At 42.5% G+C, this 55,666-nt stretch overlaps 3 protein-coding genes across 5 annotated transcripts; all 3 read left to right on the top strand.

The window, feature by feature from the left end:
* The first annotated feature begins 13,671 nt into the window (after window positions 1-13,671).
* Window positions 13,672-21,511, top strand: gtpbp10 (GTP-binding protein 10 (putative)). Of its 2 annotated transcripts, XM_063198268.1 has the most exons (10): window positions 13,672-13,807; window positions 14,350-14,543; window positions 15,588-15,679; window positions 15,912-16,056; window positions 16,693-16,766; window positions 17,397-17,449; window positions 18,420-18,527; window positions 19,831-19,908; window positions 20,204-20,327; window positions 20,699-21,511. In XM_063198268.1, the coding sequence occupies exons 1-10, from the start codon at window positions 13,775-13,777 to the stop codon at window positions 20,962-20,964; spliced, it is 1,167 nt and encodes a 388-aa protein (XP_063054338.1). In that variant the 5' UTR covers window positions 13,672-13,774; the 3' UTR covers window positions 20,965-21,511. The 2 variants fall into 2 exon arrangements, with proteins under 2 accessions (XP_063054338.1, XP_063054339.1); XM_063198269.1 differs by lacking the exon at window positions 18,420-18,527.
* Window positions 21,512-28,394: 6,883 nt separating this feature from the next.
* il6r (interleukin 6 receptor) lies at window positions 28,395-46,063 on the top strand. Its single transcript, XM_063198271.1, has 10 exons — window positions 28,395-28,752; window positions 35,495-36,235; window positions 36,608-36,731; window positions 38,877-39,058; window positions 39,865-40,016; window positions 41,068-41,218; window positions 41,509-41,546; window positions 41,677-41,728; window positions 44,560-44,665; window positions 44,983-46,063. Exons 1-10 carry the CDS (start codon window positions 28,665-28,667, stop codon window positions 45,218-45,220), a joined length of 1,872 nt encoding a protein of 623 aa, XP_063054341.1. The 5' UTR covers window positions 28,395-28,664; the 3' UTR covers window positions 45,221-46,063.
* A 1,283-nt stretch (window positions 46,064-47,346) lies between these two features.
* Window positions 47,347-54,137, top strand: LOC134449549 (uncharacterized). Of its 2 annotated transcripts, none has more exons than XM_063199551.1 (8): window positions 47,347-47,450; window positions 48,114-48,161; window positions 48,354-48,444; window positions 49,223-49,313; window positions 49,581-49,642; window positions 49,963-50,059; window positions 52,502-52,733; window positions 53,552-54,137. In XM_063199551.1, exons 2-8 carry the CDS (start codon window positions 48,142-48,144, stop codon window positions 54,093-54,095), a joined length of 1,137 nt encoding a protein of 378 aa, XP_063055621.1. In that variant the 5' UTR covers window positions 47,347-47,450; window positions 48,114-48,141; the 3' UTR covers window positions 54,096-54,137. The 2 variants fall into 2 exon arrangements, with proteins under 2 accessions (XP_063055621.1, XP_063055620.1); XM_063199550.1 differs by having other exon boundaries at window positions 47,348-47,450; window positions 49,578-49,642.
* The last annotated feature ends 1,529 nt before the right edge of the window (window positions 54,138-55,666 follow it).

Raw genomic sequence — 55,666 nt, forward strand, 5'->3', positions numbered from 1 at the left:
TTTAGTATGGAATCATACAATTCAGACAACTGAGGGCTGTGGGTGGAGCCAAACTGTTGTAATTACGGTTTGAATTGTCTCTGCACTGCCTTGCGAATTGTCTCTACACTGCCCCAACGCCCAAACATCCTGCCAAAGCCCGCCCAAAAAATTCAAACAGGAAAGGGGGAAATAAACATTGTGATTGGTTGGCTCCGGCTTGTGCCTATTGTGGAAATCTTAGAAGGACCAGGCAGGAGGAATTTGAAATCCTGTGCTGATCCCACCTTTTTAAAGTTCCTGTTTGTGAGAAGATTGCCAAGACCAAGCTCCATCCACAAGGTTAGCGATAGTAAGGCAACCAAAAATGTGTAATCTGTGATCACTGTCTCTCTATGATTGGCTGGATTCATGGGGCACTCTAATCCGTGACTGGCATACACACAGTGAGATGAGAGTGCACATACTAGACTAGAGCTGACACACTGTCAGCAAACACAGAGCTGTTTCCAGACAAACATTCAAAATGCACAGACTAACATGTACTTGTGCACTGCAACATGAAACAAACTGAATATAATATGGTACATGGCTTAACTCAACACTGTACATTGGGAAGTTAGGGACCATGTTATAGACCTTTTACAGCATCACTAACCAACATAACCATTACAATGAAATCCAGGGAGAGACTTGCTTTATTGACATAGGTAAAAACATAACTTTTTACTGTGAAGGAGTTAACCTTCCTTTGCTCAAACTCCCCTTTCAAAATCAAATGAGAATCAGTCATAGTTGTTACATGTGGCCCAAAAAGTCCGTCACAGACGGCTAGACAGACGCATGCCCGCCAGCGAAGGACCTTTGACCCCTATTCCTACTGCCTATTTGAATCCCCCCCAGCTTCAAAGGCCAGGGCTAGCCTGTGAGGGGCGACCATGGTAGGGCAACTGTCTACTGTGGGAGGTGGGGAGTTATGGGGGAATGGCTGCTGCTGATGGGGATGGGGATGGGGATGGTAGTGGCCGTGGCACAGGGGAAAAGATCAAAGAGTGGTGACTGGTGACAGGTTTTTGGGATGAGGGTATGGAGGATAGGGAGATGCTGGGTGGTGGGTGGTGTTAGTAAATCCCTAGGCTAGCAATTGCACCCCACTAGTGGCCTATTTTGCCATTCAGACCACCATATTCCTCTCAGACAACTCCACAACTCCACGTGCAGACAACTCTAAACCTCAGGACCACAGTCACAGAAGTTTCACCTCATATGCCAATTAGATCAGTGGTTCCCAACCTATGGGTCAGGACCAAACCTATGAGTCACCAAAGGTCCACAGTGGGTCGCGAAGCCCTCTTGATTTTAAGGGGTTTAATTTTAATACCATATATAGCCCATGTTGAATAAATATATGCATAAAAGTAACAAAATGTAAGCGATACATTAAACAGTTATTATATTTTACTGAAGACAATAAAATGATAACTAATGATTTTTTGCAGGAAACAGAGTATCATGTGACTCCCTCTCATGCGGACGTTCGTGCAATTGGTTCACCAAAGCTTACAATGGTAAAAATATGGGTCCCTGAAGAAAAAGGTTGGGAACCACTGCATTAGATGTTTTACAAAGACAGAAAATGAAAGCAGAAAAAGGGTCAAAAATGGTCAATCCCTTCTGAAGTTCCAGCGGTCATAACTGGAGGTATAATGTTGTGCAACTCTCTATAACATGTTAACTAACCCTTATAAACTAGACCAGATACTGAGGTGATTCAATATTCCCATTGGCCTCCACTTAAAATAAAGACAACAAAAATTAATAAACTAAATAATATGGCACATTTCTGAAAGATATTTCTGACCAACACAAGAAATGAAAAACATAAAAGTATAGCAAATACCATCAATCACTCACTTTATCAGTTCAGCAATAATACAATTCAATTGTTAAAATGTTTAAATGTGCTTTTAATAATGCAGTACAACCTGGCAATTTTACAGTGTTTTACAGAAACAAACCATTAAAGTGCAATATATATAAACTCTAAACAAACTCACAAAAACAACTAGACCTACTACTGACACTGCATAATGGCTCGCCGCTCCCCACATCACATCAGCAACTCATAGGGATAAACAGCCAAGGGAAACAACGACTGGTGTTGCTACCACACACAACAACAATAGCAATTGCAGCATGGTAGGTATTTCTAGCGATGGAACACATTGTGTAGCCATTTTGGCTTTGTAATACAGTAACAAATCCAAAAGCTTTCCTCAAACACAATACAAAACTACGGGTTTTGCCCTATTGGCTGACATTGCATGGCAATGTCTAAAAATATATATGTGAAGTCTAGTCTGTCTTTCAAAGGGCTGCACTTAAACCATACAATATTGAGTCTTATGTAAGCTCAGACCATATTATACTGTTACAGTTACAGTTGTGTATACATAGCCTAATGGTTTTACATAATGGTTGCTGTAACAGTCTTAACATCATCTTTGTATTAGTCCGGATACATAAAGTGCTTATCCACTTCGGCGTCAGCAGACTGTATGTAATAATGTATAAACATACAGTACATATAGCCTACTTTTTTGTTCATGTGTATGCTTGTGTTTGCTACTGTATGTGTGGGAGTGGGTGTGTGGCACCAGAGAATGGTATGAAATTCTCTTCTTTCTTTCTTTCTTTCTTTCTCTTTTTTTCTCTCTTTGTCCAACAGTAAAGATTTGTCAGGTGACCTACACTCCAAAAAGTATTCATATCAAGTCCTCTGACCTCTATCGGCTACAAAAATGGAGTTGGCCGCTTGACCTTACATGCACATAGGCTGATGCTACCATTATGACCATATGTGTGGCGTGTGTGTGCACGTGAGAAAAGCATGTGCGGTTTGTGTTGCATGTTACGCGCGTGCACAGACGTCTGGTAAGATCACCCCCCTTAGTGCGTTGCAGAAAGCAGTCTAATGTGAATTGGCGACATTTACCACCAGTGTGTGTGTGTGTGTGTGTGTGTGTGTGTGTGTGTGTGTGTGTGTGTGTCAACCTTGCATAATTTAGGTCGGAGCCTTACTTCCTTTCTTCGTCTCATGATGACATAGGATAGGGAGTAATAAAATGACACGGCATTCAAATGTTTTAAGTGTGTCCTTTTGTCTGTGTGCGGGCGGGCGTGTTTAGCTTACCTCTGTGGAAAAGACACTTCTGATGAATTCAGTGATGCGCTATCAGTCCTGTCTCACTGGCCGCCTCTGAGCGCGTCGGCGGTATTAATAGCCGTTGTCAATGGTGGGAGGGTCCGTGGGTCAGTCATGATGACATGGGCCGTCAGATTGCTGGACGCATGGGGACGTTGGCGGCACTTTTTCAACAGACAGAATCAGGGCAGTCTCGGTGGCTTGCCACCTCCCAGACGCATGGTTGAACACACGGACTGAAGACATGCAGCCTATCTAACCCTTGAGAAACGCGGCTGTGCAGTCTGTCTCCCGCATAACATGCACCTCGCTCTGCGAGAGACAGGCATGAGGAGCGAGCGCAGAGTCGTTGCAGCCAGTGATGCTGCTCCGTCGGAGAGCACCGCGTCTGGTGCTGGTGCTCGAGGAGGAAACTCAATCGATCATTTCTGCGCTTTGCCTCCGCGGCTTAGGTCAAGGCGGTTCACATTTGGTCACGCACAGAGCGTTGTTTCATCATCAGACAGGCTCTGGGCTGATCCATAGTGCGAAATATTCAGGCAATTTCCAGGATCCCACACTACATCTTTTCTCGCATATTTTCCCTTTCCACATACTCCGCCGCAGCCTGTAGCCTACTGTAATCCTCAGAGTCTCTGTATTGAGACCCAGCACGCTGTATTCAAGACATTACGTAATGCTCTGATAAAACCCTTTTGATAGGCCAGCTCGATTCGCCCTGATCCACCGCTATGCAATTACACTCAATGAATGAAGTTTGCTCATAACTGTGTTTCTGTAATCAGTTGCAGCACTTGGCTCAGATATGCATTTGGCCACAGACTTCAAACCTTACAACATTTCTGTTTCTACTTCATTGTTTATAAGACCATGTTTTGGTATAGAGCAGTATTTAAATTCCACTCATGACCCCAATCACTATGACTGTGTGGGGGGGTCATAGGTGTGCACAGATAGGGATGAGGTGGTGCGGAAGCACCTGCCCCTTGCTGTACAAAAAGTACCCCTTTGAAAGGTTTTTTTTTCACGTGTGGTCAATGTAATATAATGTAATATAATATAATATAATATAATATAATATAATATAATATAATATAATATAATATAATATATAGCCTCATATCCCATGAAGGAAGTTTCACATGCCCCCCACCCGAACCTTGAGCACCTGCCCACGCAAATACAGTATATGTGCCTGGGGTAGTCTTTTTACAGTGTTGTAATATTTTTTTTCCATTTCGTGGCACGAAAGGCATTTCATTCACTTAATAAGCCCTGCAACACTTGGCATGCCATATAATAATGAGTGGCCCTACTGGGCCCCAGGGTGCCGCAGGCATGGCTGGAGACAGCTTTTGCTGGGCCCAGAACAAAGTCATCTGAAAGGGCCTCTCCACTCAATACATACACTGTAATGAGGACAAATGTTGAGCCCCCTCTCTCTCCCTGGGCACGGGACAACTGACCCCTTTGTCCCCCCCTGTCGGCTTCCCTGGCCACAGGTCCCAGGTGCCTAATCCGCATGCAAGGGGCCTCACGGATCAGGTCTCATGAACATTTTCAATGTAGTCAGGAGGAAGCTGCATTTGAAACAGCATTCCTGTCATTTCTGTCTGACTGAGGTGTTCCAGCGCAGTCCGCCACTCGAGGCTCGAACCCGCTCGAGTCAGCACTCTGGTTCGGGTATGGAAGACACAGTACGATACTGCTGAGCTAAAGGACCAGTCCAATAGCTCAGCGCTACCGATACTGAATGAGGCTTTCCATGCCACGCCCTACTAGTTGGACTCTGATAAACTACCATTAAGTTTACCTTGACCTTGTACTACACCATGATTCATTATATCCCCGAAACGCGGAGCATCAGGAATGTAATGGTTTTGCATGCGTCGCCGCCGTGCCGCGTCCGCCGCGTCCGCCGTCCGCGTTAGGTCTTTCGTGTTAACGTGATAACTTCTGACCGGGTGGATGGATTTGTCCCAGATTTGGTGTGTGAATGCTCTAGGGTAGGTTTGTAATGAGGGGCCTGTAACTTTTGGCTTAATCACAAGTTTGAAACATTTGTTGTGTCTTTGTGTAGTCCTCAAAATAAGTGTAGAGCTGCAGTGGTGTTTTTAAGAGTTGAAACTGATTTGTAGTAGTAGTAGGTTGGTGTGGAAGCACAATGAGTTTCACTTGCATGCAATGATTGACTGATTGGTCCATAATTTACCTCGTTTGCCCTCGCTCCATGTTGCAGTGCCACTGATTACTCTCTCTCTCTCCCTCGTTCCAGCCAACCAATCCGTGAAATGGAGCCCTGATAGGTTGCAGTATAAAAGCCTCAGGGCAGCCACGGCCCGCGGTCTGTACAGGGAGCACCGGAATCCACAAGCATCCTGGTAGCAATGCATTCTGATCCTGAGGTTCTACTGTTTGGCTCCCACTAGCTTCTGCTACATCTCCTAGCTACAGGTATTTTTTCACCCGGGGAATCATTCCACCAGGCACGCGGGTTCCTGTGCTTCCTGGCCTTCTGACCTCCGGAGGTGTATGTATGTGAATGCTTGGTACAGTATATCACGAAAGTGAATACACCCCTCACAGTTTTGCATATTTTTGAGTATATCTTTTCATAGGAAAGCATTACAGAAATTTCACTCTGACACAATGATTAGTGACCTTTTAACAACATATTTAACCGCTTAAATTTCTTGTTCACTCAGAAAAAAACAAAATGCAGCCATTAATGTTTGAACATGTACTCACAAAAGTGAGTACACCCCAGATTAAAATCTGATACAGAAGGGGGTGTGTTGGCTTGAATCGTCTCAAAATGAAACAAAATGAAAAGGGATGAAAAGTCAGGTCATCCGTGTGTGTTTCAACCTTTCTTTGCATTGAAATTTTACATTTTGAGTCTGCATCTGGCTTAAATAAATTGGTGTGAGATGAGATGAATGCAATCCTATGGAGAATACCATGATCTGTTTCAGTAGTCACAGTGCATGTTGACATGCATGTTTCTTTTAGGTGTATTTCAGATTGCCAATGTTGACAGCATTCATGCATCCCCAAACCATGTCAGTCCCACTACCATGCTTGGCTATTGAGAGGATACACCTTTTTTGTAAAACTCACTTGTTTACCACCACACATGCTTGACACCATCTAAAGCAAATTTGTTTATCTTGGTCTCAAGAGAGATGAACAGACCAAGGATATGGATCACTGGAACCAGTGTCCCAGATTTTGTGTGTGAATGCTCTAGGGTAGGTTCATGAACTGTTTCAAGTTTGGAGGTCAACACTTTCAAAATGGCAGAATTTTCATTTGGCCCATAACTTATGACTGGGATTGATTTGCCTGGTAACACTTTATTTAATGGTTCACCATTTCAGTGAATCTACCATATTAGGTACAGTGTAATAACCAGTGTAACGATATGTAATACCATGTAATACCACTTACACACAAATACATGATGTAAGTACAAAATTGGTAGGCCCACATGGTGTTACACTGGTAATACATGGTATTAAATATTGTTACACTGGTTATTACACTGTACCTAATGAGGTATATCCACTGTAATAGTGAACCATTAAAACTGTGTTACCATTTGCTTCATTTTCACAATAGTCGTTTGGTTTTAAGCCTATGCAGGTCATTGATCTTTGTATCGATATTAAATATATTTCTTTTATATTTTGTATGAATCATATACGTTAATGAAAAGTTGGACAGGAGTGGTAGGAATGATGGGGGACTGGAAGCGTTGCGTTTCGGGGATATACCTTAAAGGGGTATGCCACTATTTTGGGGCTTAATACAGTTAAAATCGTTGGCCAGGGTTTATAAAGGTGGTAAAGTGTCTTATTTTTCATGTAAGCTGTTGTCTTGCTTTAAGACAAGTTAAAAGAGGGAATATGTCGCTAAGCTAGTGAAAGTCAATGGATCCGTGTAGCATGCTACAATGCTACACGCATCCATTGACTTTCACTAGCTTAGCGACATATTCCCTCTTTTAACTTGTCTTAAAGCAAGACAACACTAAACATGAAAAATAAGACACTTTACCACCTTTATAAACCCCAGCCAATGATTTCAACTGTATTAAGCCCCAAAATAGTGGCATACCCCTTTAAGTAGTCGAAGGCGACTGCGCAGGCAGTATAGTTTCATACACGTGTCTTGTGCACTTCACCTTCATAGTCTATTTTAACACATGAGCTTCATGAGCTGTTCACTGCTTAAACTATGTTTAATCTGTATTTTAAACTCAAATGCTTATTTTCACTATATTGCAGATACATTTTACTCCATCATATCAAAGGAAGATAGGCTTTCTTACTTGTAGCCAATTCCCAAAGTATGAGAATTATCAGAGGTGAAGGACAGTCTCCATCTAGTGTCTTTTTGTTGAACAGCACTGGCAAGGCCACACAAGGAGGTAAAAAAAACCTGATCATTTTCAAGTTGACTCTTGAGTGCATTTTAACCATTGAATACTACTAGGTACTAATCCGCAAAAGAAAACCACTGAGGTATAGGTTGCGTCATTGCAATTTTGTAACACCTCTGTGCTTATGAGTTTGTGGATCCAGGAAATGAGCATGGTTTGTACTGGGACTATGGTTGTAATATCTATTAAATGGTTGCAAGGACAGTTAACTTATTTAATAATTTATCAATCTACTTTGAGCTGGCAAATTTCTGTGCTGCCTTGTTTGTCCGCTCCGATCTGAAGGACAACATGGAAACCCGTGCTGAAATCTTTTCCTGAATTTGGGACTGAGGAAGGGGAGGGAGCGCAAGATATATTATTACGTAAACAAAAGCTTGTCGTTTGTTTACAGATCCACCATCTCAACACCAAATGCGAAAGCAGCTGTCCATCAAGCTTTACAGTAGATATATTTTAAATAGTTCAGATTGACCTCCCCTACTAGAAATGGCATAGGTGGTTCCCAGACTATACAGTATGGCAATAGCCAGGCAAGGGGAATCTAGGAGGGAAACAGAAACTCCACCTGGGGGATAAACTAGGAACATGGATAATGGATAAACCAGGCTTCTTTAACAGGCAGGCATCATTTAGTTAAGAAAATGAGGATTCCAGGCTCTAGTAGACCACACGGTTAACTTAACTTGCTTTACTACTCAATCGGCTTCTTAGTATACCCCCCTGATGTTCAAAGTGTTAGTTGTTCAATGGATTAAATGGAGGCAACAGGTCACATAATGACTTGGTTTTTCTGTGTAGATATGTACTGATATCAACTCTTGCCTCTCTTAAACAGATGGTTCATTATGAGTCCTATCCCTGCAGGCCGTGCTGCAGTCATCTCCTCCACAACAGGCCAACCGTATGAATGGCACCAGGAGTCTATAAACACGGCTGACGCAAGTGCTGAAAAGAAGCACCATGCTGATCGTCCAATCAAATCAAAAGCTTGAAATCTCTCCCTGTCCCCAACCTGTCTTTCACTGCCAGAGTTTCATTTATGCAGACTCTGTGCCACCCATGTGCTAAATGAATGGGATCTAATAACACACCGTAACACATAGACGCCATGTTTCATTGCTGTACTAATCACTTGAAACAGGAGGCTTTGTTTCAAAGGTAAGGCCAGCTAAGGCCCTCATTGTGTCATGTGGAGTCTTGCTTCCCTCACCCGTTGATTTTGCAGTGACGCTGCTGATTGTTGTCATTGTTTGTGACGAGTGCTGAGCTGCTGGGGAGGTTTTTTTTTGCGGAATTAGTCTTTGCCATAGATTTCAGTGAGTCACCTTCAGGGTCTGTGTGGCTTGAAATGCCTATGTAACAGATGCCAACAAACAGAGTTTGGTGTAGAATGTTAGTAAACCTCCCTCCCGAAGCCTCATACGTACAGTATCGGAAGGGCTGTGCTATCGGTCTGGACCGTTAGCACAGTGATATCATTCTGTGTCTTCCATGCCCGCACTTGAATGTTGACTGGTATTCAAGGATTCAAGGATTCAAGAATTCAAGGATATTTATTTGTCATGTACATAGAGACACTTTCGTGTCACTTGTAATGAAATACATGGCCGGTGCAAAACAAGTGTGCAGAAGAAGGCTGAAGAAGAAATAAAATAAAAATAAATATAAAAGGTGTGTGTGTGTGTGTGTGTGTGTGTGTGTGTGTGTGTGTGTGTGTGTGTGTGTGTGTGTGTGTGTGTGTGTGTTTTAAATCAAAGTAATTAGGAGGAATTCAGTAAGCAAATGGCAAGAGGAAAAAAGCTCTTTCTCAGTCTCTCAGTTCTAGCTCTGTGACAGCACAGTCGCCTTCCAGATCTCCGTTTTTTAAATAGTCCATATCCTGGGTGTGACTGGTCTTTGAGAATGTTATGGGCCCTAGATAGCACTCTCTTTGTGTATGTCTTTCACGGCAGGCAGAGGTTGACGAATACAGTGCGCACTATCCTTTGTAGTTCTTTCTGTTCACGCACTGTGGCTTTTCCGTACTAGGTGATGATGGACCCTGTTAAGATGCTCTCCACTGCTGAGGAGTAAAAGGCTTTTAGGATGGGTGTGGAAACTTTGAACTTTTTCAACAGGCGCAGAAAGTACAGTCTCTGCCTGGATTTCTTAATGATATTGTGTGTGTTGTTTGTCCATGTTAAGTCATTTGTGATGTGAACACCAAGGTATTTAAAGCACTCTACCCTCAACAGGTAGGTGGTGAGTTTGAGCCCAGAGTGGTGAACTAGCGCAGGATCACTTCAGTTACACTGGTGCCGAAGACCCGGGATGGGGGTGAGGTTTTTTTTCTATTGACCAAAGGGAGTGGGTGGAGGGGGACTTGTGTTGTGGTGTTGTTTTCAGGACTTGGGCTTGGCCTCTTAGTTCCATTGAAAGGAACTTTGCATGCATCAGGATACCAAAACATTTTGTTGGCCTACAATTCCATGCTCCCAACCTTGTGGGAACAGGAGCGGGCACCCCTTCTTTTTCTAACATGACCGTGCACCAGCGCACAAAGCAGTAAGGTCCATAAAGACATGGATGACATGTCTGGTGTGAATGAACTTTACTGACCTGCACAGAGTCCTGACCTGAACTCGATAGAACACCTTTGGGATGTGCAGTAATCATTGCATTACTCTCACAATGAGCATGACTCTGATTAGTATACGCTTGTCTCATGCCAGTAAACACTTAAGTTAAGACTATACAGTGTGGTGCTAAGCAGGTCATCAAGCACCTCATTCATTTCATTTCTTAATAATGTGGGTCTGCATTTACAAATTATTTATTTATTTATTATGCTGGTGTTTTACAGTTGATAATGTCAACTAGCTTGCATAATCATCTTCAACACTACAGGCTCTTGTCAATGTGACAACTGAAAATGGCAAGATATTACAAGCCCACAGCAACATGTAGTTTTTAGATGATAACAACAAAAATGACTAAGGCATATACTTTATATATAGCCTATATGCATTGTTGAACACAGGTTTAAAATCCTTCCTCTTAAATGGCACAATTCTTGTAACAATATTTGTCGATTTTATCATTTTATCTGGTAGGCCCTATCCATTTGTTATGTTTGGAAGCAGTAACACAACAACAACAATGATCAGACCTGGCATAAAGCATATGCCATAGCCTAATCTTTTTAACCCCTTAAGACGCGACTTCATAAATGTGTTGTTACCAGTATGGTAATGACCAAGTCGTGGTGCATTACTAAAGGGCCTCTGTTGTGTCATAGTATTGTAGTGCTATGGTAGTTACATTTCAATGACTATTACAGCAAGCCACTGGAGGTACGGCGCACATTTAAGGGGCTACATGTGCTTCTGTTATCTCCGTTGAGTTGGATTCTGTGGTAGGCTTATAATCAACACAAGCGCTCGTTAGTAAAATAAAACCATGTTTGTTATATGATATTGAGATTTTGGGAAGGTCAGACAGAAAATTAGCAACAATTATGAAAAAAAAATCAAGCACTGAAACATCAATATTTCCATTGCCTTTCCGTTTGATTGATTCATTCTTGATTAGACTATATGCATTTACATTATGTACCACCAATTATATTAAGTAATCCCATTTACCTTAATGAAACACATCCCGGTATACTAACAATCAACTTCTTCATCAAACATTAATCGAGTGTCTATTAGGTCCCATTGCGCTTCCTTGCTCCTATACAGACAAGCGCTTGCCCAATCCATGCGCCCTTGCCAGGACGCAGTCCACATACTTTCCCCAGAAGACTTGCACCAGGTCTCCATAAAGATCCTTGTGTTTCGACTGGTGCGACGATTGCAGGTGAGTCAGAAAGTCCCATAAACTATCCAGACTTTCCGACACGCGCAATTTGCGCGCATGGATGATGGCTCGTGATGCCGCCTCCCAGCATTCGTTGTTGATTTCCCCGTGGATGCCAGCGGGAATGGGGACCCCTACACCACTGGGCAGCACGACAAGTCGCGGCATGGCAGATGTGGTAGATGAAGCCGCAATCGTCAGGCACATAAAAATAGTGATTTGCCATGAAACTTTCAGATATATCATCCTCAAGAGAATGATTTGGACGCCTTGAAGATAAACACAGTTAAAAAGAATAAAATCAGTTTAGTTGTAGTCAATGAAAATAAAGGTACCATGGCATGCTGACATGAAATTTCGTGGGAAAGATGAGTCTACATGCTGTTACCCTCGATGTTTTCGCGTGAAGTTGCTATGGTATACCTATTCGTCAAATCAGTTTAGCCTACTAAACAAATTCGTGTGACATAGTCTACTGTGAACGAAAAACATTAGGCTACTTACACTTTAAGTCGAACGCAGCTGTGTCCAGTTGTAGACGTCCTCTTTCAAATTGCTATTGACAAAATATCCAGATCATCAACCTTTATAAGGCACTAAAGAGGTAGGCGCCCACGCCATTGGCGTCATTGAGAGGCTCCACATGTGCGTGTGTAATAAACGTATATGATCTCTCTCACACTCAGAGTAATGACTAGGCAATTGCAACTTAGGCCTATTACATTATCATTTAGTGATGTTAACTAATTTGTGTAGGCTAGGGTGACTTCAGGTAATTTGAGCCACTTTTTGGTAAATCGCTTGGGAAAATAACAAAATACCATCTATGCACTTTTAATGTGTATATATAATTAATAACTACTATATTTCATCATTTTGTGTTGGAATTATATTATAAAACATAATTATTTAGGCCCCACAAGTCTTGAAACCTTGGATGTGGCAACTTTTTTGGAAGGAGCCGCTTCAGCTAATTTGAGCCACCTTATCTGGTCATTTGAGCCGGTTAAATAAAAAAGGGAAAAAGTCAATAATTCATCATTCCTTTTCATACTAAATCACAATTCTGTACAGCCACATGTCTCTGGACAGTGTTCATCCTATTTTTTCACTTTTTCTGTCTCCTCTCTTTTCATCTGCATTAATTTCTTTTCACCTGTCATCTTCCTTAATATTTCCTCCAAAAGTACACAAACATGAGCTAGCTACCACTAAACAGCAGCAAACAGCAGCAAACTCCCATTGATTATAATGGTGGCTCAAATTAGCTGAACGTGGTGGCTCAAATTACCTTAACCCACTGAGCTAACAGTTGAAACACCATAAACATACTTTTTTTCCAAAAAGGGTAATAATATGCCACACTAACAAACATTATTATAGTGCATACCATCCACACATAAAACATACTTTGTTTTTATGTGTATATCTACTGGTATATGTAAGTTATAATACTTATAATAATTTGGCTAACTTTAGCGTGCCATGCTAAATTCCATGCAACTTTCTGGTGCAGCCTTCATTGGAATAAGTATCCCGCCCACCATATCAATCAAAACTCAATAAAATCCCCTGTTACATGTAATGATCTGTTGTGGCAACAGATTCCCATACTTTGTAGTCATTGGGTCTCATTTCCAGAGGGGCTAGAACCCCAAAACCTTAAATGGCTCATTTTAGCTGATGGCTCAAATTACCTGAAGTCACCCTATATGGTTGCAATAGCCTAGTAGGCTAGCTCAGCAGCACAAGAAACACAAAAACTTGTATTCTCTCTCTCTCTCTCTCTCTCTCTCTCTCTCTCTCTCTCTCTCTCTCTCTCTCTCTCTGCATTGTGTGTGTGTGTGTGTGTGTGTTTGTGTTTATTGCGTTCATTGTGTACTTCATATTCAATTTTATATATTCTTCATACCGGTATGTTCAAAGTTCTATTGTGCCTGCAAGTTTATTCATGATATAGCTCCAAGGTGTTCGTCTCGCCCATTTTGCTAATTCTGCATCAGTGTGTGTGTGTTTGTCACGAATAATCAGCCAACTTCCAGGTAACAATGGAAAAGTTATGGTACCATGGACAGCAGCACGAGGAATAGCCAAACTTCCCCTTCCCTTTTGATTGGCTTTGATGCAAAGAAGGTCCACCTTCTTTGATTGATGGCAACCAATCGTATTGCGAGGCATACGTTCGCTTCCTGTACACTGTCAGAAACACATGGGAGCATGATCTTTCAGCAGCGGGCAGACTGAGCATGTAAATAACTATTTACACGGTCGATGTATTGCTGTACAATCACCGGTCCAACGACATGGTTTGGTTAAGCAAATGTTGCTTCCGCAAGGTTTGTTAGTTTATTCATATCTTGCCCGCATCTTGCAGCTTAGCTATGCAAAACTACTAGCATACGACTAGCTAGCTATCGTAACTCGCTATAACTTGATGTTCAATGTTTTTAGGTGAACATGATGCATGCCTGTGATTAACAAACAGCCTTTTAGATCCATTTTCATTCAGAATTGTTCACTATATCCATGGTGCTATCTTTTGAAAACACGTTAAAGTCGCCGTATTGCCAAATTGTCCCAGTCCTGAAACTTTCATAAGGATGCCTCTGTGATCAGCTGATTAACGCATAGGCCTACATAATACATTTAATTGACCTAAATTTAATACCAACATTTTGTTTAACATCGTGTAGCCATTAACAGCATCTCAGTGTTCTGCGTTCTCCAAAACAAGCTACAGTAACCAACCAACCAACCAAGGTCTAGCTATGTGTGACCTTGATAAAACAGAAGGCGACCAACAGTGGGTCGTCTCGCAATGCAAAAGTCATATCACGTTTAAATGTAACTGCTCTGTGTTTGTCTCTCTTCCTGTCAGTATGGCAACTTTGTTGACCACTTGCGAGTGTACGTGAAAGGAGGCGCGGGGGGAATGGGCTTGCCTCGACTCGGGGGGCAGGGGGGAGACGGCGGAGACGTGTGGGTCGTGGCCTCCAAAGATTACTCCCTGAAGAAGATCAAGGACAAGTTCCCCGAGAAACGTTTTGTGGCACGAGTGGGGAATAACAGCACGTGAGTCCTTCACTTTTACATGTGAGGAGGACAATATGGTCCAAAAATCTTCCACACACTTCAGGGCAGTTATCTTCTTAATGATAACGTTCTGAGTTTGTGTGCTTTCCCATTAGGACTTTAAAGGCATAACGAATGAAAGTAATACCAAATAGGTGGGAACAGTCCATAAGTGTAAGGCACATCAATTGTTGATTTTAACAAATTCAAGCTTCACTAAGAAATGTTGTTGCTCAGTTGCCCTACATGTTTGATGCAGAATTGTTACTCATTTGAACTACAGAGATGGCTCGATTTCAAGCCAGCCAACCAAAAACAAGTTCAGGTTGGTGGGGGGGAAAGTGTTGTGATTGTATAGCTTTGGAGACGAGTGAAGAAGGCATTTTCAGAGGATGGTCAGCAGCAGTCACATCTCTCTGCTCTAAGTCTACAGTGTGGTGATGGCTCTGGTGGAGTGCCGATCACCTTGATTTGATTGATACAGCGGTACGACAAACTCGCACGCACTTGTTCATCAGAGCAGTCTGTCAGTCTAAAACCCACGTTGCTCCGTGTCCTGTCACAAGGTCACCTTAATTTGTCTGCCCTTGACGAATGACGTAAAGCCCAGCGCAAACGGTAGCCAAGCATTGGTCTCTGTCCTGTGTGATCCTCCGTCCATTGCTGTAGGATGCCATCTAGTAAAAAATCATGACGCATCCTTTCGTCGTCGTTGTCTCTGTAGTGCCCTTGAAGTTTGAGCTCTGAGCTCTCAAACACGAGATTGATTGTGTAGTGGAGCTTTAAGCCAACCGGAAGATGTCCAATTTGAAACGCATTGTAGTGTAGAAGTTGCCTCAATATGTACCAGTTTGTGGCAAGGCCTCATGGATGTTTTTCTTAAAATTGATAGAACCCCACAAAACAAGGCTTTCGTAAAGAAATACAAAAAAAGTTCAAGCAATACTTTGGAACATCTCCAGAGATGTTTCAGCACTAGTGGGGTCTTATGTGAAAGTACCATTCAGTTCTGTTGACGTCTGTTGTTCATATGTCCCCCAATAGTGTGCGGGCTTTGAAAGGACCGAAAGGATCAAATATCGAGATCCCTGCCCCTCCTGGAATCACGGTCACTGATGACAACGGAAAAGTTCTAGGTGAGTGGTGAGCCTCTGTTGTGTCATAGAAAGGTGATGACTTCTCCATCCGCAGCCACAGGCGCTGGCCATTCGGTAGATGAGTTGTGCAGACTTTGCAGACACTCTTTCTGTCACCCCCCCCTCTCTCCCTCTATCTAACTCTATCACTCTCTCGGTTGCTCTCCCCCTCTCACTCTCCCCCGCTATATCTCTCTCACTCTCTCTCCCTCTTTCTCTCTCTCTCTCTCAGGTACGTTGAATGTGTTGGGAGATCGGGTGCGTGTGGCCAGGGGGGGCCGGGGCGGCTCTTTCCAGACAGACTTCCAGCCCAACAAGGGCCAGATACGCCACGTCAGGATGGACCTCAAGCTCATCGCAGACATGGGCCTGGTCGGGTGAGGGAGACACCAAAAGCACACTTAACAGCATAACTTAAGCATAAGGTGCACTGTGTAGGATAGTGGCCAGAGTAGGTATTGAAACTTTGTCGCTCAGTGAAACTGTGCTGCCTATTGCCAAGTCTGATCTGAAGTAAAAAAAAAAGAAAAAAAAAAAAGAAATGTTGCAAATGTGATAAATGTCTATTTTTGGAAATTCTAAATGGCAGACATGGATAAGATCCACCTTTTTCATGTATGAAATGTGCAATTTACCCACCTATAATCAACACTTGGAATTTGATGGTGGTGGTGGTGAAACAGGTGACATGTGTGAATGGGCAGCGGAATTCTGGAAAGCAGCTGCTAATAATCTTACACAGTGCACCTTTAACCAGCACTTACTGTACATGTGAAAATAAAATCCTGTTTAAATGTGGTAATATGCACTTAAAATTATGACTGATGCTTAAATATAATGGTCAAAGCTGAAAAAATCATGACGGTAATCTTCCATTACTGTTACTCTGCATTGCTAGCGTATTTTTTGTGTGGAAGTTCCACCTATCCAGCTTCCTACCATCATGAGCTCTTCCTTTGAAATTAGCCTTCACTGTCTTTGTTTTGATTTTAACTGAGACTTCATCTTGTCAGGTTTCCTAATGCAGGGAAGTCAACTCTGCTCTCTGCCATTTCACACGCCAAGCCAGAGATTGCCAGCTATCCCTGTGAGTGCTAGCCACTATCCAGTACATGCACACAACCTCAACACGAGTAACCTTGCCGTCCACACAGTGATATCACTTAAAGCAACACTGCTTAGTTTTCATCTTAACTCACCCAACAGGTTGGAAGTGGTAATCAAACTGCCATTGGAGAGACCGGACACTCCTCCATTGTAGTTTAAGCAGTGATGGGCAACCTGGATTCTGAAGCTAGAATACAGTGCCACACGTACCAAAAGACCTCGTTGTACCTGTCAATTTAGGACATTTGGACAGGTAAAAGCAGGATATTTGGAATATGTGGCACTGCATTGTAGCTGCTGAATCCAGGTTGCTCGCTGCTAAGTTTATGTATTAATAGCCCATGAGGGGAATGAAAGAGGGTTCAGAAATGTAATTTAAGTTGATGAACAGTTATGTCAAGATTGAAAAAAAATCAGCTTAGTGTCACTAAAGCCTAGAAACCCTACATTGGTTGATTCAATACCTTGGTTATTCTAGTAGGTTGGCATGGTCATTAGATGAGGCATATACAGATGCATTTTTGCATAGAAAAGGTTCGCTATGTTATGCAGACAACCAGGTGAACGTTTTTTCATTCTCCTTCTGAATTTTCTTTCCTTTTTTTTACAGTCACTACGTTGAAGCCGGAAATTGGCAAAGTGATGTTCGAAGACTACAAACAGGTAGGCATGATATCTCGTCTTGTCTTGTGCTCTTTAGCCTATGCTGTTGTATTGTGTGTGTGTGTGTGTGTGTGTGTGTGTGTGTGTGTGTGTGTGTGTGTGTGTGTGTGTGTGTGTGTGTGTGTGTGTGTGTGTGTGTGTCTGTGTGTGTTGCAATCTTAAATTCTTTTCTGTCATTTCAATCTCTTATCATCCGTTTTGGTCATGCCTACCCTCTTTTACCCATTTTAGCCTGATGACTTGTATATGTTGTTTGAACTTTGATGCCTGGAGACACATATAGACTGCATTCAGGCTCTCAAGATTTCAGCTTTTTCTAATGAAAATGTGGGTATGTTACAGTTGAATGAACACATTCTAAAGCAAGATGAGGGTCTTAGGGTTTAAATGCAACTTTTTTATTTTATGTTTTTATGTGCCCCCATTTTTAGCATATTTATTCTAAAAGGGAGGGCAAGTCATATTCGATAAAAAAGAACAGCAGAAATAAATCTCATTTACCCTCGTTTGGACAAAGAACATAGGGCATGAATGGGTGGTTATGGCAACAGTGCTCAACGGGGCGTGTCTTCATCAGGCTGCTTTTGTTGTTCATAAACCTTGAGCCCTTGCAGGTGTTTAGTTTGCTATTTAATACTGATTGCAATTATATCAACCTTACACTGTGATTAGGCTGCTTGTTGACCAGAGATGATCCCTGTGTGTGAGGGAGAAATGTTTCTGCGTTTTGTTGTTTGATACTTACTGACTAGTATGCGTATTGCGTACATATATGTATGTGTATGTCTTTCCATGAAAAGCTACATGTGAGGTACAATTCTGCCCACTGAAATTGGGGGGGGGGGCACAATGTGTGACATGACGTCACGTCACTGTGTGTGTGTGTGATGTGTGCAGGGGGCGGGTGAAAATCATACATGGATGTGTGATGCATCGTAATCAGCTCTGTTGGTTCTTGTTTGATTGACAGGTGTCGGTGGCAGATCTGCCGGGGCTGATTGAGGGAGCACACATGAACAAGGGCCTGGGTCACCGCTTCCTCAAGCATGTGGAGAGGACCAAGCAGCTGCTGTTTGTGGTGGGCATTACACACCCACAACCCTACGCATAAAGCCCAATTCATGCCTTTTTGCGCAGACGGTTGCAGAGCCTTCGCATCCACCAAATCTGTCTCTCTGCGCGACTACGACCTCGCGCAGAGGCTCTGCGCCCGTCATTGCGCAACCTCAAAAAAATCCTTCAGACAGACACGAAGGTCACAGAAAAATGGCGCTGTGATTGGTCGTCTCGCTACTTCCTTGTTCTCGTAGCAGCACAACGCCGGTAGTTTGCGAGAGCAAACCTACCAATATTCTGCAAAATACAATATCAATGCTTTCTTTCTAATATGCGTTAATAAATGAAGCTACAATGACTGAAGTACTAAGTAACAAACAAACAAACTTTGCATCTATGAACCACTCGCGGCACAGTGCCTGCATGCTGAATGCTGTACTGTAGCCTTGTTTCTCCACCGAATGTAAACACACATCGGCAGACTCAATGTTCCATGCTTGCATTTTCTGCTTGTAAAAACGGACTTGGAATTTCAAATAATGATACCAGTTCATTGCCTTTACAGTTGAGCTAGAAAGCAACCTTGCTTACCGGTAATAATGACTGCAGTGTGTGCAATGTAGTGGAGGAACCTCGAGCTGTTCCAAGTTTGGCTAGCAATGTGAGACCTTGTGCGCAGATACAAACCAGCAAAAGTGGTTAGCCACCAGACCCAAAGGACGCAGAGGCACAACTGTAATCTGCCCTTAGGCATACGTCATTACATTTGAGCAGATGTCCGGTAGTACAACCAAACAAAAGACAAATCAAACCCTGCCTACCCAATGCAAAGGAGTGTGCTCAACTTTGGTCTCCTAAGGGCAAGTTGTCCCCTCCTTCTTTTCTTTCTGTGGCGTTAGGTGGCGATTTGCATAATCAATTTGTATAATTGGTAAATAAATAAATGAAAGCCTGGAAATTAATTTACACGCAGTACATATGCTTTTTTTAGAAAGTGCAGAAAAAAATGAATTGAGTCTGCCCCTCTGGGTTTTCCCCATCAACACTCATTGCGCCCTCTGTTTTTAAATTAATGTGAGGCAGGGTTTCCCAAACTGTAGGGTGGCCTACCACGAGGGGGTGCGCGAGGTGAACTGAGCAATGGTGGATATGTGCGCGCCTGTAACCCAAATGTCACATACCACTCTCTATCAGTCTTTTAGTCTGTCAGTCTCTCTCTCTCTCTCATTTTTTTTGTTTTTGTCTTCTCTCTCTCTCTCTCATTTTTTTGTTTTTGTCCTCTCTCTCTCTCTCTCTCTCTCTCTCTCCCTCTCTCTCTCTCTCAGGTGGATGTGTGTGGCTTCCAGCTGGGTAGTCACACCCCATTCCGGTCCGCTTTCCAGGCAGTGCAGCTCTTGACCAAGGTGAGTACCAAAGACTCCTGAGGGCCTGGAGCCAACATTCAGAATTACTATTGATGGGGATGTCACTGATGTCAGGGAAATATAAACTGTGCTAGGTCTCAAATGATCGCAAACGGTTTACTAGCAGTTTACTACCACAAACACTGTAGTTCAACGTTATTTGTGTGTCTGCTTGTGGCTTTGTGCTTGTACTGTTGCTGCCTTCTTGGCAATCTCCTGAGCTGTTGTGTGAGTGCTTGAATATGTATGAGTATTGAGATATTGTGCTATATGAATAAATATACTATGTGTTCAGGAGCTGGAGCTGTATAAAGAGGAGCTGTTGAGTAAACCTGTCATACTGGTGGTTAATAAGATGGACCTGCCTGAGGCCGATGAGAAACTGGAAGAACTCCTGCATCAGCTGGGCAACCAAGAAGGTACACACACACACACACACATACGCATACATAGTATATACGTGTATACACACACGCACAGCATCTACACATACTGCACAAACTGGTGCACTGAATTGAGTCATTAATTCACCCTCATTGGTTCTCTCTGTTTTCCTCCCTTATCTGCCTTCCTTTATCAATCTTCTCTTTCATATCTCTCTCTCTCTTTTTTTTCTCTTCATTTATCAATCTTCTTTCTCTGTCTCTTCATTTATCAATCTTCTCTCTCTCTCTCTCTTCATTTATCAATCTTCTCTTTCATATATTTCTCTCTCTCTCTCGCTCTCTCTGAACCCTCTTTTTCCCCCTCTTTTGTTGTCTTGCTCCCCCCTTGCTCTCCCCCTCATCAGACTACTGCCACCTGCTGCCAGAGGGCACGGTGCCCAGGCGCTTCCCGAGCTTTGGCCACACGGTGCCCGTCTCGGCCTCCAGTGGCGAGGGCATCCCCCACCTGCGGCAGCTGCTGCGCCAGTCTCTGGAGGAGCAGGAGGACCAGGCCACCGAGAGCCAGCGCCGGGACAAGCTCCACGACCTCCGCAGGGTCACGTCACGCACGTCGTCCACGCTGCCAAGGCCAGCGGCCAACCCCAAGTGGGGGCTGAGTTACGATGCCTGAGGCTAACTCCCTGCTAATTCCACGTGGAACGGTGGGTTACGTACGGCACTGACCAAACCCAAGTGGGGGCCGAGTTTTATTGCCTGAGGAAAAAAGATTGCAAACTGTTTGCAAAGGACCTAATTAGATACCTCATTCGGTGTCATTGATGGCTATAGACGTCAATTTCGCTTCTTTTTTACAGCAAGTCCTTCATCCTCCATTTGGCGGTAGAGCCATGATTTAGTTCTTCATCAAAACCCATGGCAGTCTGGAGCTCTTGTTTTGAAAATAGCTGGCTGCTAATGAGTTCAAGTAGGCAACGTTTTGAACATAGATTTTCCTGAGGCATCTTGCTTGAGGTCACAAGTTGAATCATTGATTTCTTAAATAAATTAGGTCTTTTTCAAGCAGTGAACAACTATCTCCTAAACCAGAAACTGGGAAGACGAAGCCAGTGACAAAGTCTGTTTGCTTCCAAAGACGTGGTAAATGTTATGGGAAGTGCTTATGGCATCACCAGAACTTGGACATTGGCTGTGCATAAGTGACTTAAAGATGACCCCCCCCCCCCATCACTTGCAAATGGGGTCTGTCTTACGATGCTTAGATCTTACGATTCTTAGATCTTACATTGAAATCGTCAGTGAAGGCTGTTGAACTGTCCTGGGCCTATCCACCCTGTCCATCCCAAATGGGATCTGAATTTGGTGGAGTTTTGAGGAGTTTCATGGAAGCCCCCATTTTTGTGCGTGCGTGAGTGTGAGTGAACGTTGATGTAGGGACACCAATTAGTCATCTGTGTACTTGACATGAGTCACTTGAGTGGGTCGGCCAGGGACTAATCAGTCAGGTCAGTTCGGGTTAGGTCGTGTGTGTGTGTGTGTGTGTGTGTCATGGCTTGACACTGCCACCTGCCAACTGGCCAAATGCTTGTAAAACTTGGCAGTGGCTAGTAACAATTACAGCGTCACTAGCCAATTTGGCAGGTAGCTTATTCTATTCAGAGCAGTGTCTATTCAGAATAGCTTTGTATATTCTGCACTTTGCCCCTTGTGTATCAATTTTTTGTATTTAAGTTCAAGAAAAAGCTCAGTTACTCAGTTTCTATTTGTCTGTTTTAGTTCCGTGTAGAAACCCATGCACTCATCTTCTTCCTCATCTTCTGAGGTTAGATGTACAGCGTCATGAAATCAAACTGTGAAAGCGCACAGCGTCAACAATCAAATTTGTGACTCGTAGAATAGCTGGATGGCTAGTGACTCAGGAAAGCGAAAAATTCGGTAAGTGAAAAATTAATGTCAAGCCCAGGTGTGTATGTGTGTGTGTGTGTGTTTAGAGGGAATGCCTGACGCAAGAGGACTCCCCCCACCCCCCCTATTGTGAGAAGCATTTTTGTCCCCCAAAGTGCATGTTTTTGCCCTTGAGAAAACGGTGCTCTGGGAAAATGATGATGAGCCGTGTTCAAGAGGCCTTCAGCGAGGCACACTGTAATCTGTAGTTGTGTTAATGCCTTTCGTGTGTCTTGAGGGTCTGTCGACAACAGTGTGCGCTGGCATTGGCAAGTAACATGCTCACTGAAGATGAGCTCTTTCATTGTTTTTTCTTCGCTCAGGCTGGTTCTTTGTTGTTACGTAATCAGTAAAGGCTGTGAAAAGTGATCATACCAGTTTTGATTTATTTATCCAAATAAAACAATGATTGGCTGAAATTATCGGCAAGTAACTTGCTCACTAAAGATTTAGATTTTCCATTGTCTTCTCCCCTCAAGCTGCTTTTCTGTTATTCTATTTTTTCTGCCTTACTTCCTAAGTGCTAATACCAGGTTCCATTATTTTATCCAGATAGAATAATTGGCTAAAATGTTGAAGTTGATTGGCTTTCGAGAATGTTTCATAAATGTACATCATGCGCAAGTGTAATGAAGTGTATTTGTACTACTGGATTGTACAGAAATGTTGCATATCTAAGTAAGTAAAAAATATTTTTCTTTTTGTGTTTTTTAAAAAACATCGTATTTGTCCATGAATATTCTGAGATATTTCCCTGTACTGTATATTGCCTGCTTTTTTCTATTGCCTTGTAATTTGACTTTATGTGTAGTAGTGTGACTACTTGGGCCACTGAATACACTGACAAGTAAATAACATTCATTTTTCATTGGTACGTTCCTCGTGTTTTCAGTCAAAGAATGATGTACAGCGTCATGAAATCAAACGATCAAATTTGTGGCTTGTAGAATAGCTGGATGGCTAGTGACTCAGGAAAGCGAAAAAATTGAATAAAGACTAGAATAAAGAATAGAATAGAATAAAGAATGGCTAAGAAGGGGCAGGTTGACCTATTGATGTGGTTTTCAAAGTATGGTCTGAGAGATACCTCAAATCGTCCACATCCACGAGGAGCCAGCATTTGTAGTTCGCATTGGACAAGGCAAGCTAGCACATATTTGTAACATTGTTATAAAACTGAAAGTATTTAGATTTGTTTTTTGGTCTTTTACAACTTTATTGATGATGGGACAGTTTGAGAGGTGAACAGGAAGCGAATGGGGAGAGAGATGGGGAGGGGTCGGCAAAGGACCCAGGCCGGTAATCGAACCCGGGTCGGCCGCATGGCAGACGAGTATCCTAGCGGTTGACCACGGCAGGGCCAAAACTGAAAGTATTTAAACTGCCTCTTTCTCTACAATCAGACAGGACTGTAATCTATAAATATAATATAAAAGACAATCTGGATGGAACTGAATTTGCAGTGCCTGAAACATTGCCCGTCCATTGAGTGGACAGGTAGTCAACTCAAGTTTGAGAAATACTGACCTATTGAGACCAAGGTGCTGATTACACTTACACGTATGTGGATATTTTGAAATATGTTTATTTTCATCCGTTTACATGTCAACACGACGTGGATAAAAACAAAAAAAATCCATTGTTACAGGTGCGTTTTAGCTTCATAAATGGGATTTAATAACCAGAGTTTTGAAATGTGCATTCTAAAACTCTGTTTATGTGTGTAACCAATAGGTCAAAACCAATGTGGTCAAAAAATGTTCATATACGTGCGAACGGCGTCTAGCATGAATGAGAAATTCAGTGCAGCAGCTTAGGTAATATCTCATGCTCACTCTAGCAAAGTCACTAATTATGTGTAGGCTAGTCTTAACATCCTCAATATCCTTCAGTGTTTAAATGCTCTCTGTGGCCATCACAAGCTGTGATGCTTTCTAAGGCCCACACAGTTCTGACAGGTCCTAATATCCTCTTCTTAAACATTCTCTCAGAAAGCCACTCAAGTGTAACAGAGGCTAACTAGCGAGTGTGGCGTGGAACGTTATTAATCCTCCCTCCCAAAGCCTCCTACATATCTCATAAACCTCCCTCTCGAAGCCCCATACCATTTGTAGCGCTGAGTTATCGGACTGGTCCTTTAGCTCAGTGGTAACATGCTGTGCCTCTCATGCCCAAACTGATGCATTGACCCAGACAGGGATGTCAAACTCAGGCCCGGGGGGCAAATCTGTCTCGTGGAGTCATTTTATTTGGCCCGCAAGATCATTTTAAATGTGTATTAGGCCTACAGTTGGCCCACATAGTATAGCATAAATGTACTTCAGACTTGACCATGGAATTTTGTGCATCACAGGAAATTCAGGAATATGAGTGGGCCCAGGCCAGTGAAACAGCATAAGAACTATGATGGGAATTTGTTTGTGAAATTTCAGTACGAGTATTAAGTGTGTATGGAACAATTTGTCTTCTTATTTAAATAAATATTGAGTTTGGCCCGCAACTGCTCCAGATTTTGATTTTGGCTCTTGGTCCATTTGAGTTTGACACACCTTTCATAGGAGGTGGCAGGTTGGAGTCCCGAGTGGCGGCCAGCGCAGGAACACCTTAGTTACGTCAATTACATCTCGCAACTTTACTGGCACCAGTCTATATGCCTGTGTGCCATGTTGAAATAATGTTTCTTGTAACCTAGATGTAGCTACACCGTAATGTACAGCATGCTGCCAATGAGATGCTTTCAAAGTGTGTTTATCCCCCTCTTTTAGCACTTAATTAATTTGCTTTAATTCATGTTTAAATTGCCTCTTTGTACTCATTGAACTCTGCAATGCAGGAGAAGTTTGACAAACGCCACCGTTTTCTTCGGTATTGGTGACTTAAAAAATGTTTCCCATCATGTGTTGTTGTTGCAGTTGTTCTATGTCTGTCTGTGTCTCAACAGGTTGTTTATGTTGGCTGTGTGGAAACTCCCCAGGAGACTTGCAGAAGAGAGTGTGTGTGTGTGTGTGTGTGTGTGTGTGTGTGTGTGTGTGTGTGTGTGTGTGTGTGTGTGTGTGTGTGTGTGTGTTTACGGTTGTGCATTGCAGCAGAGCAGGCAGCCCCACATGTGTGCTTCAGTCTCTAACCTGTCTTCCTGTGTTCTCGTGTGAAAAACCCACAATAGACTCTTTTGTAAGTATGGTTTGAGTGTGGTCCAAAGCATTGGCATGATGAACATGGAAGCAACTGAGTACTGATATGAAGCAGAATCTTTGAAGGTGACAAATGTAAACATCTCAATGTGTTAATCCTTCACATCTTTTGAAGCACCCTACCCCCTGTTATGTGGGGAATATACTACACTGTAAAAATATATATATCAGTGATAAGTCATCAGTGTATAGTTAATTAATTTCCCTATAGTCAGTGTTGGGAATAACGGCGTTTAAATAAACGGCGTTACTAACGCCGTTACTTTTTTCAGTAACGGATAATCTAACTAATTATTCTTACTGTCAGTATAACGGCGTTACAATTTCATACACTCCGTTACTGCACGTTACTGTTTGGGTAGCCTATGCGTCGTCACCGTGCGTTCTATTACCAAAACCTCTCCATACGGTCATATCAGAGATATTCTCTCTACTCTCTCTGGTCATATGGCCACGTTCGCCGCTGCCATCCACCCAGTAGAAGTCAGAAAGAGGGACAAAATGAGTGTGTGTGTGCTGCTTGGTGAACAGTGTTCGTCTGATCCCAGGATTATTGCGTTTGCGTCCGGATAGGTGGCTACCCGTATCACCGGGGGCTGGAGGGAGCGCAAGCTAACATTACCAGAACCACTCTCACCCCTAATTCCTCCACCAATAGGACTACCTGTATGGACACTACGACTGCATTCGCCACTACCGCCGACTCACTTGAGATCGGATAAAGTCACCGAATGAGTTTCAATGTGTGTGTATGCTTAGAGAGCATCCTTGCTTCGCATGTCGGCATCACTGCCTTTGGAAGTTTCGCCACGGTAAACAAAGAGTGCTCGTCCGATCATTATCCTCCTCGTGAGATAAAAACTGTCCTTCAGAGTCAGAATAGGCAAATAACATGCTCAGAACTTCATCATGATTCAACTTCTCACTAACCACGATGAAATAGCTCGCTGATAGTTCGCTGATAACAACACAAACTCTACTCGCACGCTTCGAGACAAAGACGCAAAGTGGCTACTTCCGCATTTTGTGGTCGCGTCTTTTACTGCTTCACGACTCTGTGAACTACAAAATGACGTAATCGTAGTCTTGTCAGAGACAGTTTAGAAAGGCCTAGAACATCTCTGGTCTTGTTTGAAAGGATAGCATTTTGTAATAATTAAAATGTAAATACTACATTTAGTAGTAATTTAAAGTTGGATTTAACATGCACATTTTCAGTTCAATTTAAATAAGCCTATTAAAATGTGTTATTTTCTTTTATAAAAAAAAAAATATATTTTGTCCATCCAGTGGCTTTGGTTTATTATGTTGCAATAAATTGTTGTTTGTATCGTTACCTGTCTTTACCGTCCTTCTCTATGTGGTTTATGAAACATGGTCGGGGGGCGAGTAACGCAATAGTTACTTTTACTGGTAACTAGTTACTTTGATACCGGAGTAACTCAGGAAGTAACTCAGTTACTTTTTTGGAGAAGTAACTAGTAACTAGTAACTTGCCCAACACTGCCTATGGGCTACACTGTAAAAAAGCAGCATGGTTTAACTTGAAATCACAAGTTTACCAGCTGCCTCAGAATTCCAAGTTAATTCAAATCTTTATTGTAACTTTTGTGGAGCTTTGAACACAAAGCTACAATTCAGAGCTCCATACAACTTACAATAAGGATTTGAATTAACTTGTAATTCTGAGGCAGTTGGTAAACTTGTGATTTCAAGTTAAATCATGCTGAGGTTTTTTACATTGTATAGGAAAATTAAGTCATTATTTAAGGCTGGTAAACTTGTGGTACTTTTTTTACAATGTATAACCGCCCGCAACTACAGATCTGGCGGGAGGCAGGTTGGGGAGATGAGTTACTGTATAACAGACATGTAACAACAGCCTGTTTGGCTGACATGACAAAGTCCCATGAGGGACCAGAAGATGCGAGGGGAAAGTCCCAGGCACTTTTCACATTGAGTTTCTTTTGTTCCTGCTTTGTTTTTGGAGATTGAGATGAAGTTTTGCTTTGTTGGATTAATAAAAAGCTTTTCAAGTAGCTGGAGCTATGGTAGTAGAATCATCTAAAAACAAAACATTGTTGACATTAGTGTCTTGTCGTTGGACCAAGTGAAGAAAGCAGTACTGGTATTGTTCTTTTATTATTATTATTATTTTTTTGTAGTATTAATCTGTCAGCATTTACAGTATAAGTGATGTACAAGGTTTCCAAAGCCCATGCTCAAAGTTTCAGTAAACGCATGCGTTTTAAAAAATATGACCGTTTGTTCGCCATATGCACTTGATCAAAAAATTTATTTTAAAAGGTTCTCCGGTTAGTGTTGTTGAAATTGCATTTGCTGCATAAAAATAATATAAATGACATTGTAATGTATCAAGTTCTAATGTCCTGCACCCATTTTGAAATATGTTTGATAGTTACAGTATTATTGTCTTTTGCCAAAATCCAATATTTATATTATATATACTGTACAGTACTAATCTGCTAAGTGACAGAGACCACCTTTACAATTTTCACTGAATATAACCAAAGATTTAGTTTGTTATCTGTGTTGTAAAAGTGATTTGTAATGAAGTAATCAGGCTGAGATTTATCTTGAAGATATAATCTTGCTACTCATGGCCATTGACACACAAACACAACGGCAACATGCATGCAATATCTAATACATTTTTCATCGCAATATGTTGTGAGGTTTTATCTGTGCATGCATGCGTCAGTTGAGTTTGTCTGGAAGTGTATGGCAACACAGTTTCCCACCCTTGTGCCACCACACTTCTCCCTGTATGGGACGATGTGCTGCAGAGATGCATAGACGTTGGGCAACGTGGGTTTAAGTTGCACTAACAGAAAATCTGTGGCGTAACTTGAGGAAGGAAGAGAGGGCCTGGTTAGTTCAGCCAACAGGCTTAGCGTGACGCAATGTTCGGGTAAGAGGAGCATTTAACAGAGAGCAAGAGGAGGGAGGAAGGAATAAGCGTGTTAACCTGCTTGGTGTGAATATTGCAGCCTTCTTCACATCAACCAACATTGTTTACGGAACTAATCATTAACTTGTTAGCTTATTAACTTGTGAACTATTTAGCTGTATGTTTACTTTTTTGAAAGAGTGTTGAAGACTTTTTTTGCTTCAGCATGCAAAGTCAAATGGGGAAGTCCTAATGCGCAGGATCAGTGTGTTTCTGTGATGGACGTTTTTCATCGACTTTTCATCCTCGGTTGAGATTAGGTCTGATATGGGAGAGAAGATGCTTACCTGGACAATGGCCCTGGCTGTGGCGGTGCTGGCGGAAGGTTACCAAGACAGCATCTGCCCACAAAGGGGTGAGACACACACACACACACACACACACACACACACACACACACACACACACACACACACACACACACACACACTTATCTGGAGCAGCACATGGTGGTACTCCTGGACTTCTTTGTAGTTAATTAGAAATAATAGTATCCTCAAATTCATATAACAGTTCAAAAAAAGAGGAAAAAAAGACAAACTTACATATCTTATCTTTTGTTCGATGTTCATGTTATTTGGAGAACACCGTTTTTTAATAACGGTTTTTTTTAACCTGTACAACTTTCATTTGCAAATACGGGAAATCTGTACCACAAAAAAAAAAGATTTTGCTGACCCGCATGGTTTATTAGTTCCCATTTCTTTTTTTAGTTTCCACTATCAGACGGTGTGAAGAACCAGTAGCTGTTATTTGAAGAAGTTGGTCTGTCGGGCAGCCGTGACCTTAGGGTTAGGGAGTTGGTCTTTCAATATCAGGGCTGTAGGTTCGAATCCCACCTGACCTCTCCCTACACCTGCATTCATGGCTGAAGTGCCCTTGAGCAAGGCACCTAGCCCTACATTTCTCCAGGGACTGTAACCAATACCCTGAAAAATAGTAAATGTAAGTCGCTCTGTATAAAAAGCGTCAGCTAAGTGCATTGTAATGTAATGTAAATTATAACTGTGGTTTTGACCTACATACTTATGAACACATTTTGGTATGGTAAGGCCAATCTAACATTATATCATTAATCAAATAAAATATATTCTATACAGTCAGTTGTTTTCTTATTCTAAAAAAATAGCATTGTTAGCAAAGTTAACTGTTTTCCTGCTACAAACTCTTATTTTATACTCATTATATCCCCGAAACGCGGAGCGTCGGGGATGTAATGGTTTTGCGTGCACCGCCGCCGCCGCCGCCGCGTCCGCCGCCGCCGCCGCCGCGTCACGTTTTTCGTGTTAACGCGATAACTTTTGAACGGATGTTTGGATTTGTCCCAGATTTGGTGTGTTAATGCTCTAGGGCAGGTTCATGAACTGATTCGAGTTTGGAGGTCAACACTTTCAAGATGGCTGAATTCAAGATGGCCGAATTTTTGTGTGGCCCATAACTTCTGACCGGGTGGATGGATTTGTCCCAGATTTGGTGTGTTAATGCTCTAGGGCAGGTTCATGAACTGATTCGAGTTTGGAGGTCAACACTTTCAAGATGGCTGAATTCAAGATGGCCGAATTTTTGTGTGGCCCATAACTTCTGACCGGGTGGATGGATTTCTCCCAGATTTGGTGTGTTAATGCTCTAGGGCAGGTTCATGAACTGATTCGAGTTTGGAGGTCAACACTTTCAAGATGGCTGAATTCAAGATGGCCGAATTTTTGTCTGGCCCATAACTTCTGACCGGGTGGATGGATTTCTCCCAGATTTGGTGTGTTCATGCTCTAGGGCAGGTTCATGAACTGATTCGAGTTTGAAGGTCAACACTTTCAAGATGGCTGAATTCAAGATGGCCGATTTTTTTGTCTGGCCCATAACTTCTGACTGGGTGGATGGATTTCTCCCAGATTTGGTGTGTTCATGCTCTAGGGCAGGTTCATGAACTGATTCGAGTTTGGAGGTCAACACTTTCAAGATGGCTGAATTCAAGATGGCCGAATTTTTGTCTGGCCCATAACTTCTGACTGGGTGGATGGATTTCTCCCAGATTTGGTGTGTTAATGCTCTAGGGTAGGTTCATGAACTTATTCGAGTTTGGAGGCCAACACTTTCAAGATGGCTGAATTCAAGATGGCTGAATTTTGGTTTGGCCCATAACTTCTGACCAGTTGGATGGATTTGTCCCAGATTTGGTGTTTCAATGTTCTAGGGTAGATTCATGAACTGATTAGATTTTGGAGGCCAATAATTTCAAAATGGCGGAATTTTCATTTGGCACATAACTTCTGACTGGGTGGATTGATTTGCCCTGTAACACTTTATTTTAAAGGTTCACCCTTTCAGTGGATCTACCACATTAGGTACAGTGTAATAACCAGCGTAATGTTTTTAATACCATGTAATAAAAGTGTAATAGCAGTGTAACATTATGCAATACCTGTAATACCACTTACACACAAATACATGATGTAAGTACAAGATTGGTACATGGTGTTACACTGGTATTACATGGCATTAAATGTTGTTGCACTGGTTATTACACTGTACCTAATGTGGTAGATCCACTGTAATAGTGAACCATTAAAACAGTGTTACCATTTGCCCCATATTTATATCCCCGAAACACGGAGCAGCGGGGATGTAATGGTTTTGCCTGCGCCGCCGCTGTGTAAGGTCTTTCGTGTTAACGCAATAACTTTTGAACGGATGGATTTGTCCCAGATCCTGTGTGCTATTGCTGTAGGGTAGGTTCATGGACTGATTAGATTTTGGAGGCCAACACCTTCAAGATGGCTGAATCCAAGATGGCCACATTTTTGTTCATTAACTGATTTGAGTTTGGAGCTCAACAGTTTCAAAATGGCGGCATTTTTATTTGGCCATTAACTTCTGACTGGGTGGATTGATTTGCCCTGTACTACCTTATTTTAACAGTTCAACATTTCAGTGAATCTACCATATTAGGTACAGTGTAACAATATTTGATACCATGTAATACTAGTGTAATACCAGTGTAACAATATGCAATACCAGGTACAGTGTAATAACCAGTGTACAATATTTAATACCATGTAATACTAGTGTAATACCAGTGTAACAATATGCAATACCAAGTAATACCACTTACACAAAAATACATGATGTAGTACAAAATTGGTACATGGTGTTACACTGATATTACATGGTATTAAATATTGTTACAATGGTTATTACACTGTACCTAATGTGGTATATTCACTGTAAACCATTAAAACAGTGTTACCATTTGCCCCATTTTTTTTCTTCATTTTCACAATAGTCATTTGGTTTTAAGCCTATGCATGTCATTGATCTATGTATAGATATTAAATATATTTCTTTAATATTTTGTATTTATCATATACGTTTATGAAAAGGTGGACGGGAGTGGTAGGAATGATGGGGGACTGGAAGCGTTGCGTTTCGGGGATATACCTTAAGCAGTCGAAGGCGACTGCACAGGCAGTCTAGTTATGGTATGTAAGCAACCCCTTGGATTCAAGAGAGAGTCTCGACTGATGCTGAAGGTGTCTTTTTATTTTTGTTGCAGAATCACCATGTTCACCTCAGCACCATGAAAACTGTGTTGAGGTATTTAAACAAACAAAAAACAACTAATGGCCATACAGTCTTCACAGTACATTTTTACATTTTGTTCAGTTGTTCACTAAAACATCAGAAGGAATTCATTCACTACATCAGTGGTTCTTAACCTTTTTTCTTAAAGCACCCCCTTACCTTTGTCCAAGACAAGCCGCGCATCCCCAACCCAAACTTCTACACGCGTATATGCACAAAAAATGTTTTAATTGAATAATTACAATGAATCTTGCTTAAAACATTTACCAATACCTTAATGACTTCACATGGGGACCAAAACATGTTTTCATTTGGTTTAATTTGGCCTTATTATAATGTTTGCTAGCAGAATTTTGGACACAACCTCAACACAAACAAAATTCCGTGCACCCCCTGGAATCTCTGGCGCACCCCCAGGTTAAGAACCACTGCACTACATCACAGGCATCAAATCAAGCCATTTGGGCCTAGTCAAATACATACACACTAGAGGGAAGTTACAGACACAATGTGTTTAAAAAGAAAGCAAAATAACAAACATACCTCACTGCGCTCACCAAGGATGCTTAAATATGTTTCTTCTGTTTAAAACAGAAGTCCATTTCTCGTGTGCAAATGCAGCATAAAATTAAGCTGAAGACTGGAGACCAAACATTTCATGGCTCAGCCTCAAACCTAATTACCAGCCTCAAAGCCTGATTACCTACACCTGTTGGGCTACCTTTACAGATCTCCCCAGAGAATTTCTAACAGGGAGAAGGTTCAGTCTCATTGGTTCCCATTGTAGCCAGTTAGCTTTGCATGCATACTGCAGTAATTATGGAGTGTCCACTAGTTGGCGAGCGTAGTTCAGTCCTTCATGTGGGAAAATGTATGGAATGGAAAGGTGAGCCCATACGCTAAATACATTGCTACTGCGATTTCCAGTCACAAATATTATCAACAAAACATTCCTGGTAAGCACTATGACTGTTGTTTAATAATAGGCTGTATTGACAAATCATTCACGTGTGTAGTTTTACAGCAGGTTAGAAGATTTCAACCTGTACTCGCTAGCATCGCGCTAATGTTTATGGGTTTGGCCCCATAAAAATTGAGCTTTGTGACTCAGTATATAATAATCTAGTGGCGCAAAATAATCGACACGCTACTCAAATGGGGTCTTATTATTTCTAGCTTCGAACTTAATATTAATATTTCAGGACAAAAAAATATAAAAAATCACAAAAATTATAATGGTAGAAATTCACTGAAGCTTTGTTTACTTTCCCTATTGTTATGTGTTTGTTTTTGATTGTAAAGTGTCCTTGGGTATTTTGAAAGGCGCTCAAAATAAAATGTATTATTATTATTATTAAAACTCCATTGACACCCATTCATTTTGCACTGGCCCGTGGTTAGGGTTAGCCAGTTGTGGCTAGTAGCTAGTTCCGTGAGTGAACACCCCCTGATCTCCCTCTTGTGGACATACGGTGTCAGGCAAAGGACAAAATTCAACTAGGCAAAGGAAAAATTCAACTAACCACAGTCCATTCATGATTCACACATACAAAGTCACTCACAACCTCACACACCAACCATTTTTAAAAGCACATAGAAAAATAGAAATTCATCACACATCACATGGGCAAACTCTCTTCATACCGGTTTACAATCTGAAATCATCACCCCATAAGGACACACATTGCATGTCATACGAGTGGATGCAAGGAGAAAACACATTTGTTTAGTTTTTGAACTCAAAAATATGTTATACAAGACATCACTTTCATGTGGTTACCCAATAGTTTACAATAAATTAGTGCATTTTTTTAAATGTCAGAAAAATATGCAAAATATATACACATCTGTGTACTCTGAGTCTAAAAACAATATTTCAGTATTTTACTACAGAAAAATACCCTCTTTAGTACAGGTAAGTAGAACACTGAAGAAAATGCAAATTTGCAAAATGCAAATGCAGTTCTGGGGTGCTACCATGCTACTAAACAGGCACACGAAGTATGATTGAAATCTGTGTCGGTCGGGTCCCAAAGTGTCTGATTTCACGTGAAATGACCCTTATGTGAACCATTGAACACTAATATGCACAAGGTAAAACTCTATACTCAACTTGAAACACAGTAGAAACTTATTTTCTTCAGTGTTCTAAGGTAACATTAGTGAATGGGCAACATGAATTCTGGAAATAAACAACTACAAATCTCACACAGTGTCCCTTTAAATAGTGTACTCTGAGTGACACAATGGTGTTGGATGAATATGAAGATCTAAAACAAAACACATACAAGGACTAGTGCGGTCCTTTATATGGTAATTAGTTTACTTATTTTTAGACATACGACATTTCTGAATAAGCTGGTCCTATCACACATGGACAAAAGTTTTTACTTTTCAATCTATACTTTCGCTTAGTTTGTGACTGCAGCTTTAAAATGTGTGTAGCAAGACCAGTGGTGAAAGTAGATGGGTGTACACCGGTGTGCAGCACCGGTATGAAATTTACAGCTGGTGCGCATTAACGGAAAGAGAATAGCTTTAATGCTGTCCAAAATCCCACATTTGAAAAAAAGTAAGGTCTGCTGTTTCAGTAGAAAACATACAACCACACTATGCCATTTGAGACAAGTGTCCTCCTATGAAGAGACACCCGAAATAGTAATGCAGCTATTATAGATATGATTCGGAAATGCTCATGTTTATTTTGTTTGTTTATTGTTTGAAAACTACTTTCATTCCTAAGCAAGAAGAATGTAGGCCTTTAGTTATGCTTATTATTATCATCACGTTTGATCAGACTATTACTTTTTAAAAAGCTGATGGGGGAAGGGGCATTCCACATTTATGCAAAATCTACAGTTCCTCATCTATTAACTATACTCAGTTCCTCATCTTCAGGGGTCTCCCCTGCTGTTAAAAAGTAACACAGACACTGTGTCTGGCGCTTACTGAGTCCTCAACTTACACATGAAATGAATGCAGCAAATGGACAACTCTCCTGTTATGATTAAGTGCCCTTTTAGTGCTAAACTCAGGGGACAGGAAGAGAAAGAGAAAGAGGGATCAGCTTGAATGAAAGCGGAAGTGAGAAGAAAAAAAACAATGTGGGTATATAGAGCTTGCCAACCCTTGCAAACAACCCCAGTGTCTACAGACACAGGCACGCACACGCACACGCACACGCACACGCACACATACACAGGCTTGCTCACATGCAGAAAACCACAAATATGCATAAGCAGACATGTGCACCCACCTTCCACGATAATCTCACACATGCACACTTGTAGTGTTGCGCACCCTTTAGTTTACACCCTCCTAAATTCACAAACACACGCATTTGTGACCACCACCCAAGCACATGCACATTCGCATTGATGCACTTGTGTACCACCACACACACACACACACACACACACACACACACACACACACACACACACACACACACACACACACACACTCGCAAAGGTCATTAAACTCATGAGTGTCTGTCTCTCCGTCCCTTGTTTGCCCAGAACCCTCTCCTGGAGTGTTGGTGCTGACCCCTGGCAGGGAAGTGGTCCTCTATTGCCATGGCGACGTCATTGTGGACAGCATCCTGAAGGTCAAGGGAAAAGCAGGTGGACACTTTATCACGACGCGCCAGGAAGCTACCAAGACAACCTCAGATGGAGTCCACAACGGACAACCAACCGAAGCAACATTCACCAAAGCTGAGGGGACCACAACTGGAAATGGCCCGAAAGAAGCAGGGATGACCTCCGATGACAAACGCAGAGGGACAACACCTGGAATGATCAAAACAGAGACTGAGAGAGCATCATCCCCTGATGGAAAGAGCGGAGGAAACCTCTCGGACAGATACCAGGAAAGCACACAAGGAACACCACCATCAAGTCCAGGTCAGAGAGTGGCAGAAAGAGATGCTTTTGAAAATCAACCCAGAACCGTGACTGAATCAACCCTATTTGCCACTCAGCAGAGTGACTCCAGCGCCACAGAAAGGCCAGAGGTGGTGACCCCCCATGGTGTCAGCACAGTCCCCCAGCCCTCTCCGAAGACCGATGGTGATGCGGTGACTGTTGGAACGGCAGGTCTTCAGAGGCGGATTTTCTGGACTAGGAATGGTGTGATGTTGCCAGGCAGTGCGGAGAAGAGCGTTCTCTCACTGCTACACCTGAGGCCATGGGATGCAGGCAACTACTCCTGCTACAGCCAGGGGGCATTGATGAGCAACGTCAAGATCACATTAGGATGTGAGCACGCACACTACACACACCCTCAACCTGGGGTGGATATAAACTTCACAAAATGTCAATCTTGTCAACCACAAATACGTGCTAAATTCACCAGACATTATTGTTGTGTCCAGAATCTACCCCCAACACACACACACACACACACACACACACACACACACACACACACACACACACACACACACACACACACACACACACATGTTCACTTTTGTTGTACTTAAATACCATAGGCCATAACAACAATAGTGGAAAACTAGCCACAGATCTAGTATGAGACCACAAACACACACACACTCACACACACACACACACACCGTCTTGAATACCTGAGTCTCCTCTCACTCCGTTTTCTTCTGCCTCCCTCAGCTCCACCAGTGAATCCCACGCTTTCATGCTACAGGAAGTCGCACGAGAGTAAGATTCGCTGTGATTGGACGTCGCCACAACCTGTAGTGCCCACGCCCAAATGCAATCTCTTACTCAGGAAAAGGTGATGCTCTTGTCATCGTCACCCCTTTAAAGCCATATACACCATCTCTGGAAACCTCTTTTCCTCGAAGCTCATTTCATACCTTCCCTTCCCCTTAAGTTAACCAGTTAAGACACAGTGTTATACATTTGCCTGTCACCAGAATGGCAATGACCAATTCGTAGTGCATCGCTAAAGGCCCTCTGTTATGTCATAGTAATGTAGTACCATGATACTTAACTTTTCAATGACTATTACAGTGTGCCTCTGCCCTCTGGAGGTAGGCCTACGGCGTGCACTACAGGGCTACATGACCGAGTGACCTTTCCTCTTGTTCTTCCTGCCATTCTCTAGCGACACAAATTCTAAATCCAAGCTAGCATATAGTGTCATAAAATGATTATATTAGATTATAATAGATTAGTACTTTTTTCCACTTTTATTCTTCTTTTAATTGTACCCAAGGATAGATTTGATGTGCAAAGGACTCTCCACTCCAGTTTGGCTACTTAACTGCTGTTGTTATGGTTACTGTTCATAAGTGCATAAATATGAGTGATGATTAATTTTTTTTTTTGAACAGTGGCCGGATCAAAGAAGTTAATGAGCCATAAAGTAGAACTGCATTTGTTCAGGGAGATAACACCAAAACATTGTTGAACTTGAACTTGACCTGATTTGGTTAATGGGGTCCCTTCATAGTCTTTGCTCGTATTTCCTTTAAGTATTGTATAACTGCTTTTTTGCTAAGCTGGCAAGCCAGACTATACAGGAAAAGCAAAAAGAAATCTGCCACTGGGCATATCCGTCTAGTGTAGGCCAGGGATTCTTAACCAATGGGCCGCGGACCAAAGTTGGGCCACGCTCACAACCTCTAGGGCCGCAGACAAATCTCAGTTTTGCACCAGTGGGCCGCATGGGCCGTGGGACCGCTTTATCAAACACTAGTGTGTGTCTGCCCTCAAGCGCAACTCTGTCATAGCGCAATCACCACACCCCACGTTTTTTATTTTGTTTAGGGGAGATTCATTAAGAAAAAGACGGTAACACACTTTGCAGTGGGCTATTTAGAAAAAGCGAGATTGGGCTATCTCCACACTCACTTGTCGCACCTTCACTGTCCTATCCGAAATAAGGCCCAAAAAAAGGCCCAAAAAGGCTCAAAAAGCCCATAAAAAATAAGAAGAAGGTGTTCAACGGTTAGGCTACTCAAAATAATTCTAGTAACTGAATCTTTATGCCTTATACTTGTCCAAGTGTCCCCAACAAGACGGTCCTTTCACGAATTTTGCTTAATTGTGATACTGGGAAAGTTTTCCGTCCGGCTGCGGAATGTCTGGTCTTCCCGCGTCGCGTTTCCACTTGTGTAGAAAAGCGTCTTGAATTTTTGAACAGCAGATTCATTACAAAGCGCAAGTCAAGAGCTGTCACGCAAACTTTGAGCTGTCAGAGAGGCATTCATATGTGTGAATGACTCTGGCTTGCTAAACTGTGAGTGGATTTAATGAGTGAGATTAAATGAGATTAACATTAACATTAATTAATATAGGGCTATCCCTTGTGGAACAAATACTTCAGTAATAGCCTATTTATGTATTTATATTTTATATCCTAATATATTACCCTGTGTTATATTATCATAATATAATATAATATAATATAATATAATATAATATAATGTAATGTAATGTAATACAATAATATATACATGGGTATGGGCCCCAGGACACTGCACACTGGAAAAAATGGACCTCAACGTCAAAAAGGTTAAGAATCTCTGGTTTAGGCTACTAGATACTTTTTTCTAGATTTTTGAGTAATAAGGTTAACAGGTAGACAGACAAACACAGAGACAATTAGATTCATCCTAGGTCGTAGCACATAGCAGCACATACAACATTGTAAATATTTCAAGTGGGCCCCAAGATGTAATAGGTTGGGGAGCCCTGTTCTAGGGCATTTCACCGTTTTTGTAAACAGTGTATGGGTTGTGTCCATTATCCTAACTACCGTCCTCCCTTCTGCTTGTGGCCTTAGCGGGTGACAAAAGTTGTTGTGGCTAGGCTGACAGTAGCATTGAAATGGCAAAGTGTGCATGCGCGCTGCACAGCAAAAGCAGCAATGCACCATCACAAACGTGGCCTATGTGTTTCCTCCCCTCTCCAGTGGGCACTCCTCCACAGTGGCATGTTCCTACTCGGTGACGCGCTCCCGCTGCTGGTGTGTGTTTGACCATGAGGAGCAGGGGGGTTGGGGGCCCAGGAATGTCTACATAGCCAGGCTCTGTGTCACCAACACAGCGGGCAATGCCACCAGCCCCGAGGTCCGCTTCACTGCGGAGAATTCCAGTAAGCCTGAACCTAGCTCTCCTTCTCTTATCTTCCCTTTATCTGTGTTGTTGATTTTATTTTATTTTGCCTCCTGTAGATAGTATGTGTGTTTGTTTGTGTGTGTGTGTGTGTGTGTGTGTGTGTGTGTGTGTGTGTGTGTGTGTGTGTGTGTGTGTGTGTGTTTGTTTGTGTGCGCGCACTTGCGGCCGCATGCTTGTGAAAAAAGTGAAAGCCCATTGGGAAACTCCAACTCCCATTGTCATTGTGACACAGCACTCCACAGCACACAACGAAATTGCATTTATGCCTCACCCGTGCAAGGGGGCAGCCCTCAATGGCACCCCATGGGGAGCAGTGCGGTGGGACGGTACCATGCTCAGGGTACCTCAGTCATGGAGGAGGATGGGGGAGAGCACTGGTTGATTACTCCCCCCACCAACCTGGCGGGTCGGGAGTCAAACCGGCAACCTCTGGGATGCAAGTCTGACGCCCTAACCGCTCACCCATGACTGCCCTGTGGTGTGTGTACGTATTTCTGTGTGCATGCACCAGTGTTGCCAGATTGGGCTGCTTGATATGGCCGTCTGCAGGTAAAAATGGTAAAAAAAAAGGGCATTGGGCGAGTTTTTTCTTAAGATTTATGGCCATAGAAATCAATACAATTGGGTTTGAATTGGGTGGAAATTAGCGCCTCAGCAGCGGTGGTTTTTGAGCATCGTTTTGGCTGGAAACGGTCAGACACATCTGGCAACCCTGGCATGCAGCTGTTTACTGTATTTGTGTGTTCACACTCATGCATGTGTGTGGTTGGTGTGTGTGTGCAGTAAAGCCCGACCCCCCGGTGTCAGTGAGGGCCAGTGGTCTGCAGGGTGGGGAGCGGCTGCTGGTGGTGTCCTGGTCCTACCCGCTCTCCTGGAGGAGGGGCTTCTACCAGCTACGCTTCCAGCTCAGATACCGACCCGCTCATGCAGACAAGGTAACATTGTTATTCATAGAGTTTATTTGTTGTTTTTTTGTTGTTGTTTTTTTGGGGGGGGGGGCAATGGGGTAGTAGAAGTAATACTACTTGCACATGGTCAGCACCACCATGCCACAGCATTGTGGCACCGTATCATGCCACAGCACCCTCAGGACTTGTATTGATGTGGTTAGCTGCTATTTATTAAGGGTAGGCCTACTTAAATTGCCTGTCTACTACTAGTACATCATTTTAAAATGTATGGTATGTGATGAGCAAAGTTTTGTTTGGTTTTATACAAAACTCCACTGGTGTCTCATGTGTTTGTGAAGTCACATGGTGCAAAATAAGATGATGCCTTATGTTGGGAGTCTGTGCCCTCAGACCATTGGTTGTTAATGAGGGAATTCATGGGGAAAAAATCCGTTATCGGACAGTATGAGAAAATGTGTTGTGACCATTTTTGTTTCATTGGTCAGCTATGATAATCTACCATTTCCAGATCATTTTTTGGTTATTGTGAAATGTCATAAAGTCAAGTGTACTCTATGACCAAATGGCTCCCTCTGGTGGGGTAGGGGAGTATAACAAGTCTGTCTCTAGCCTGTTACTACACTAGGCCTACATTTTGCTGACATTTAGTCCACGTGAGTTACAGTTATACATAGTTCCAAGATTCAAGAGTTTATTGTCTTTGTCAAAAAGGCAACAAAATTGTGTTTGGGGTACAATACTTAGTAGCAGCAGGTTTTCAAGTAAAGTGCAATAAGAGGTTAACATAACATTGTGGGCAGTAATGTTCCTCAGCAGTCCTGCAAATTCAAAAGTCTAATGGCCTGGTGGTAAACGCTGTTGGCCAGTCTTTTAGTCTGGCTCTGAAGGGACCTGTACCTTCTACCTGAGGGTAGCCGTTGGAACAAGTGAAATGTTAATTTGCGGTACAGTATGGGGCTATGGAGTTTTTTTCAGTTGTGTGTGTATGTGTGTGTGCGTGTGTGTGTGTGTGTGTGTGTGTGTGTGTATGTGTGTGTGCGTGTGCACTTACGTGGGCGTGTGTGTGCGTGTGTAGTATCAGACTGTGGAGACGGAGGGTCTGTCCTGGACCATCACTGATGCGTGGCCGGATGCTGAGTATGAGCTCCAGCTGAGGGCCATAGAGGAGTTCAGCCTGGGCCACTGGAGCGACTGGACCTCTGCTGTGCATGCCCGCGCCTGGAAACGTACAACACACTCACGCACGCACGTACACGCACACGCACACGCACACGCACACGCACACGCACACGCACACGCACACGCACACGCACACGCACACAGTCACTATGGTGGATATGTGGTGATAAAAAGCTTCTACTCCAGCCCGATCAGCTGGAGCAAACCTCTCTTTGGATTAAAACTCTATTTCTTTTTTCTTTCTCTCTCTCTTTCAATCACTCTGTGGCACACATACTGTATTTATACTCACTCACACATGTGACTTCATTTGATCAGTTTTGCTCTCTCTCAACAGCCCCAGAATCCACGACAGTGGCCGACTTTCACAGTCTGGTGAGTGTCACATGTCTTAAACTCTTACTCATCCGCCTTCTCCTCCGTACACATCAACCATATTTTTGTTACTTTTCACTCTTGTTCTCTCTTCTCACTCTCGTTCTCCCCTTCCACTCTCATTCTATAGGATCCTTTGTGGTATGTGGATGAAGGCTCGGGATCTGGTGAAGAGATCAGAAGTAAGCCATGTGTGTGTGCGTGTGCGTGTGCGTGTGCGTGTGTGCGTGCGCAAGACGTGTGTGTGTGTGTGTGTGTGCGTGTGTGTGTGTGTCACTGTAGCCACAGAGATTTGAGTATCTAGAGCAGGGGTGTCAAACATACGGCCCGCGGGCCGCATCCGGCCCGCCAGAGGGTTCCATCCGGCCCGGATGTAAAAAAAAAAAAAAAAAAAAAAATTTTTTTTTTTTAACTTTTTTTTTTTTTTTTTAAATTAATGAAATAACCGAAATGCGCAATTACGGCCCTCGGGGCAAAATCGAGACCTGCATGATATTAACCCAATGGTCCCTCTGTTACACTGTATATATGTAGTAAAGTGCACATCACACTTCTATTATAAATAGTGAATTTGTACTGTAACAGGCATTTGATAAAGCTCATATATTATAGACCTCATATATACAGATAAAATATTAATACTTCTTATTCGTATTGTATTGGTATTGGTTGTAATTAAATAATAAATATAATTGGATTTGTATTGGTTCCTATTAAGCACAAACTGGAAACGGGATGTTAGAATGCGTGAAAATGCAGGAAATTACATATAAGAAATACAAAATTTTCTGGGGGAAAACCCCCAGACCCCCTGCCAAAATCGACTGTCCCATATTTATTTAGTTGACGGTTGGCAATGACTGAATGAAGTCAAGGAAATTTTGCATAGGATTATCAGTATTGCATTGCTTTCTACATTCAACACACTTAAAACGTGATAGTACTGAACACTAATCCTCTGCTTTACGTTTTTTTTTTTTTTTTTTTTGGCGATGATGTTACTAATGCGGCCCGCTTAAGGTCCACATCGGTTGTATGCGGCCCCCGGACCAAAATGAGTTTGACACCCCTGATCTAGAGCCTTGGTATCCAAACAAAGGCCCGCGGGCCATATCCGGCCCAGACATGGCAAACATTCGGCCCGTATTGAGGTCAGAACAAATGAAAACATAAATGTTTGTGGTTTTCGATCACCAAAACGTCAGTGTGTCATATCTCAATAAAGCATTCAGAGAGAGTTAGATCTTGTGCTAAAAGTCTCATAACAGACATTGACAAGAAGGGACAATGGAAAAGTACAAATCTGTTTTCTGTTCAGATATCTAACTTGTTTCTCATGGGGTTGGAGCGTTGGTTTGGCCCGCAGCCTCATTTGCTGTACATAATGTGGCCCTTTGAGAAATATAATTGGAGACCACTGATCTAGTATTCATAAGCGTGTTTTATGGGAATCGGTCTGTAGGGGTCGTAGTTTAGTTCTCTACCATTGACTTCTATACAAACGTCTGGGGTGAAAACTCTGCCCACTTTTGACAGTTCCCGTTCACTTATCATGGTCCTTTTCTAAAATTAATTTAAAAATCTGTAACATCACAACAGAAACATGCTTGATTTGGTATAAACCACAGTCACTGAAGAGATTCCCGTTGTTTCAGAAATATATGTATTGGTATTTTACGTGGAAATTGAGTAAATGTCACCCATTCATCTCGATTTCGAGCGGTTTTCAGCCCAGCCATCTTTTTTATTCCGGAGCTACCGATTCCCAGAAGTTAACATGGTTATGGACACTCTAGATACTCAAATCTCTATGCTGTGGCAACACACAACACCACTCAAAACAATCAGCACTCGGGGGGGGGCGCTGTGGCGCAGCGCGCTAAGCCCCCCACATTTGGGCTTGCATCCCCCGATTCAAGTTCGGCCAGGGACATTTCCCGACCCTGCCCCATCTCTATCTCCCAATGGTTTCCTGTCTCCTCTCATACTATCCTATAATAATACATTTAAAAAAGCCCCCAAAAAATAGGCTACTTCAGAAAAAACAAAAAACAAAAAAAACAATCAGCACTCACTCACCATGGTAACATACGTATGCAGTAGGTACAACACCACTCAAAACAAATTGCAGTCACCATGTCAACACACACAAAACCAGACAAAACAATCAGCACTGACCATGGTAACACACAACACCACTCAAAACAAATCAGTCACCATGCCAACACACAAAAAACAGACAAAACATTCAGCACTGACCATGGTAACACACAACACCACTCAAAACAAATTGCAGTCACCATGTCAACACACACAAAACCAGACAAAACAATCAGCACTGACCATGGTAACACACAACACCACTCAAAACAAATCAGTCACCATGCCAACACACAAAAAACAGACAAAACATTCAGCACTCACCACCATGGTAACATACACAACACCACAATAGCAGTCAACCTGGCAACATGGATGTTGGATAATTCTCGGCCTGAACATTTCTCTGCTCATCAAAATGTGTGTACAGCTTAGCAGTTGTTCGTCATACACACAGGGCCCTAAATTAACACCAGCCAACCGGCCAAATGCTGTTGAAATTTCAGTTTGGCTGGTAAAAAACCCCCAACTTACTAGCCACTTTGACCCATTAGTTACCGTGTATCTGACTACTAGTAAGATTAACATTCACTAGTCATTTTGGCTAGTGATGAAAAAAGTTAATTTAGAGCCCTGCATACACATATACGTAACCTAGTTTTCCCTATACAATTCAAACAATATACAACCTCCCATTAATTTTCATATGGAACTGTTAAGTGTAGATGTTTCAGTATACCACAAGTTTCATAATGGATAAACTTTTCAGATGAGAAGATAACTTGGTGGTGAAACACAATACGCTAAAGCCAACATTTTGAGAAGTTTAGCAGAATGTGATTTAAAATGCATCACCCATTTTTGTTTTCTCTCTCCATTTTCCCCCCAATCCCTCTCAATCTTTCTCCCCCAGTACCAGATTCAGTGGTGTCTGATGACTCAATGGATATCTTTGGCACTGCCTTTGGGGTCTGTGTGCTGGTGGTCATGCTTATCCTGCTCTCTGCTTATGTATTCAGGTACTCACCATTTGGTGTTTTCAGTTACTACATACTATGCCTATAATCAATCAATCAATCAATCAATCAATGGGCTGACTAATAGACTGATTAGGCCCTGTACATTGCATTGGCATCTTAGCCTGCCCATGCAAGAACTGGGGTTATCCTTTAGTCTCTCTCACATTTTCCTACCTCTGTCTGTCTGTCTGTCTGTCTGTCTGTCTGTCTGTCTGTCTGTCTGTCTGTCTCTCTCTCTCTCTCTCTCTCTCTCTCTCTCTCTCTCTCTCTCTCTCTGTCTCTCTCTGTCTCTCTGTCTCTCTGTCTCTCTCTCTAAGGCACAGGGTGCGTTTTGCATCTAAGCTGGGCAAGCTGGGTGCATCTCCACCGCCAGGCGACTCCTCTGTTTCTCCGCCCCCTCCCTCCCCAGAGGAGGAGAAGCCCCTGATGTCCCCCGTCAGTCCCACCCCCTCGCAGGCCACCATGCAGCATCACTTCCCCCTACCACCGGAGGGCAACACCCAGAGCATCCATTTCCACAACAGGGGCTACTTCCTGGTGCCCAAGGATAACTAACTCTGAGGACCCTAAGGTCCCCTTTCAATATTTAACCTCCCATCCTCTCCTTTTGCTTGTGGCCTTATGATGCGAGGCGAGGTGAAGATGGAAATTTTATTCATTATCTCACATTTTCACATTTGAAGTCAGGATATTGAATGGGTTTTAAAGTCCTCCAAAAGTTGTTGTGGCTAGGCTGACAACAGGGAAACTTTGTTATTTTCTCCATGGAGGCCGGGCATTCCAATCGACAGCAAAGTGTATTTCACATTCTAATCTTGTGAATGAATGTTCCTGAGACAGGTCTGAACATTTGTACAGTAGAGTGACTATTATTTCCTTTGGAAATTAAGGGATTAAAAGAGATATCATGAGGTCAAAGTGTTTCCTATACGTCATCCTATTCATTGCACAGGTTGTAGTACTTTAATATTGCATGCAGACCTCACACCCCTGACAGTGTTTCTAGACCTTTACTCATCTTTATGTGGGTCTGAAGGTGATGGCAATGACTTTTGTCTAGTTCATAAATGCAGTTGTTATGTTTATACCAATTAGCACATACTGGAGCTTCTGACCTTCGTACCTTCTGCTTTAGGTGTTGTATGTTTTTTGTAATTATTATTATTTGTGTACTTATTGCCAGTGTACTTAATGTACTTTGTGTACTTAATGCCAGACCATAAGCCATTATTGTCATGTATAGTTCCACAAATATGCCCTACAGTAGAGAGCATTGGATTTAAGCTAAGATTAAGGTGATATTGATTTATGTGCATCCGTGTGCTTATGTATTCATTTGTTTGTATGTGTGCATATGTCTGTAATTAAATTGAGTACAGTAGTTCACAGTAGTGCATGTCTTGATCAATATCAATATTCAATAAAAAAATATATTTTGATGTACATTTTCTGTCTACTGAATAAAATCTGAATGATACTATACTAGCCTAAATACCACTAACTAAATGAATGACCAATGATGTTCTATTCTCTGTGATATCACAAAGGGTAGGCCTACGTGTATGTCATTCTCATTATGCAGTACACCCACTCCTCTAAAAACCTACTAATAACCATTGGACCAATAATGCTGCAGCTACAAAGGTAATGTTTCCTCAATATTTCTTCAACCTAATGATTTTACATAAATGTCTGATATATTGGTTTTGGCACTAATACACCTTGTGCACTTATTGAACAACCATGTTTTCAGACAATCAACCCCAAAGATTCAAAGTTGAATATTTATGGAAATTAAGTGTGGGTCCTTTTTTCTCTGAGTGCAGGTAACAAGTGTACAGAACTATTAGGCATCTCTTCCTGATCTGTTGACTGTTGACAGTTTGTTTGTGCAGCAGCAAGCACAACCTCCCAACACTGTTCGGAGAGATGTACCATTTCCTTTACTGCAATATCTCATTTCAAAAGGACCCACAAGTTTGATTTGAAAATACTTAGCTACCATAGTACTACTCTACTATGACATTACACAGGGCATTTAGTAATACATTATGACTTGGTCATTGCCATTCTGGTGACAGCAAATTTATAGCAGAGGCTGTTTCTGGACTATTTGGGGGATGAGATGGCAAACTATGCTGCTTAATTTTTATTATTATTATTGTTTTTTTAATCTGGGATGGAAGGTGTCATCCCCCTTTTTGCCCATGTCTTCATTGATATGTCATCACTGATTCAATTGTGGCCGTGTAGAAGGACTTCTGCATCTCGAATGGAACTTTGAACTTTCTTATATTATTATTAGCCTCCTGAGGTGGTACAGACGCTGCCTGGCCTTTTTCACTACCACTAGAGGTTTGGGAGCAGTAGATTTGGGCAGCTCGCTCATCTGTGATATTAACAGGCCTATCTATCTTCACATTGTTAGCATCTGAGTGGAGCTCTGAACATGTAGTGGATCCCCTTTTTTGTCTTTTTGTTGCTCCCTTATTCTCACCCTTGTCTTTGTTGCCCCGTTATGAGTTGTGTGTGTGGCATTGTGACCAGAAGATGGCAGCATAAAACCAGATTATGCAGATCCGTACATACATAGAGATGTACACATAGAGGTTAAACATTAGACTACGGCTCTGGGATTATAATCAGTGTAGCCAGTAACAAGGGTGACCTGATCAAAATGAAACCTAACAGACTGTCTTAAACTGAAGGCAACCATTTTGATGTGCCAGAGCTGTATTTTCCTGACGAATGTAAACAAACCATGATACCTCCAAATCAGCACACAGTGAGGGCATTTTTTCAATAAGTATGCAACATAAACTTCCGATCCAGCCATGGGCCCATTTATTTGGTCCTTCAAGAGTCACTCTCACCAGCCCATTGAATAAGAAGAAGAAAAAGAAAATTCTGTCTTCGTACATTTCTTGACCTAGTGTTGGCTTCAGTATCTTGTTGAGTGCTTTCAGTTGTTCTTATCTTGGCCATGTCTCTGAGTGGTTGACACAGTCTTCTGGACACATGGGACAACACTGGTTTGTGGTGTTTTTCTGATTGTTTCGTAGTTAATTCTTCTCAAATCTTGGGCAGTTACTTTGCAAACACATTCCTTGCGAGCCTGTTGAATTTCCCCTTGTGGACAATAAAGGCTACTACTACTGCTTTGAGTGTTTGATAGTTCTGTGGTCATACCACTCTTGGCAGTTTTAAGACGGCCACATTCCCCTGGAAGACTTTCAAAACAATGTATGCCTGACAGACGGAAGTTGATCACACTTTCAAGCACACAGAATTCTAAACACAGTGTATGTTTGGAAACATCAGTCATGTCCCAACTATGTAGTTGGGACATTATGCTATACAAATACATTCTGAATTGATTGATTGATTGATTGATTGATTGATTGATGTTAATAGTTTTCTTGTCCATGTTTCTGCTCCTTTCTTTAAGGTTATAATGGAAAGTAGGGACCGCACAAATGGCTGTTAGGGATGATGGGTAAGTGAGGTAGTATGCTGGTAAGCAAAACTCATTATGTCACTCATCACTGTAGCCTCTCTACTCCTTAACTGGGTACCGTTTGCCTCTCTCTCTCTCTCTCTCTCTCTCTCTCTCTCTCTCTCTCTCTCTCTCTCTCTCTCTCTCTCTCTCTCTCTCTCTCTCTCTCTCTCTCTCTCTCTCCCCACCCAGGGACACTGCTGAGGGTCAGCAGTTACCCACAGACCAGCCCCAGTCTGCTCCCCTTCCTGATCTTGTGCTCTCCTTTCAAGGTGGGCTCCAGGTAAGCTAATCTTTATCCTGCTTGTAAGCTTTATACATGTGTGACAGAGGTCATCTTGCACCTGTTCATCCCCCTCAGCGATCGAACCTGCCACCTCATCAACTACATTGGTTCGGCAATGGGAGGCACAGTACGATACCGCTGGACTAAAGGACCAGTTCCCCAGCCCAACGGCATCAACACTGTATGAGGCTTTGGGAGGGAGTCCCTCGAGGGAGGTTTACTAACGTTCCACGCCAACTCTGCTAGTTAGCCTCCGTTACACATGCATACATTACAACTGCATCAAAAGATATATATTTCAGCAATATGACAGCAGAACACCCATGGGCTTAACTAAAGTATAGCCGGTTCAGCGGGTGCCATCGCACCAGGGCCTGTGACCTCCAGGGGCCCGTCACCATCCCCAAAATGAAAACAAATTCTTCATTCAATTCTGATTCCGTTCAGAAAAGATTGTCCTTTCTCAACTATAGGAAGTTATCAGAACCGGACTACTTTTTCTCAGTGAAAGTCAACCTTGATGTTCATGTATATGTCAAATATCCCCAAATCGTGTCCATGATTGTCTTGATACGCCACAGAGAGCACTGTACCTGAACGAACTCTTTTAAGCTATATGACCATTATAAAGATTTGCTGTGTTTCATATAGCAACTTGGTTGCAACTTTGTTTCAATTCACCTGCTTAACCCACCTGCTCTCTTTTTATTATCAGTGAAGTGCTCTTGGTTAGACCTTCAGCTTTTGAATGGTTTTCTGTTTTTTTGCCATTCAGCATGAGACACCAACTGATGAAAATGGAAATCCTACAGTGGAAATCCTGAATGACAGTGTAGACACATGGCAACAGTCTACTGAGAGCTCTGGTTAGTCCAAAATACTCAATGAATCACATAACAGCATTGCCGTTTCTATTCACTTTTCACAAAAAGTTTGTGATGCCTTACTTAGTGTGTACAACTTGCCACATCTGTGGCTGGTGCTCTGTATAAATTTGCCATTTGTGTACCCCTCATATCTGATGTTACCTGTATCTCTAATGAACTTACATGCCATGTCCCTCATCTGATATCTTCACCTTTATGTCCGATGCTCTGCTGGGTCTGTCTTTGGGGTTCTGATATATGAAGTAGCAGACCAGACAAGAGGAGAGCCACATGCTGGCTGTGTGGAGCTCAGTCGAAACCAATCTGAGGTAAACAAAGACAAACTGCTTTTAAACTCGGTTTCTCAGAACTCAGAAAAAGTCTGATTCATTTTACAGTGAAATGATAAGTCTTTGCGTGTAGTGCATTTTTATAGCTGTGTGTGTGTGTGTGTGTGTGTGTGTGTGTGTGTGTGTGTGTGTGTGTGTGTGTGTGTGTGTGTGTGTGTGTGTGTGTGTGTGTGTGTGTGTGTGTGTGTGTGTGTGTGTGTGTGTGTACGTACGCACGCGTGCCTGCGCGCGTGCGCTTGTGCGTGTATGCGAACGCGTTCGTCCATGTGTGCACGCATGCATGCATGCATATCCCACAGGAGCAGTCAAATGATAAAGATGATGACTGGGTACTTGTTGGCCTGGATCTGGGGGACAGCAGCCAACAGATAACCTTCCCTCCTGCTGAAAGCCCTGGTCAGTAGCTGTCATGTCTGCCTTGGTCTAATCTGTATTACTCAGCATCATCAGTCCAATGGCTTGTAACATACTCTTAAATAATATGGAATGTCTGAACACTCGCTCCTGTTTGTGGGGACTAATATATACGTATATACAGTATTTTTTTGAGCAATACGGGTGCAAGTGTGCGGATGTTCTGTATTATTTTTGTAGTGGTTGACCCTTTTCTCCTGCACCTGCGGCTTGGATGTGCGCACCAACACCTCTTCACAGTATACAGTGGTGCTCATATGTTTACATACCCCAACAGAATATACGCTTTCTCTGCGATTTCTCGCGAAATATGACGGATTACACAAAACCTTTTTCTTCACTCATTGCTAGTGACTGGCTTACGATATTTATTAGCAATATTCTGTGTTTACTCTTTCAAAAGCATGATCACAACCCAAACTACCCAAATGACCCTGTTCAAAGGTTTACATACCCTAGTTTCTGATGCTGAATATGGCCCTGCTTAACATCAAGGACCGCTCTAAATTGTTTGTGGTAGTTGTGGATAAGGCTCTTAATGTTCTCAGATGACAAAACAGCACATTCTTCCTAGCAGAATGGTTGTTTCCTATAATATCTTTGGGTGTCTTGCTGGAACCTCACATTTGAGGTTTCCCCTGAGTGGCTCAATGATGTTGAGATCAGAAGAGTGAGACGGTCGCACAAAAACTTCATTTTATTCTTTCTGAAGCTAATGATGGGTTGATTTGGCTTTCTGTGTCGAAATATTGTCATGTTGGCACTGTTGGAATTTCAATTCAGAAATGCAATATGAGGGGGTTGGTTGGAATCAAGCCAATGGGCAAGGGAATCATTGCATTGCAATGATCATTGCAAGGGAAATTGTTCAGGAGGCATAGGACAACCAAAAAAATAACTTCAGGTGAAATGTAGGACAACATGAAAAAATGTTTTAAACTGTACAGGAAAGAGGCACTTGAGGAAAGATGGGCTGTTGGGGGTTGCCAGGAGAAAGCCATTACTACAAAAATGCAAACATGTTATTTTGCATATGATACACCAAATAGCACATTGAGAAGCATCAGAATCCATCTGACAAAGTCATTTGGAAAAATTAGATCAAAATGGAACTTTTTTCAGCCACTATTAACAGTACCATTTGGAGAACAGTCAACGGAGCCTATGATGAAAGTTACACCATCCCTTCTGTGAAACATGGTTATGGACCACTGATGTCATGGGGACATTTGAGTTACAAATGCACTACACTTTTGGTCCATACTCACAGAATGATGAATACATTGCCCCGTGAAAAATACTGGAGGAAACTTGACAATCATCAGCCTTGAATCTGCACATGGTTCATTGTTGGACATACCAACATGACAATATTTCAGCACAGAAAGCCAAATCAACCCGTCATTAGCTTCAGAAAGAATAAAATGAAGTTTTTGTGCGACCGTCTCACTCTTCTGATCTCAACATCATTGAGCCACTCAGGGGAAACCTCAAATGTGAGGTTCCAGCAAGACACCCAAAGGTATTATAGGAAACAACCATTCTGCCAGGAAGAATGTGCTGTTTTGTCATCAGAGAACATTAAGAGCCTTATCCACAACTACCACAAACAATTTAGAGCGGCCCCTGATGTTAAACAGGGCCATATTCAGCATCAGAAACTAGGGTATGTAAACTTTTGAACAGGGTCATTTGGGTAGTTTGGGTTGTGATCATGCTTTTGAAAGAGTAAACACAGAATACTGCATGAGTGAAAAAAAAGATTTTGTGTAATCCTTCATATTTTGAGAGAAATCGCCAAGAAAGCGTATATTCTGCTGGGGTATGTAAACATATGAGCACCACTGTGTATGTGTTAAGAATTTCATTATGGCTCATAATGTTGCAAGCACAATGCATTCTTCAATCATCACCTCAAATCACATTCCATTTAGATATCTCTACGGTGAAGTTTTATTTCATTATATTTTTATATGGGGTTTCATAAGCATACCCCAAGCTACAACATATAAAGAAGAGTGAATTAACTTCTTTGTAATGCTTGAAGATTCGTTTTTCATCCAAAGCATTTATTCAAATGCTTCATCAGAACTGAAACGCCATTTGGATGAAAGGTGAAATATGATCAAGCTCCAAAGAGAAGCCTAGTTGCTTAAAACTTAGTAGTATATTGACTAAGAATGAAAGACTGACTGACTGACTGACTGAATGAATGAATGAATGAATGAATGAATGAATGAATGAATGAATGAATGAGTCTAGGTATCAATCAATCAATCAATCAATCAATCAGTCCGTCAGTCAGTCAGTCAGTCAATCTGTCAATTAATTAATTCATTAATCAGTCAATTCATTAATCAGTCAATCCCTGGACAGTATGTTAACTCAGCATTCTTCATCATTCTTCCCCTCATTACTGTATAGGCACGAGTGGAGTGGAGGCCCCTGTGTGTGAGTCCGTGAGTAACCTGTCCCCTGAGGATGGCCAGGGGGCGCAGATGGATCCAGCCATCAGCTCTGACTCCTCCAGCTCCCTCCTCCTCTTCTGCTCCTCAGATAAGCGCAAGTCAGTGCAGTTTGCCAGCACCTCCCTGCACGACAGCGTCAAGACCACAGCCAGCACTCGGACACCCACCCCCTTCGCTTCCCCATGCAGGTATCAGGACGTGAAGCATGTAGCATGTACTGTGCACAGTAAAAACGCAGTGTTAATTCAACACTTTGAGAGTCCTCTGGGACCAAATACAATCTTTGTTAAATCTACTCTCTAGATATTGAACTAACACTGCATTTTGTATTGTGATTGTATCACTGCGGTATCACAGTGATTGTACATTTTACATTCAACACCAATTGTCGTAATGTGCCACTTGTGCTCCCATGCCCAAGGGTTGGAGGTTGCGGGTTCGAGCCCCAAGTCACGGACTACACAGTTTGACCTCAGATACACTGGTGTTGTAGACCCAGATGGGAGCGAGGTTTAGAGGGCTGAGTGTAACGGATGCCAACTTGCAGTTTGCTAGTAGCACATTAGTAAACATACCAAAGCCTCGTACTTATGTGTTAGCGCTGAACTGTGTCCTAGACCTTTAGCTCAGTAGTATTGCACTTGTGCTTCCTAACCAGAGGGTTGGAGGTTGAGAGTTCGAGCCCTAAGTGGTGGACTACAAAGATGACCTCAGTTACAGTACCATGATTAGACACTCACTCCCCCCCCCCACACACTCCTTCTCCCTAGGGGTATTGTAGCAAGGTGTGTAGCATTGAGCGTTGTATTAAACACTCACTCAGGCACTCTTATCCCTATACAGCAGCATGTGTTGATGATGTTAGTGAAGTTGTTCTCCATTCCATTGACAAAGTCTCCTTATCACACTCATTCATAATAATTACACAGGTACAACAAAAATAACATCATAGGCGAGCAGATACAACATTTGGTGAGCTTTTTTCTTTTTTGTGTGAATGTTTCAGTTCGTTCACATCTCTGGAGGAGGACATGGGGGAATCCTCTAAACTACTGTATGAAGCTCTGCCTGACGACGATCCTGCTCTGCCCAGCACCAGCAGAGGCACAGAGGCACCAAGCACAGACCTCCATCCAGGTGCCAACAATGATGATGGTGACAATGGAGATGACAAAGATGGCAATGACGATGGAGACAAAGATGCCGCTACCATTAATGAGCTAGACTCCACCGCGTCTGCTTCTGCTGCTGCTGCTGCTGCTGCCTCGACCCAGAAAAGGTTTCCATTCATGGATCGCTTCTCCAGGAAGGCTCCTCCACTGGTGCTTCTGCCGCATGGGTGTCCAAAGCTGAGCCCGCCTCAAAGGCCTGCAGCGGTGGGCCGTTCCATTGACGTGATGTGCAGTGTGCTGAGAGACCTGTTTGGAAGCGGCTTCTGCTCCTGCTCCTGCTCCGACCAGGTGGCTGTGACAGTCGTGCCCAGCAGCTCTGTGGTGACACGGCCCGAGAAAGCCCGGCAGAGCCCCGAGCAAATGCAACTGCCACTGTGATGGTGTGTGGTCTGTGAAATTAAAAAGAATGAATACAAATAGGTACTGTCTGATCAAATCATTATTGTGTGTGTGTGTGTGTGTGTGTGTGTGTGTTTGTGTGTGTGTGTGTGTGTGTGTGTGTGTGTGTTTGTGTGTGTGTGTGTGTGTGTGTGTGTGTGTGTAAATGCTTGGTCTGGAATTTCTGTGAATAAAAAAATGAATGTGAATGTGACAATGAATATATACAGTATATATGAAGAATTCATATGCAAAACCCCCTAAGTGCCTTTTCAGAAAATAATCTTAATTCATTTTTATTTAATAGGCCTACAAAGCTATCAAAATTGCATATTTTATTTTATTTTATTTAGGCCTATGTAATATAACTATTTATATGTATTATCAAGTACATATATGTAAACCAAACCAACAACTGGAGTTAGGGGGTTTTGCATCTGAACTCTTCATATATATATATTAATAATGCACACTGTTGTGTTCTGTGTCGTGTACATTTGTTGTACACTAGATGGGAATTTTCTTCTTGGAGCAGGCGTCACTCTTAATTATTTAAATCAATGAGGGTGCTGGCCCAAATGTTAAATTCAATGTTTCAAGAAGGAGGCCGCACCTTGTGTTTTCGGCCGAAACGGGTTTGTGCAATATAAAACACTAATCGCTAGATGGGGCGAATGATCCATGCGAGGAAAAACACCTGGTAACATTTGTCCCACCCCTGCGCGGACACGGCTCTGAGCTGAGCCTGGCACATGGACTTCACTGCGTGCCGGCTCTGTGCGCTCATCATTTAGGCTACCAGAGCGCTGGAGGAAAGATGGTCAACGGTCGACTGAATTTATACGCAGGTAGGTGTAATTGTGCTTAATTTGGACTCTTGTGCTTGTAATAGGCCTATAGGCTATATGCTAGGCCTACTTTGTTGTTGGGAAGGGTGTTGTGTCAATGAGCTAAATATTGGCTGTAGTCTGTGTAGTTGTCTAACTGTCGCCTCTTACTTTAATACATAGCCTTGAAGAAGTGGCACGGCGATGATACATTGCGGGTGTGCAAAAGTGTAGGCTATACATCTAGAAGTACTCTTACAAATGTAATTACAGCGGTGTGTTTTGTGTCAAATTAGTGTCAGCTTTGTAATGGTATAGGCCTAGCGTTGTTGTAATTACATCTTGAAGATAGTCTACGTCTATATACAACTCTGCGAGTGTTTTAGGCTACATCACGTGTACGTCGCACAAGTTCAGAGTTCCGAATAATAAACTTATTGTAACGTCAGCTCCTCATTTGTCCCGTTGCACTTCAATGTTGCCAATGCGGCGGGAAGTCGATGGCACAGTTGGGGCGCTGTTGTTTATGAATTAGGCTATGTGAACTTAGATGCTGTGAAGTTGCATGCTGACTGACTCTTCAGTAACACGCGCAGGGGGAAAACACCTCATTGTGTTTGTAAAAACTCGTTCTTTATCATTGTGTGCGTGTGTGTGTGCGTGTGCGTGTGTGCGCGCGCAGTGTCATTGCAGGTGTGTCTCCTCAGTCAGATTTCTGGCTTTCCCCTGACCCAGTGGTGTGCA

The sequence above is a fragment of the Engraulis encrasicolus genome, chromosome 5, assembly GCF_034702125.1.
Source record: "Engraulis encrasicolus isolate BLACKSEA-1 chromosome 5, IST_EnEncr_1.0, whole genome shotgun sequence".
Lineage (NCBI taxonomy): Eukaryota > Metazoa > Chordata > Actinopteri > Clupeiformes > Engraulidae > Engraulis > Engraulis encrasicolus.

Excerpts from the sequence above, each read along its gene's own strand:
- gtpbp10 (XM_063198268.1), top strand. The coding sequence starts at position 13,775 with ATGGTTTGGTTAAGCAAATGTTGCTTCCGCAAG. Across the intron at positions 16,057-16,692 it reads GCAGACATGGGCCTGGTCGG|GTTTCCTAATGCAGGGAAGT; the intron begins GTGAGGGAGACA and ends TCATCTTGTCAG. Across the intron at positions 20,328-20,698 it reads TCAGCTGGGCAACCAAGAAG|ACTACTGCCACCTGCTGCCA; the intron begins GTACACACACAC and ends CCCCCTCATCAG.
- LOC134449549 (XM_063199550.1), top strand. The coding sequence starts at position 48,142 with ATGGCTGTTAGGGATGATGG. Across the intron at positions 48,162-48,353 it reads ATGGCTGTTAGGGATGATGG|GGACACTGCTGAGGGTCAGC; the intron begins GTAAGTGAGGTA and ends CTCCCCACCCAG. Across the intron at positions 49,643-49,962 it reads TCAGTCGAAACCAATCTGAG|GAGCAGTCAAATGATAAAGA; the intron begins GTAAACAAAGAC and ends CATATCCCACAG.
- il6r (XM_063198271.1), top strand. The coding sequence starts at position 28,665 with ATGGGAGAGAAGATGCTTACCTGGACAATGGCCCTGGCTGTGGCGGTG. Across the intron at positions 36,236-36,607 it reads CGTCAAGATCACATTAGGAT|CTCCACCAGTGAATCCCACG; the intron begins GTGAGCACGCAC and ends TGCCTCCCTCAG. Across the intron at positions 40,017-41,067 it reads GACCCGCTCATGCAGACAAG|TATCAGACTGTGGAGACGGA; the intron begins GTAACATTGTTA and ends GTGCGTGTGTAG.